Here is a 55,013-nt window from a genome sequence, read left to right on the forward strand (position 1 = left end):
TCCAAATTGCTTCTTTCAGGTTGGGATACCTGCAAACCCAAACCCTTTCCTATCGAGGAGTACAACTTCTCCGTCCATTCCTAGCTCGCATAGCTGAGCGTGCCAAGATGAAAAATCTTCAGCCAATTGGCTCGCGCGTATAAACCCATGCGTCACGATGCGAAGTCCATTCGGTTCTTACGCGTGAGCGGATGGTCTGAGGATGTAGTCTTTCATCTGGCCAAACTCAGCTTACGCATTGCATGCAATCCTCCATGCCTGACAGCGTTGCTTTGCTCTGCACGGCTTCGCATGCAGTGTGTCACTAGCTTTAAGCTTTAAAAATGAAATGGTGAAGCTGCTTGGTTGCCATGGGCAACTGCTGTAGGTTCTGTCCGCTCCAGATGTTATGAATTCCACACAATGAGCACTGCAAGGAAAGGGGGATCATGTGGTCACAGCAAGAGGGTTTTTTCGTCTTGAGGCCAGACTTGGGCTTTATTCAAAAATTAATGCAATATATATTCATGAATGCAGAAACCCATTAACTTGCATTGTTTACATTTGCCTGAAGGCTATAACATATCGGTATCACCCCACTTATGCACCCAGCTTCATAATACAGTGACTCATAATAATAATGTGAATTACAGCAAAACAACAACAATCCCTACACAGCTCAGCAAACTGCTTATACAGAATGCCAGGAACTCACCATCACAAATATTTGAGGACATAGAACTCCTCCTAGAACTACATCTCCCAGCCTGCTCCCTCTCTGATCAACCACCGGCCTGCACAACTAGCCAATGGCTTCTTCGCTTCAACACGCGCACAGCATTCTGGGAGATGTAGTGCCGTCCCCGCTGAAAGTCTACAGTAGTAACTCCTTGGCAGCCGCTACTCCCACAATGCACCGCGGGCGGAGACTTGTGCCGTGCCGCTGAATCGTACAGCCAAGTAACAACAAGTCCTGAAGGGGCCCCTGACGTGCCAGGTAGGCTCCGGGTTGTGCAGAATGTTCTCGCTGTGTATGAGTATGGAGGATTTATAATGGGTGGGAATGGTCGTCGTTGAGATGTACGGCAGAGATGGTTTTGCATTGAGTTTGTGAACATATGTCTTTGTACATTGTGCTGCTTTCCTCTGAGATCAGGAGCAGATGCATGGAGTGAGCTACAAGGTTTCTTCTTTCATGATGCAGACAGAAATGCGATCCACTTTTCCCTCCCTTTGTTATAAAGAAGTCCCAAGCTTGCATGCTTTCCTGAGCCTGCTAAGATGTTATTGTGGCAGAATGGGAGTTGCATCTTGTTGGCATGTGCTGACAGCACGCAGATCAGGAGTCATGTGAAGAATCTGCATATACTCACACAGGGTTTACTGATCCCTAACATATATCTTCTTGTATGTGAAGTTCGCTTCCTTCATCCCTCTGCATTGTTATCCTCACACGATGGTGTTTACATTATACTGACAAAACACTCTTATTGTTGGAAAACAAACCTCCATGTGGATATAAAGACATCAAAGAAACAAGAACTGCAGGACTTTAAACAAAATTAACCCTTGCAGTGGAGGTAACCCTGCACTGCAAGGGTTAAGTGCTCACCATGGTCAAGGCGATCTGCTGAAGTTCAAGCCGAGCATCAGAGTAGGAAAGAAAGGGCATTGAAAGAACTCCGGGCAAAAATTTTCTTAACTCTTGCAGTGGGGCTACCTTAGCACAGCAAGGGTTAGGCTAGGTTCACACCAGCACTACACCGCACGACACCCGGGACGCGCGTCCCGGGATCCGATTTTCCCGTACAATGCAGGCAGCAATTGCCGAGCGGCCCCATTGATTTCAGTGGGGTGACATCCATGCGGCAATCGCAGAAAAAAGGTACAAGTCGCAGCAGGAAAGTGTGCGATCCGCCCGGCACGACTGGGATGCCATTAGAAAATTATGGCACCCATAGCGCGATCGGTTCACACCTTGGCGACTGCTGAACGCGCGGAATCGTGCAGGATTGCCACACAGTGAGGTGTCGCTTAGGTGTGAACCTAGCCTTAAAAGAGAACTATGGAGTAAGCATTTTTCCCCATAGTTCTCTTAATGTTCATGGTAGGTCATATACTAGCGTCTTCCCGGGACCCAAAGCTCAGTATATTGCGAGCTACAGCTTGCGGTATACTGAGAGCGCCGCAGCCAGGACGGATCCCGACATTACTGTCGAGATCCACCCAGCTACGTGAGTGACAGCTGGCTCTGCCTATCTAGAGGCAGAGCCAGCTGTACCCGCCCCCTCCCCCGTCCGTTCCTCCAGTCAGCGCTGGAGGATCGGAGAGGGGAGGGGGGGAATCCCTGCAGGTACATGATCGAGAAGTGAGCAAGTGACGGTATGTGTTCGCTCACTTCCCGATCTATTGAGCCGACATGCGACAGTTTAATTGTCACACGTCGGCTCGAACTATGAAGATGAGTGATTTTCACTCACCTCATACCGGTAGTTCTCCTTTAAGTGCTCATTTTGGTCTAGGTGCAAAAATGTAAAAGGTTATACTCACCCAAACCTCATAGCCGGCTGGCTATCAGATCGTTCCCTCCTGCCCTGTCTCCTTAGCTGCAGTGATGGTATGTCTCTCGGTGTCCTTACATCTTATACACAGACAAAAATGAGCACTTAGCCCTTGCTGTGCGGGGGTAGCCCCACTGCACGGGTTAAGAATGTATTTTTTCCCTAGAGTTTTTCTTTAAAGAGGACCTTTACCCATATGTGTAAAATAACAACAAACACGCCTTTAGAAATGTTTAGTAATGACATTCTACAAACACATATAGATAATTGTCGGCTTTGCATACCTTATTTCCCTTTTCCTCCCCAGTCTTCTGACAGTGGTTATGTTTACTAAGGGCAGGCTACTAGCTCTCATTTTGGATTTTTGGCACATGTGACTACACATGTGACTAGGACATGTGACCATGCAGATCATCTCAGGGGAGGAAAATGCCTTTCCCTGAGATCTCATGAGATTACAGATGAGATTCCCCAGCAATGTTCTGCTGATGACAAGGCAATCCCAATGTGCATTGCGTTGGCAAACTGAAGTCATTTGTACTTTCAAAGCAGGAAGTGAATGCTCTGCAAGTGTAAGTATTTCAGTTATCACAGCATTTTACACATGACATGTCTATGTTATTATTAATCATCATACATACAGGGTAGGGCTGCAGCTAACGATTATTTTCATAATCGATAGTGTGACGTGTGGCTCAGGCCGCTTGTGGAGCCCGGAACAGCCCCGAACAGGCAAATCAATCGATAGCCGACGAATCGACGATCGAAAACGTTGCCAACGTTTTCAATCGTCGATTTTAATCGACTAAATCGATTAACTGTTGCAGCTCTAATACAGGGGTGCATTGGTAGAATTTGATTTTTGAGTGGAAAGGTCCGCTTTAAGTAACTTTGAACGTGGCATAGTTGTTGGGGCCAGACGGGCTTGTCTGAATATTTCAGAAACTGAGATTTTCACGCCCAACCATCTCTAGGTTCACAGAGAATGGTCTCAAAAAATATATCCGGTGAGCATCAGTTCTCTGGGTAGAGTTCAGAGGAGACTGGGCAGACTGGTTCAAGCTGATAGAAAGGCAACAGAAACTTAAATAACCGCCGTTACATCTGAGGTATGCAGAAGAACTTCTCTGACACCTTGAACCTTGAAGCAGACGGGCTACAGCAGCAGAAGACCACACTGGAAACTGACGCTGCGATTCCAAAGAATTACTGAAATTGGACAGTAGAAGATTGGAAAAATAAAATAAATAGTGTAATATGTCATGTGTTGTTGTTTATCTGATACTTAAAACCATAGAGATCAAAGAGGATGTACTTTCTTTTTCACACAACTGTATTTGTGTTGTCACCATCTTGATACTAGAAACAATGTTTAATACATACACAATTTTGTCCAGTTTGACCAAAAGTATTGGGATGCCTGCCTTTGCACGCGCATGAACTCTAATGGCATCCCAGTCTTAGTCCGCAGGGTTCAATATTGAGTTGGCCCGCTCTTTGCCGCTATAACAGCTTCAACTGTTCTGGGAAGGCGTCCACAAGGTTTAGGAGTGTGTCTATGGGAATGTTTGACCATTCTTCCAGAAGAGCATTTGTGAGGTCAGGTACTGATGTTGGATGAGAAGGCCGGGCTCGCAGTCTCCTCTCTAATTCATCCCAAAGGTGTTCTGTCGGGTTGAGGTCAGGACTCTGTGCAGGCCAGTCAAGTTCCTCCACCCCAAATCCGCACAGTCATGTCTTTATGGACCTTGCTTTGTGCACTGGTGCGCATTCATGTTGGAACAGGAAGGAGCCATCCCCAAACTGTTCCCACAAAGTAAAGAGCATGAAATTGTCCAAAATGTCTTGGAATGCTGATGGTGGTTGAATGCTGAGCAGGCCCAAAACAGAATTAAGGGGCCAAGCCCAACCCCTGAAAAACAACCCCACACCATAATCCCCCCCCCCACCACGCTTGAATTCACTGAGCTCCTGAGAGCGACCCATTCTTTCGCAAATGTGTGTAGATGCTGTCTGCATGCCTAGGTGCTTGATTTTATACACCTGTGGCCATGGAGGTGATTGGAACACCTGAATCCAATGATTTGAAGGGGTGTCCCAATACTTTTGGCAATATAGTGTATGTGTGTGAATATATATGGGTCTCGCAGTGTACATATATCATTTCCATATGCTCATACCTAAACCTTGTATGTTTTTTTGGTAGGATTACTATAAACATGGTTGTTTTAGATTTCTTTGCATGAACTGCTATTCATATGAGGATGCTTTGAGCTGCGGTTGATTCCATAAAGTTAGTGTGATTGCAGTTGCCATTTCTTTATATTCATAGGGATGCCCAGTAAAGAACCAGTAAAATGTGATGTGAAGGACACAGCAGAAGGAAGAATCATGAAAACGAGGCAAGAAAGGTATTTAAATATCATGAAACTGAAGAGTGCACTGCAGATATGTCAGGTGGCGATGTGTCTTGGGCTTTAGGACTTGTGCATTTTAGCATGCAGGCTTGTGTGTGTTCTTTGCTGTTGGTGTGGGTGGTGCCTTGCGGTGTTACAAAGCAAGGCACTGTTTACTTTTTTCAAAACTTTATTGCAATATCAATCTGACATTTTATTTATTTCTATGCACTGCGGAGATGGACAGTGACTTCAGGTGAGCTCCAGCGTGTTGCAGAAAATAGCATCATGTCTACATTTTTCTGCAATGTACTGCAATTCATGTCAACAATTGTTTTCTATGTGCACTTGCGGCGATTGGTGTAGATCAGATTCAGAATAACGTAGGTCACTGCACATGGCGTGAATGAGCCCTTAATGCTGAATTCACACTGTTTGTGTGTGCTGAAGCGCACCTGGCAATTCACATGCATAGGTCTGAATGGGCCCATATAGTTTTCCTTTCTCCTTGACACTAAATGGCATCGCATTGATGTGAACCAGCCACACAGGAAAGAATGGGGTTTCTGCTTCAAATTCATGAGTGTTACTGCATGAAAACAGACAAGCATGCCTAGAGCCTACAGTAATGCTAATGTAAGTTGGTTATGTTGTTGGTGTTTAGGGTTCCCCCATCATCAATCATTGACAAAGACCTTATTTGAATGTGAGATCTAATTTTTGGATGTTTTGAGGCGTACTGTAAGGCAATATTTCTGACATGTGCTAACTGAATGTTCTAAGTTAATAAGAAAACACGTGGACAGCTTACACATCAGCCCTACTTTATGCTCCTTAGCAACCTTTGATACCAGGCGAGAAACGGCAAGGACTACCAAGGATCTGAACAAAGATCTTCAACTGCCAGCAGGAGCACAGAGTGAAGACAGTGCTGGAAAAGGTTTGTAAAATTGGTGATCTCTCTCTCTCTTCCCCCCCCAAAGGGCTGCACAAAATGTATATGATAAAAAAAACTGTCAGAGACTTCAAACATATTAGTGAAGCCAGTTAGAGACTGTGGACATGCAACAGGTGTATTTGGAGACTGAAGACGCTGCAGGAGACAGTCAGAGGCCAGGAAAATGCTACATTAGACTGCTAGAGATCACTGACGTTACAGCTCCTTTTCAAATGAATGCTCCCACTACCGACTGCAGGAGTCCGTGAAGGGCCACACAGCAGTGTAAAAGGGTTGTACATGGCCCTCAGGTTGGGCACCAGAGATCTAGGTATACACTGTAAATCATTGTTTTTTTAAACTCCTACTGTAAAGCACCACTATGCACTGTGTAACCAAAAATGCTGCATGTGCGTTTTTTAGCGTGTTGGGAGCCCTTCCAAATAATAAGGCTGCCTTAACACACTGGCATGCTGTGAATGGGTCCCAAAACCACACATGTTAAATATTACAGTTTAGCAATCTTTAGGTGAGGTGGCTGCATTAGTTTCCTTTTTTTTTCCTATCCTAAAGTGACAATGTTTACTTACTGTTCTGTATCTGTAGAGGAGCAGCATTTGCATACCTCCCCCTCTCCATCTTCATTGCATAGGTGGGTGTTTTGTAGTTCACATAAGATAGCTGGGAAGGCTGATAACATTGTATCAGATTTTCGTTCGGTGCCCAGGAAGTTACCATGACTCGAAATTTCTGCCAGGATCAACAGTTGCTTTTCTGGACTTGCAGAACATGTATTTAGCCTGAACTTTAAAGCAGCCACCTCATTGCATTTTTGTTATTGGGCTTAGATGTAATTTAAGTTTGAATAATGAGTCTTTTTAACTATATGCATTTGGACTGTAGAATATTGGGTGGATTGTGCACTGTCTTCTGAACCATATAGACTGCAACTATGTGTGATCTTTTACTATTTGTAACTAGATAATTCAGCAATAACAGTGATAGAAAACTGTATCCTATCCTGCATTTGTATCCCTTTACCACTGCAGCAACTTTCACATCGGCCATGAAGAATTATGCTAGAAAAAACGGAATCATTACAGTGAATCATTTAATTGCTACTTGAAATGAACACAGCTTGTACATTTTATTGGCAGCGCTGAGCTTAATCATGGATTATCAGTGTAGAGCCCTTTCTTCCTTTTTTATAACACAATGTGGCTGATTTCCTAAAGGAGAAGAGCATGTACACTTTGCAAAGTGAATTTTCACCTAGCTTTGTGAATGAGGTGAAGTTGTGCTGACTTCAATCATCCAATCAAGCAAAAATCCTGGTTTTTGGTTTTTCTTGCACATGAGTGGATATTCTTTGCACAGTGAATTTTCAGCCCATTCACTATGTTAAGTGAAAAAGCATTTTGTAAAGTGACCATGCACTACTCCTTTAATAAATCAGCCAATATGTCTTAAAAGTTCCCATAGATGTTAAAATGATTGAATCTGCCTATCTGTGTCATTTATGTGTGCCAATAAGGATATTTCATGCTTTTTGTCTAGTCTTCAAATGTATTAGGCTTAGGGATGCACCGATACCGATGGCGAGTATTTGGGCGAGTACTCGTACTTGCCCAAATGCTCCGATGTCTAGCCCGATACTTCCTGTATCAGGAAGCCGGGCAGCACGTCATTACAAGCTGCCCGGCTTCCTGATTGGCAAACCAGGAAGTGGGGCAGACAGGAAGTGAACAGGAGCCAGCTAACAAAACACATTAGTAGAATAATCTATTACCACCGGAGTGTACTTTATCCAGCATTGCTCAGTGATCAATGCCTAATAACGTTACTATGATTCTCATGCGTGCTTATTTTCAGGCAACGTCATTATCTCCAGCGGTTGATCAGACGCGCTAGGGACAATAAACGCACGTTCCTTTCATATACTGCGTTCCAAACAAATGTATCCACGCAAGCCAATAAATCCATGCATTGCACAGGGGGCCCCAGCCGGCGTCCATACATCTGCCAAGAAGACACTGCTCCGCCGCGCATAAGATATCTACTCCAATGGTTTAACCCCCCAGCGCCTATTTAAACCGAGACACTGAGAGACTAATGACAAAATATTACAATACACTAAAAACACATCCTAATAAAATTTCCACAACACGGTGCATCCCTAATTAGGCTACATTCACAATGTGATTTGGGATTTCTAAAGCAGGATCCTATGGATTGTCTAGGAATATGCATCCAGAGACAGGGATCTATTCCACACTGCATGTAATCGTATCACATATAAATACATGCAGACAGCTGCTTACAGATGCGGCTGCTGTCACCCAGTCTTTAACTTGAACAGGTAACAGCGGCCACATCTAAATAGGATATTTGGGAGTCCTTAGATTCTTGCCACAGGAATCCCAAAACGCATAGTGTGATAAAGGCTTAAAACAGTTACATTTTTTTAATTACAGTGCATCCAATGATACGAAGCAACTTTGGAAATGTAACCTCTTGCTCTTTCCTTTTTTTGTGCTTTGAGAGCTGTAATTACATGTCCAGACCAGTCTACATGCTGTTTGTTTACATTCAGTCTGCCTGTGCCTGCAGTATAAGTGCAAGCAAGGACTGCAAACAAGGAAGACATCTGCTCCTTATGCCTGTTTGATTTAATTTATTCAATGCCAGATGTCATAACGTATCTCTAACCTGGTCAGTACTTTTGTATTCACCAGAATACAAGCTTAAGCAGGCATTTTCTATATAGGTTAACTATAGTTATAGAGAGAGCATGTTTCCAGTTCAGGACAGAGGGCAAGGTAACAATCCTACAAACAGTGCATTTTTCTTTTCACAATTGTATTTCTGGATTCACAGAGGATGGAGGGTGAGATTGAGCACAGCTAAACATATAAGGGCTGCCTGCTTTTAGCAGTGTGTTATCTCCTATAATTACTAGAGGGTAGTGGAGCACTAAAAATATAATTTAAAGCACCTGGGACTGATGAAATTGAATCAAATAGGCATGTGTCTTCCTTGTTTCTATTCATTATCTGCAGCTGGAGATGCAGACAGGCTGAAGGTAAACAAAGCACATTTAAGCAGTTGTAATCACAGCATTTAAAATGCATTTCTTAAAGGGGGACCAGACCAAATTGTGTTTGTTTTTTGTAAATCTGCAAATCAGTGTTAAATCCTTAAGGCTGGGTTCACACCTAGGTGTATCGAATATGCACGTTTGTCGCACGTTTCGTGTCTCGCGTTTTTACCGCGATTCGCTGTTTCTGAGGGCTACCTGGCTGTATCCCAATGGATACGCGCGACAAAAACGCCCCAAAGAAGCTCCTGTACTTCTTTGGGCGTAGGGCGTTTTGTAGCGCGTTCATACGGCCTGTAATACGCCCAGGTGGGAACCATACCCATAGGAAATATTGGGATTTCAGTGTTTGAGCGTTTTGCAGAGCGTAGGAACAAAATGCACAGGTGTGAACCAGGCCTAACACTGTGGTAGAAAGCTGCATAATGTTGGTTGCTCTTGCCACTGATCACACCAAATGTAATCTGAATGCTGACAGACATTGTAAGCTCTCACAGGCCATCCTAACCATCTTGTCTTCAATTGTTTTGTAACTGTACTGTTTCCCTTTACATTGTAAAGTGCTATACAAACTATTGGCACCATATAACTCCTGTAAAATAGTGACAAGATCTGTTTTCTTCAACTTGTGAGCCTTCGCTTGTCCCTGCACGTTTTCCCTGCGGCAGGTTGCCTTTGACACAAATGTAGTGAATTGCATAGAGATTACTTTCAAAAACTCTGGGAATTAGAAAAAAATACCCTTGCAGTGGTTCTACCCCCGCACTGCAAGGGTCAAGTGGTCATTTTGTCTATTGGGCTCAAATTAAGTAGATACACTGATCTGATCCACAGTCACACAGCCGTCAGCGCTCACCTCTCGCCCCCTTCACTCCAGCTGTGGAATGTCCCGCAGCGTCTTCATGTCTAATGCAAGTTAATGGACCTGCATTAGACGTGATTATGTCAGCAGTCCTTAGACCACCAGAGCCCAGGGGAGAAGAGGCTGCCAGGACTGATCTAAAAGCCGAGTGGGACTGAGGTTTAGATAATTATATGTGCTTTATTTGGGCCACCTAAACAAAAGCAGCACTTAACCCTTGCAGTGCGGAGGTAGACCCATTGCAAGGGTACGCTTTTTAAATTCTTCTTTCAGCGACAACCATGTGTTAAAGACATCTTTACATTTTAAGTGATCGGTAGTCATATAATATATGGGTAAATCTTGACTTTCCTGTAAAAGTCGTGACCCACCTCCAGAACCTCCTTATTAAGTTAGGCCATTCATCACATTCTAGGACCAATAGAAATGCTCCAGGAGGGTCAGGGTCAAAGTAAACTATATATTTGCATATACCTTTGTCTGCCTTTTATTTGGGGATCTGCTGATCCTTTTCACTTACAGTGTCACAGAAGATAACCTTTGCTTATGTTTTTTTGCTTCAATCACATGTTCAGTTTAAACTGCTCAACCTTGTGATGAGTTTGCTTTTCCATAGCTGTATGTGACAAGCTAATGACAGAGGATTATAACGCTAAGTCAGCTTTGTGGGTTAATCTTTGAAAATAATAAAAAATTAAAAAACAATCTTAGCCAAACATGACATTTTTGAAAGTGTTTATGCTTTGTCCCTTGTAAATATATAATCTCTTCTCTTAATGTAGTCAAGGCAGAAGCAAGGTCTGTGGGTGGTCATTAAGGAATCAGAGGGCCTGCAGTGAGGGTGAGCAGTACCCCACTACTTCAGGGTAGCTGAGTTTTCTTTAAAGAAGAACTCTGGAGAGCCGTTGGACTCTGCCGGCCAATGACGGTGAAAAATTAAAAGATAATATATATACAAATTGTGTGTGTGTGTGTGTGTGTATATGTATGTATGTATGTATGTGTATGTATATGTATATATATATGTGTGTGTGTGTGTGTGTAAATGATGGGTGTAAAGATATCTGGGCCTAAACTAATAAGGCTCCATTCACATATAGCGTTTGCGTTTCCCGTGAGTTTTTTTTTGTGCGGGAAAACTGCACGGGACGCAAACGCTATATGTGAAACAACTGCACGGATTCCACTTGTTTGCGGCTATTATATAGCTGAGAACGTGCGGAATCCGTTGTATTATCACACTTGCTCTATTTTGCGGCCACGCGGCCCCTGCAATAGTCTTAACAATGCACATTAAAGTACATTGTTTTTTCTGTTTAGAGCGGGTCCGCGCAAATTCGTACAGCCAAATACGCTCGGACAGCATGAATGGAGCCTAAGCTAATTGAAGATCAGGAACCCTTTACGTTCCAAGTGCTACACTAGCAGTGGCACATCAGCTTTGCTTTGATGATTCCCTCTACTCCAGTGTTTATGGAATATGTCTGGACTGTTAACAAAGATATTTTTCAACAGGTTGGAAAATCTTGTGGAATATACAGTAGATATTCACTGATTGCAGAAGCAGTGAGGAAAATAATGCCAAGTAGGCCTAGTATTTCTTATCGCTAACCTTCCAAAGGCACCTGGGATCGCAACCTAAGTGGTCAGAAATGTCCCATCAATAAGAACTCTTGAAGAGCTTGAGATCGGGAGTTTTTCTTGTATTTATTGTCCACCCCAACTAACAGTTACAAGGCTGCATATGATTCCTTTTTGTTTTTTTCCGTTAAGTAAGATAAAGTCTGTCATTTCTTCAGACAAATCAGTTACAAAGTGATTCAGTCTGGACCACAGCCTTATAGAAGGAAACATCACAAACACATGCTGCAGAGTGTTTCCTTTCTAGTTATAGTGCATGTCCGGGCATAATAATAATAAAAAAAATATATATATACCGTCTCCACAATGCAATGCATGTACATCTCTCCATTTTGTTTTGTTAACAAACCTTGCAAGCACAGAAAATACTTGTTACCTCTGCCAGAAATGCTTTTTGCTACCAACTTCCTGTAGTGAGTTGACAATGCTGCTAGTCCAGCTGAGGTTTATGATGGTGCTTGGGTTATTAGTACAGCAGAGACTAATGTTGTCAGCTCACTACAGGAAGTTAAGAGCTGACTGAATTTCTGGCAGGATCAACAAGTGATTTTCTGTATTTGCAGTGTATTAGAGGGATAAAACACAGGTAAACGAGAATGTATTGGAGAACATATAAATATCTGATTGATGTACCGATAGAAGCATAGAGTCAATAGCTTTCAAAGCTCTTTCTGTCCAAGCACTCTTTTCCTGTTATATGATTATGGTGAAGTGAAAGTGTCTGAGAAAAGTGAATACATTTAAAAGTTGCTAGGAAAAGTGTAGGAGTGTTTCAGATTTTCTCACAAGCCAGAACTTGGGGTCCATACTTGAAGCCCCTCAGTATTTAGCACTCTCAGGGTTAGCACGGTAATCACTTGGCAGGTCATGCTGGGAATAGTAGTCTTTACCAGTTGGACGGCTCAGCTGTGATCCAGACAAAGTTTGGCGGAGGGGGGATAAAGTTTGGCGGAGGGGGGATTATGGTGTGGGGTTGTTTTTCAGGGGTTGGGCTTGGCCCCCTTAGTTCCAGTGAAGGGAACTCTTAAGGCATGAGCATGCCAAGACATTTTGGACAATTCCATGCTCCCAACTTTGTGGGAACAGTTTGGGGATGGCCCCTTCCTGTTCCAACATGACCACGCACCAGTGCACAAAGCAAGGTCCATAAAGACATGGATGAGCGAGTTTGGGGTGAAGGAATGTGACTGGCCTGCACAGAGTCCTGACCTCAACCCGATAGAACACCTTTGGGATGAATTATAGTGGAGACTGCGAGCCCGGCCTTCTCGTCCAACATCAGTACCTGACCTCACAAATGCACTTCTGGAAGAATGGTCAAACATTCCCATAGACACACTCCTAAACCTTGTGGACGCTAGGAAAAGTGTAGGAGTGTTTCAGACTTTCTCACAAGCCAGAACTTGAGGTCCATACTTGAAGCCCCTCAGTATTTAGCACTCTCAGGGTTAGCACGGTAATCACTTGGCAGGTCATGCTGGGAATAGTAGTCTTTACCAGTTGGACGGCTCAGCTGTGATCCAGACGCTGTGCCCCTTTAATTTTGGCATGATTGTGCTGCTGGCTGAAAATCAGATCCTTTTTATAACAGCAGTTTGTCTTCATGGGAACACACTCATATTCGCTGAGGTTCTTGGGAATTATACAAAGAAAGTCTGACCTCCTAATTATGTGTCGATGACTACTACTGTGTATACGTTAGGTAAAGGTTAGGACATACTGCTCTAGCACAAAATATGCTAAACGTTCCAGTTTTTCTGTCATTCCAACTTTCTCATGCTTTCAGATTTATGTTTGCATACTCTTTCTGGTTTTCTTTGCCATGTTTATTTTCTTTCTACACCGTGTCCTTGTAAATCCTTCTCTGTAGCCCTGTCCCTACCATTTATCATCAGATGCTTTCTCCTCCCTTCTACAGACTGCATCTGGTTTACACAATCAGATTATCTTGCTCACCCGGCTCTGATGCCATATTCCCCTGGAACAGCATGTGGAGTCACCGGCTGATGCGTCTCTTTCCGGAGGCCAAGAAATTCATAGGAAAGGCCACTAATGGACAGCATTATGGGTCAGCCAGGTTCTGCAGATCACCTGGGGTAGGAAATCGCTGGCTCAGCACAGCTCCAGCAGCACAGGAGTGCTCCTGGGTCCTGCAAAAAGATCACTTTGGTAAGTTAACTGAAGCTTATTTACAAAGTGTCAGGAAAGGTAACTATCTTATTTCTGAGTAAACACAGGACTTTCTGCATCCTGTTTAGTTGATGTGCCCATTATTAGCCTTTAATCAGTAAATATTTACATATATGACATTCACATAAGTATTTACATGTTAAGGGAAACAAAGGAAAGACAAGAGATGAACACTGAATAATCAATAGCCATGAGACTGTTGAAAGCTCTTTGGCACCCTTCCACTGACTCGCACATACACGCATATTTGATATAATGTGTATTTGACATGTTTGTAATATTTTGGGTCCATGCTATCTTAGGGTAGGAGGAACAATATTTTATATGTCAGAAATGTCTAACCTGCCTGATTGTGCTTCACTGGAGTTCCCATTTTGGACCAGGGCTTAACAAGAACTAGGCCTTTGTTATCTTGGATGCATTAATTATTGCTTTTTGTACATGCATTATCGTGACACTGCACACAGGTCTCAGTCTAGGAAGACTTGCCTTCCAGGAAGATAGCACTTCACTTCCTGACCAACAAGGTTTTCTGTGAGACCCTTGACAGGTTGTTAAACAGATCAAGCTACTAGCATAATGCTGTGTGTACAAAGAACAAACAGTTGTAAGGACCATATTTTCCACAATTCCACCATACAGGTAAGATGAAAACGGATCTGTGTTATGATTTTGCCAAGCCCTGTCTCCAGGACAAATACATCAGGGGACCATAAATAGATGACTGTCCAAAACTGTAGAAAAGATGTTCTCTAATCATATGGGGGGTGGATTTTATTTTTAAATGTGTTATAAAACTTGCAAATACACTATATTGCCAAAAGTATTGGGACACCCCACCAAATCATTGGATTCAGGTGTTCCATGAAATTTCCTTGCTACTAAATATTTCACGGTCAACTGCCAGTGGTATTATAACAAAGTGGAAGTAACTGGGAACAACAGCAATTCAGCCACAAAGTGATAGGCCACGTAAAATGACAGAGCGGGATCAGCACATGCTGAAGCGCAAGTGCGCAACTAAGTGCATATCAGTTGAGCTCCCTCTACACTATGAATTGCTGTGTCAGCTTTCATCTCCAAGCACTGTAAATTCCTCCAAAAAAGTTTACCGAAAATTGCCCATTTGTTCAACACTGGTGTGCCACAACCGGCCTTTCAATATTTCATACCCTGTCAGATTGCCCTAGATGAAATGATGACTGCTCATGTTGTGTAACAGTCTGACTCTTTGTTTGGGAAGATAAATGTGCGCATATGACATTAAAACTACTTTCGAAATATTATGATGTTTTGCGAAAGACCCTCCACACATCCTGTGTAACTTCCTTCTGGAAAGTCAATGTGTTTGCTGCAAAAGAAGTAAGATGTTTCTTTGTTAGAGTGTCTGAAACCAGAAAGATCTTTGTTACACATTGCAAGTAATTCAGTTTTGGTCTTTTTCTGCCACACTGCAGTGGAAAAATCTGATTGATTCCTTGCCTTGCAAATTATTTAGCCTTGTCTGTTTACTGTCACTGATTGATTATTATAGTCTCTGTGTCTGTTTAAACAGAGCTGCTTTACTCTGGAACATGTATGCGTTTTGACTATGTGTGGCTGAGGGATCATTGCCGGTCAGCATCTTGCTACAACGCCAAAACCAACCAGCGTAGTTTGGACACAGCCAGCGTGGAACTGAACATCAGACCTGCACAGGTCCGAGTAGATGAGGCCACACTATATCTAACATGTAAGTCTATGAATATGCTTCCCTATCATGAGAGCCTCACTGATTGTATGTTGGGAAAGATAAGGATGCGGTTGTTTATTGCAAACCTTCAGGTGATTATGTTTATTCAGTAGCCCTGGCTTGAAAAAGGAAAGCTGATATCTAGTTTTAAGGGCATCCCCTCCAACTCTTTATTCAGATTTCTGGAACTTTGAGATGACTTATTGCATTTATTATTATTATCATTATAATACAGGATTTATATAGCGCCAACAGTTTGCTCAGCGCTTTACAATATAAGAAAGACATTACAATACAATTCAAGACAAGTTGGTAAGGAGGGCCCTGCCCCTGAGGGCTTATGGAAAGCAAACGGGAGCAGAAGATGACTGTATCATCAATATTAAATAAGTAATGTGGTTGCTATGTGCACATATTCCAGTTTTCATAATTCAGCCCATAGTAGATTTGAGGTTAGTCTTTTTATAGTCTTTTATCGCCTTCAGCTGGCCATAGACTGGCAGATCTGTGGTTAATTTCAGAAGCAAGAGATCTGCCTGTTTTTAATACAATGGACCTAAACTGAGGGACATTCTCTGCTAACTAAAGCAATTTGTTTAGGACAAAATGTCCTTAAGAACATCTTTATGTATGATTAATGCTACAGAGCTTTCCCTGAGTGTTAGTCATTGTTTGTTCCATATGTTACCAGTTATCACCAGCAATGCTCTGCTCAGTCAGAGAAATTAATGTAATTTATTACCCCTGTTACTTTAAAATTGTAACAGTTTTACTAATTTTTTTGTGTACAAAATGCTCAGGTTATAAGAACTTATCAGAAATAAATACAGGCAGTCCCCGAGTTACAAACATCCAACTTACATACGACTCCTACTTACAAACTGAGGCTATTATTGTACAGCAGGGGGAGTCGTAATGCTACCGCGCTCGTGCTGAAGCGCAGCGCCCGCCTTTTTGGGTCTGGTTCGTCGTACTGTATGTACATTACAGGAAGTTGGCTCCTGTTAGACGTGCAGACGTGGGGTGCCCACCTCTTCTTCTGGGTCACTGTGAGGTTTTTACTGCTCTCTGTATCCTCTTTAGAAAGATTTAATCTCACTTCCTGTCCTTGAGACAACAGGAAGTGAAAGGAAATCTACCCCTAGGAAGGGAAATTCACTCTTGTAAGAATGATCATGGGAAAAAGGTGTCTCCACTGAAGCTTTATCACCAATCCTGTTTCCAAGACAAATTTTCAAAATCCAATTGTAACAGGGACAGAAAGTGAGGTGAAATCTTCTGAACAGGGGCACAGACAGCAAAACAAACGTTACAGGGGGTTAACCCTTCCCTATGCTTAAAAAATTTACTTGTTCCAATTTACATACAAATTCAACTTTAGAACAAGCCTACAGTCCCTATCTTGTTTGTAACTCGGGGACTGCCTGTATATCTTTGTAATGAAGATAGTAGATTAGGGAAGGTTTCTTTCTAGCACACAGCTGCCTTTCTGTGTAGTAGGTTATAGAAGAAAACTAGTAGCCAGGAATTTTCTGTTTTCTTTGGCCTAAAAAAACAAATAACACACAGGTTCATGAATGTTATCAGTAGGTTTATTTTTTACCAAAAGTGCTTTTTCTTGCCTTTTTTTCCCATCAATTTGAGAAGAACATTCTTCAGTTTTTCCAGTTTTGTTTTGTTGTTACAGCAAAAGACCAACAAGTACAAAACAAAGTTACTTTTAGCACTTGAAAAAGCTGAAATGATCTACTTATTACAGGCATACCTTGAAAAGATTTTCAGCATACCTAGAAAGTACAGGATGTCACTGTAATTACATGAGAAGAGTGCTGCTATTGTGAATAAAAGATTTGTTTATGATTATAAAAGAACCAAGGGGCCCAGTTCACATCATTTTACTTGTCATGGGAGTGTGAAAGCAGAAAAGCAGACATCTCAACTCTCGTTCCAGAGTCTCCCGCTATAAGATAGCGGCGTACGGGAGAGAAACATTTTATCCCGAAAAGGTTTACTCTGTTCTATCTATCTAGAGTAAACCTTTCCCTGCTGTCTGGTGTTCTTTTTTTCTTATTTTTTACATTGGGGTCGCCGGCCACCGTCAGAGAAAAAAAAACCAGCATAGGAATGAATAGCTAGGCTTCTATTGGCTATTTTAGTTTGCAAAAGGAGAAGACCTCTCCCCCATAGATGGGTGGAAAGAAGAGGGCACCTCCCTGAAATTACCTTTTTCAGTCTGGAATGGCTGTAAAACAGACCGATGGGCTATCTATTCTGAGGACTATAGTCTCCATAGTCTGTTCTTAACTAAAGTACAGTATGTGGTCCAAATGCAAGGTCATCGAGCCGTCGCCTTATCTAGCGAAAGGCATGTTGTTTTTCTTGTTAAATAGAAAAGTCCAGCTTTGTCACTAAAAATGACCCTGCCTTTCTTCTCATAACTATTCCTGTAAAGACCCCGAAAGTGCAGAAAAATTGATCTGCCAGAAATGTACTCCGCTCCTAGTTTCCTATTGTGTGCTGACAACACGCAGCATTTTTGTTAACTAAGTGGTGTCAGCCCTGCCTAGTTGTCATTAGCTAGATTAGCTGAATCCCTCCAAATCTCCTCATCTCCACAACATGGGGACTAATTGTTCACTAGTCCAAGATAGGAATTGAAAGGGCTAATTACATGGCTCGAGATAACAGAGCAGGTGTGCACAGAACACAGGACAGCTTTGAATTTCTGGCATAATCAATAGGTATTTTTTTAAGTTATCGAACAGAAATATCAAAATAATTTGTGTATTTAAGAGACCAAAAGGTAGAAAATAAGAGAATTTTCTTGTTAGGCTTTTCATGCACTTTAATATATTGTTGGTGTTGTGTTTCTCCATTTAATAGGGCCAGATGGGCACATGACCAAATATGGGTTAGACTGGTTGTCACAAAATAGCTATGAAGGACAGAAGCAGCAGCCTGTTCAGCCTCGAATTTTATGGAATGCAACCATTTACAAGGAAGCAAATGTGCCATCCGTCAGCTTTTCTGATTTTCTTGGGACAAATGAAGGCCTTCGAGAGTTTCTGAAGAACTTCTTACTGTACGGCATTGCCTTTGTTGATGATGTTCCACCAACTCGGGAGGATACAGAAAGGGTGGCGCAGAGAATTAGTCATATCCGGTAACTAGAGCAAAGCTTACATGTCTGTGTGTCTGTGTGATATTTGTCTGATCTTGAGCTTAGCACAGAAACCTTTCTAATAAAACTTGGCTGTTGTACTTAATAACACATATTTATTTGTGCAAAAGTATGTGAGGCCTAAGAAGGGCAGATATCTGACTGAGCGGGATGCGGATTAAGGTATCTGCCTACCTTATCATTTGTGGGATACTTGGTTATCTACATCCCAATTTGTACACATATGCAGTGTGTGTACATGTTGCTCTCCTTTATTTTCAAAGATAAGTGATTGGTGATTAACCACAAAGATTTTTAAACATGCTCCCTCTACCGGAACCCAACTTGCCCTTATTCTTGCAAGCAGTATTTAAATCTATCGCATCACTTTTGCTCTAATCAAGCCATATCTTACATCTTCTAAATTCAATATAATTTTCCTTGAAAGAATAGGCAAGTCTGAAATCTATAATAATTAGAAATGAGCCATACACATTGGAAGATTAAAGCTGTAAGTATACCACTTGAAGTCTTTAAAGTATTGAGCAGATTTTTCTTTTAAGTAAGCTGTGTCTTGAAACAAGCACGAGGCCTTCATTGACATCTGGCTTTGCTTTCTCAGTCACATGCTTACTATGGTTTGTTTTGGCCTTTGAGCCAGGGATTTTACAGTTCAGCCTGGTATAATTTATATTACATATGGCCTTATATTTCCAATTATTGCAACTGTTTTACAGGTTAATCCTTGAGTCATATTATGCATTTGAGAGTGTTGGGAATGCAGGTTAAAGCTAGAACTACGTGGGTCTTTTTTTTCTCAGCTGCACAACAAAAGTCAATTGAGAGTGATTGCTAAGAGTGGCAATCGATTTCTAAACTAATGGAACACACGCCTTTCTATGGGTAAGCTACACAGGTATCTGTTGTATCAAGCAATCGCGCACAATAGCAGCATTGTACGATCATGCGTAATAATTTGCTAACACATGATCTTATGCAGCTGTAGAATACAGATCCATTTGTTCCATCTGTGTAGCAAATGTGCAGTCACTCGCAATGCTTATTTGCTAGCTATTTAAGTAGTTCAATTGAGCCACTAGAAATCAGCAGTGTAGACGTAGAAAAAAAAACTGTAATGCTGCCCTCTCCCCTGCTGTATTTTTGTGGGTGGCATTTTCTGTGTGAGGAATTATATGCTAAAGGTTATCCTAAATAAGTAGTTATACTGAGTAGTCATAGGCCCCATTATTCACGATGTGCAACACTTTTGGCTGTTTACAGTAAAGGCCAAATCTGACAGATTTAGGTGTATATAGAAGGGCCAAGTGCTTGCGTCATGCAGGCAACAATGAAACAATTTTAAGAGCATTTCAGACATACACAAACCAATGTGGCTGTCACAGACGGCATCTTCCATCCTAGCTAAAAATACATGGCAACCGCACAATTTATAACTAGCCTTTATAGCAATGTGCACATGGAAGGGCTTACAACAATACAGAACACAGAAGTTTCCCAGCACACATGCCAGCTAACCTGCAACAAAACAAATTACCCTGTCTGACCGTATGTGTTAAAAACAGAAGTTTTAGTTGTGGAAGCAAACAAAGTATGTGCAAGCCACACTGCCTTGTCAAGGCTCCTCTGTGTATTGTGGTCCTAACTCTAATTTTTATGAGTCTCCATATTGGAGCATATTTAAGCAGTAGATAGAATGCAGGTATGTCTGGAGGGAGCCCACTCTTTCTTAAAGGCACAGGGACACAGTGGAGGCCCAGCAATCCAAAATGCACGCTGGGGCCCCCAATGCTTCCCCACACCAAACACAGCTAAGCTAAGCCGAATACAAAACACAGACGTTTCCCAACACACTTACCGGCCAGCCGGCAACAAAACAAATTGCCCTGTCTAATAGTATGCGTTAAAAACAGACAGAGGTTTTAGTTGCACAACTTTTTCAAAATACGTGGAAGCCACACTGCCTCGTTTTTAACACATACTGCTTAAATGTGCTTCAATATGGAGAATCAAAAAAATTAGAGTTAGGACCACATTACACAGAGGAGCCTTGGCAAGCCAGTGTGACTTCCACATATTTTGCAAAAGTTGTGCAACTAAAACCTCTGTTTTTAACGCATACTGTTAGACAGGGCAGTTTGTTTTGTTGCAGGCTAGCCGGTAAGGGTGCTGGAAAACTTCTGTGTTTTGCATCTTCCTGTCTATTTGATAACCAGGTGGACAATGATTGACTTCTTTTGTCTAGGGCAAAACATATATGGGCAAAGAAGGTCTCAAAAGACCTTTCTGAACCCCTGGAAAAGTAAGTATATTGCTTTTTCGTTTAGGGTGTTCCTTCTGTATAAGGCTGGGTTCACACCTAGGCGTATCAAATATGCGCGTTTGTCGCGTGGCTTTTACCGCGATTCGCGGTAAATACCCACGCAACAAACGCACGTTTCAGAGGGCTGCCTCGCTGAATCCCAATGGATACGCGCGGCAAATATGCCCCAAAGAAGGTCCAGTACTTCTTTGGGCGTAGGGCATTTTGCAGCGCGTTCCTACGCGCTGTAAAACGCCCAAGTGGGAACCATGCCCATAGGCAATCATTGGTTTTCACATGTTGAGCGTTTTACAGAGCGTAGGAACGCGCTGTAAAACGCCCAGGTGTGAACCAGGCCTCAGGGAACCTTTGATTGGCTGTGGCTGAAACTGCGAAATACAAGGTTTATTCTGACTCCGATTGTTGTGATAGCAAAATATATCCCTTGCTGAGAAGGCGCAAGTTCAAATCAGGTAAAGTCTGATGACTATCAGCATAGTAGACCTTGATGACGAACAGTCTTTCAAGTGCAGTAAGTCACTCTATGAAGTTCCTTAGTGATGAACAAGATAGTCTCCTTAGTTGGTTAAAGGCACTTTGGATAACGCACACTGCCCTTCGCATTGTGGTCATCGGAAGCCCGCCCCTCAGAGGGTGCGGCTTGCGATAATCGCAAGTACGATCTGCCTGTCCAAGATAGGCAGATCGTACGTTTTTTTAATTACCTTACAACCATCGCAAGACAAAAGTCTTGCGATGGTTGTAAGGTGTGTGCCCAGCCTAACAATCATCAACTCAGCTCACTCTGGGGGGAATTTATCAAAACTGGAGCAAACTAAATCTGGAGCAGCTGTGCATGGGAACCAATTAGCTTCTCTCTTCAGTTTGTTCAGTTAAGATTTGTAAATGAGAGAGAAGCTGATTGGTTGCCATGCACAGCTGCTCCAGATTTTGTCTGCTCCAGTTTTGATAAATTCTTTGTCTTTTCTCCTGTTCTAGGGGAAAAGAAGAGCCTTATTGGCTCCTAGTGCTGCTGTTGCCTCTCCCAATCTGAGTTATGCAGTACAGATGATCACAAAGGCTAATATCAGGACAAATTCAGGTACTTATGCTAGTTTTATGTAAAAATGTATTTCATTCTTTTCAAATAAATTTCTGCCTGATCAGCTTTAATTTGACCTGTGAGCACCCTAAAGCATGACTTCGGAGCACATAGAGTTCAAGCCTTTTTAATTGTTCAAATATCTCTACGTTTCTACCTAGGGAGACAATTTATGGTAAAATGTGGGACCTCACATCTGACTTCTCGCGGGGAGACACAGCCTACACAAAACTGGCCCTTGATCGGCACACAGATACCACCTACTTCCAGGAACCCTGTGGGTGAGTTTTGTTTGATTCTGGTTAGAGCATGCACTCATGCAAAACAAGCTAAATGCCTACTATTGCTCCCTGTCATCATGCACATCCAACTGCCTTCTGAAATCTTTTGATTGTGGTTGCTAAACTCTTTCTTGAGTCATTAAGCAGATGTACAGATAACATTCACATAAATGACGATTTTCACATTTGTATATAAAAATAAAATAGTCCAATATGGAAAAGCAAAGAAGTAAAAACCTAAAGGCTATGGCAAAAATTGTTGTAAAATATGCACTGACTGAACACACACTGGGGTTTCTTTGAACAAATACGTGTACCCACGTTCATGAGCAGTAGCGCAGTGCACACGATTTATCAATTCCTTGAACAAATGCCCTTTAAAATATCTTTTACTTTAGTACTTGTGCTTTAACTGATTTGCCCTGTCTGTTAATTGCAGCATGCAGCTATTCCACTGTCTGCGGCATGAAGGAACAGGAGGACGCACCTTGCTGGTGGATGGCTTTTACGCTGCTGAACAAGTTCGACAATTTTACGTAGAAGACTTTAACCTCCTCAGTACTGTGCCTCTGAAACATGAATACATTGAAAATTCTGGAACAAGTCACAACCACATGGTGGGGATTGGACCAGTACTGAATGTTTATCCTTGGAATAAAGAGCTTTATATGATTAGGTGAGTGTCTTCAGTAGAATAAGTGTGTATTTCAGATGGCCAGCTTTGTTTACATGCTGAGCTCTAAATTATAATCAGTAAAGTCCTTCTTCTGTGTGCCAAGTGCAAACCATTAACTTAGATCATCAGTCTTTGTTGGTTTTGCAATCAATAATGTTTTTCCTTTCAATTTCAAACTAAAACCCAGGAAAAAAAGAGCTCCTTTCACAGGTGAACTATATAATATGGAATATAACCTAGGGTCAAACCTAGCTTTTGATTGGACAGTGAACTGGCACTAAAACATCACTATGCTGTCCTTCCTCTCCTGTTAAACTTTATCCTGACTGCTCTTTGCAAAGCATTAGAGCTCTGACTGGCTCAGGCTCTGCTCCTCCTATTTCCAAAATGCAGGCAAACTGGCTGCTCCAATCAATGTAATTATTTGAGGCACTGACTTGCAATGAATAGTCAGCATTTTAAAAAATAGGTCAGCAGTGTTGGCCTGCATATTTCTAGAATGACCACTTTCCATTGAAAACAAAATGTATCGTCCATTGAAGGACACAGGAATTTAGTAATTCTTAGAGCTGCCACCTTCAGGTGATTTGGACACTGGCAAACAGAAAAACTGTTGAAGGCCAGCCGAGTGCAAAGGCCCTTCCTTTGCACACGCTCTACCAGGTGTTTCATTATGTGGACTGGAAATGTACTCATAGGCCATTTGCTCCCCTTAATTACTTACAATCCTTGTACCCATTTGGTGAGGACTTTGTTCACAAGTGGTCCATTCCTACTAAAGATTTGTCCATGTCATGCCCTAGCAAGACAATTATCATATCGGTGGATGCCCACCAGGTATTCAGGGACTCCCCTGTGGATAAAGGCCCTTTCTAGAGGCTTTATAACTGGTTTTGGCCAAAATTCTACTTTGCCAAACCATTTATGATCAGTCCAGATCCCTTAAAATAGACTTCACTACTGCTCATGTTGACCCCCCGCTAATTGAGTGAATGGAACATATGTCATTGGAATTAAACTTTAGCTATGGTTGCCAATTAGAAGCCTCCAGGCCTATTTCCTGCATCCACCTCTTGTAAATGCTTATGCGCAAGGCCTTTTGGCTAAGGTATTGGACTGCAGAGCTTTCATGCAAGAAGCACCAGATTCACAGGGACTTCACTTTGGTTCAACTTTTGACGTTATCATCAAAAGTGCTACTAACTATCATCAAAGAGCACTAACCTTAGTGGGAGAAGCCTAAGAAGCAGCACTTTAGCCTGCAGGCAGTACCCAATTACTGTTGTTTTATATTGGGCCTGTTAGCGGTTGTTTGCTGTGTTGCCCACTCCTCAGTTGGACTGCTTTTGGACAGTTCAAATGGTTAAGTCTTCCTGTGTCCCTTAACCCCTTCATGACTGAGGCCCTTTTTTCAATTTTTGCACCCATGTTATATTCCACATTTTAGGCCTGAAAATGACGTAAAACCAGACAAGAAAGAAAATAAGGTTTTTGTACTTACCATAAGATCCTTGTCAATAGAGAGATACAGGTCCCACCTACTTTGCCACAAAACTGAGACATGCTGGTAGCAGGAGAACTTATACCCTGGGCTGGCCCACAGTTTTTTTGTTTGCCAGTGTCCAATCCTCCTATAGGCGACTTCCTATGTTCCTCAATAAATTAGAAGAAAATTATTTTACAGTAAGTTTAAAAATCCTATTTTGTTATGTATAACATATTGCATATTTAATTATATTATCTACTCTTCTGTCCAGCCAGCAGATGGACGTTTAGTCTCCTTTACACATGTTTAGCTATACCAAAGGAAACCCCTCATTAACAGAACTCAAAGTCATCAGAGTAGTTACTCGTGTCTTTTTTTTAAATCAGATAGTTTTTATTAAACATTTTTTGTGCAAACAAAAAATCAGTGCAAAGGAAAGCAGGTCAAAACCAACATTAGGTAAAATAAATTAAAAAGAGAGGTGTACATACAACAGCTTCCGGTGAGCCGTAAAGCCAACAGCCGCCTTGAAAAGATGCATACCACATGTATAATCAATACAACTAGCCCGTATCTACAACACAACACATCCCACCCCCACATAACAGTATACGCCAAGTACCCAGAACTGGCCGCAGAACGCAGTGAACCATTTGACTCGTTCACCCAAGCGTAGCCCGTCCCCGGTATAACAGCCATTCAGCCCACATCGCATTAAATAGTTACTCATGTCTAGTCAGACTGCTTATTTGGAGGCTTTAATCAGGGAGCTGTCCATTTAGCTAACTACTTTGTTAAACAAAGATATAATATGTGTGTATGCGTGCGCTCGAGCGTGTGTGTATATCTATAAATGTATTTTATATACTGTATATTGCGCTTATTTTTATGGGTTTTTTTCATTAAAAGATTTAAAAACAGTTTAGAAATAAAAACATTGAAAACAATTAAAATTACATTGAGTACAAACGATTCCGTTATTATACTTTCCCTTTTCCAGAACATGGGAAACAATTTCCCCACACTGCCAGCAGAGGGCCCCCTCTGACTTTTAATTTACTGGCTATAGACCCTCTTTTGCAAAAAAAAGTCGCCATTGCAGTAGCAACAGAAATCAACTGCAGCTTGGTAACTCGAAATGTGCCATGTGCAAGCAGTAAAGTTAGCAATAGGGCCAGGCAATTAGCATCTTCTCAAGGTGAGGTCAGCCGAGGCAGCCTCAGTATTTCACCCATGCCTCTACATACAAGACAGTGAGTTATAAATTGATTCTTCACATGTCCTTTTGCATTTTATTTAAAAGTTACCTTATGTTAAAATGAGACCATTGCTTTAATTCCCTGCATGATTCTCAGTCTGCATTTTTTATGCTGTGGGGGTTGGTTAAATCAAAAAAAATATTTTGAGGCTACTGTGATCTGCACTATGCATAATTGTCAGTTACAAACAGAGTGCAGTGGCCATTTTCTGTTCCCAAAGGGTCTCTGTGTTTGTCCAGATCATATGTGGCAAGAAGTAAAATGTGAAAACTTTAGAGGGAACAGGGGGACACACCAAAATCATGAAAAGGGGAAAATAATTCAAGTTACAAAAATCCATCAATCAACCAATATTATCTTCTATTACGGCAGGACTAAAAATGTTAAAGTGTAGTTTTTTTTTATTTTAGGTGAAGGTTAAGTATTGCATATGAATATCCCACAGCAGGTGGAGCATTAGGCTCCTTTTGACATATTTTGTAGTTTCTCTCAACCTCTTTTGTAAAAATTCTGTTGATTTATAGTGCTCACTAGTTCAGGCTGATGTTTACATACACATGTCAGGATTTAAAGTAGAACTGAGTCAGTCTGTAATGTTCATCCTCAATCTATCTTCAGTGACGCTGAGGCTTTCATTTTACCCTGTGAGGGGTTGTAATCATTCTGTTGCTGTCTACAGCAATAAGATATTCCCAAGGCCACGAACTGTATAGATGACAAATTAGGAGCTGCTTAAAAGAATTAAAGAGTAGGGCCAAGGCACATGCTAATAAGGAAAAGGGCTTAAAGCTAAACTCCAAGCAGATATACAAACTAATACCACTCTATATGTATGAATATATAATCAAATGTGTTTTGTTAAATACAAACAATGTAAGTACCTGGATTTGACCTGGTATCAGTATCAGCCTAGTAAAAGCCAGTTTCTCTTATCCTAAATCCATGGTTAAGTTGTGCATCAGGTCCCAAGTCTTCCGTGTTCTTTCCTGCAGAGCAGGAGCAGGCCTTCTTTAGGTGTCTACTTTACTGCCTGATTGACATGGGCACTGAAAGGTTCTCCTGAATACAGGTTTTCCTTAATACAGGTTCTCCTGAATACCAATTAGGTTCTTTGTATTGGGACAGGTTCACTTTGAAATTGAGATATGATATTAAAGTCAGCTTTAAATGCATTCAGTTAGTTTCCATAATTTTAGTTCCTCTTTTTCTATGCAGTAAGTTCACACCTTTTCTATTTAGAATATAGCATATTGAGAATGCCAGATAGCGAAGTAAAGTTACTTGTAAAATGAATACTCATGCTTGCATTAAGTATTTCCGCTGTACATCCTCATATCTGACTTATATATTACTGTTTGTCAAATAATAAACTGAACATGTACTGATTCTACACGAGTGTGGATCTGTGTCTGTTCCCAAGGCCTTGATAAGGACAGATCCCTTAGCCGTCTACATGAGAATTCCCTAACAGACACTTCCTATTGGCTGGCCAGCATGATGACCCATTAAGAGGGAACTGGTTAGCACGAGCACAGACAAAGCTGGGTCACCAGTCTCCAAATGTCGCGGGGACAAGAAACATGGATGTCAGACTTCGGTGTCTAAAAAAAGAGCTCCTGTGGGTAGTGTCAAAAATCAGTTGCAGTTGAGGGGGGAGGGGGGGGAATAGTATGGTGGTTTATATATGTCCGAAGCTGGGCTTTAGCTTCAGAAAATATGTGTGGGCAATTCCTGTTACACTAACAAAACAAAATTGCTTTCAGGTACAACAACTATGATCGTGCTGTCATCAACACAGTGCCCTATGACTTGGTGCATCGTTGGTATTCTGCACACCGAATCCTAACCAATGAGCTGAGGAGGCCTGAGAATGAGCTGTGGGTGAAACTAAAACCAGGCAAGGTATGTGAAGAGAGCGAAAAAACATTTCTGTGTACAGTAAAAAAAGAATTTCCTGACGGATCCAATCCCTATTACTAAGCTATGTATCACTGAGGGGCATTATGTATTCCTTGATGCATTCATGGAACATTTACCAGGTAACATTCACTGTACTTACAGATTCACTGCTTAGAAATCAGAAAAATATTTGCTGACATTTGCCAACATATGTTCTCCAGTGCAGAAATGTGGTTTCTGTTACATTGGTCCTGTTTAGAAAAGGATCCTGTTTAGAAAAGTCCTTTATTGCTGCAGAAGCCTGTGCTTCTCTGACTAAGTACTATCTGTACACTAAGCTCTTGCTGACTTCTGTAGCTTCAGACACTCTGGAGCTATTAAACCACAAAGTCCACAACAGGAGCTCCGAGGTTATCCAAGTCTTTCTATCAGCAGCTCAGCTCACACTACTGCCTCCTCCCAGCAGTGATTCAGCAACCGAGTTCATCTTGCTCCCCTCCCAGTACTGATTTGGCAGCCTTGCAATCTCTAAACTAAACACAGCAAGTGTTCTAAGAGAAGGAACAGGGGGGCTTAATTGCTGAGAGAACCATTATAACCTTGCTGAGAGAACCTATATAGACTATTTTACTGCTTCTGCTGTGAATTTTTAGGATGAATTTCTCCACTGTGCCTGCAACTACCGAGATCACTAAGCGCTTGGCAGTTCAGGAGCAGGCATTGTATTGCAAGATGGGGGTCATGGGCCTGCCTAATGTCAAATACTAGAATGTTGAGAGTTGTCAGGAAACCCTAAGCAGCTCTAACAGCTGCTAGCTCCTGCTGGAGAGTTGGCAGGAAACCCTAAGCAGCTCTAACACCTGCTAGCTGCTGCTGTTGGATTTGGTATTCGTTTTTTTGCTTCAGGGCCTGTGTTAATTGGCTTCTGTGCGCATCAGAACTTCTCTCTCCATACATCTCCATCTCCAAGTCAATACAAATGCAAAAGCAGCACAGAGCTTAGAAAGAAGTCAGAGGCTGGTCAGAAGATGGTCAGATGAACTTGTCAATGAGCTCAGAATTGTCTCAAACTGCCATCGAATGCACCTGGAAGCAAGTTGCATTTGCTTACACATGCCCTTAGCCTTCTAGTGCTCTCAAGCATAAACAGGAACTTATCAAATCTGAGTTTGCTGTGATAGCGGAAGATATTTATACACAAAAATTATAAATGCATTGCCTCACAGGATACCACAAAAGCAGCCATTGCACAGGGTGCGGTGTACAAAGCAAAAAAGGTTAGTAGTAGCTTGTAGTAATTTGCATTATGTAGGTCAGTAAAGGTAATTTCTCTGTCTAAATGTTATCTTTAAAGTTGAAGATAAACAACTAGGCATATAGTTAAAGTATACACTGAGTGGCCAGATTATTATGACCACCTGACGTTTGAGTGTTATATGTTTTACCTCCTGCCGCAGATTAATAATCCAGGCATTCAGACACACTCAAATGCTTGACCTACACTGCTTTAGCAGCACATCATGGCCATGGGCATGCACCCAGCCTGCTGAATGGATAGTGAAGAGGCATCAGTACACTGATGAGGTTATTACTCTGTTCTCTCTACTGTACACTGGAGCAGAGCTCCCATTGGCTTCTAATACTGCTCCTAAGCTGCTGTGGTGACAACTGTCTCCCAGTTATGCTCCTCTGTTCTCACCCTGTTACATGCAGCCTTGGTGGAGACTATAAGCATCCATGCCTATTGCTTTGCCTGGAAATGGTAAATTACAGATTTACATTAAAATGTATGTAAACCCAAATCTATTTTTCAGAATGTTTGCCATCATCCACTGTATGCAGTTTTCATAAGCAAATTGTTGTTTGCAAAGATTGGAAAGTTTCCTTCCAGGAGATGCTGCCAGTAACCGCACTGTTGCAGACTGACAAAACTAAGCCACTTCATTGCAATTAGCAGTAACATTGTCAGCCTGCTGTGTGTGCTTCTTCAGTTGGCCATTGAGTAACCTATTTTGTCTGTTAGATGGGCAGGGGTATATCATTGTCATCCTGCAAAAAGAAGTAGTAGTGGATGGATCTCCAGGTAAGAAACTTTGCAACAGATTCACAAAAAAACAGTTTACTTAAGAAAACTGTATACAGTGAGACATGATGCCATACAAAGATTTAGAGTTTACATACACTTTAACCTCCCTGGCGGTCTGATTATATCAGTATTTTTTTTCTATTTTTCACTTTAAAATTGTCCCCCGGTTCCACCCCCCTGCAACGCCGGCGCTCGCAGGGAAGGAACCCGGAAGACGGATGCCGGGGGCTTGTAGGGACAAGGTAAGGGAACGCTACAGTGTACGCTACAGTGTAATCCCGGGTGTGGATCGGGGTTACCACTATTGGTACTGAAAATTACCCCCGAGCCACACTCGAGATTACCGCCAGGAAGGTTAAGCCAACTTCCAAACAAAACTATATCACAATTGTCTTTATATCTTTATATCTTTTGGATATTTTTATTTGCCAAAATTGGTCATTTGTCACGAGAGATAGGTTGAGCTAAAGGCAGCTTGAAATGCCCGCAGCTTCTGTTTTCTGTGTTTTCATTGCAAACACATGCTTTTTAACACTTCATAGAACTCACGTCTGCGTAGAAAATCATTATTTAATGGCTCCTGACATTGAAGGTATTGATTCAGACAGGAATGAGGAGTAGCATCTAAGTTTTATTGTGATCAAAACGGTGCTTTAACCTTTTATACATAACACCCATTAATTTGTGCTAAATAATTCACATGATTAGGATCCACCAAAAGTGATATTTTAGTTTTAGGTGTGTGGTGCTAAGTTACATTTCTTAGCACCACACACCTGTAGTTTTGGAGGACTATCATGGTGGAACTTGTATTTTTATATGTATTCCTGTTGTAACTAATTATTCCACTAAATGTTCTTGTTTCAGGTGCTGTTTGTTGATAACTGGAGGGTCTTACACGGACGGGAGTCCTTCACAGGCTACAGACAGCTTTGTGGCTGCTATCTTACTAGGGATGATGTGCTTAACATTGCTCGCTTGCTAGGCCTGAAAGGCTGAGAGCCCTAAAGAGAATGTGGGAACTTCTCAACCAATGCACAAACAAAGCCATATAACCAAATCACCAAACTTTACCTTTTTCTTGCCTCCGACTATTGGTCCATCAAGCTTGTGGAAATTGAATGCTTTTTGGCAGAACAATCAACTGGTTTCGGCAGAATGCTCACCATGCTTTAAAACATCACCAAAATAAGCATAATTTTATTGATTTATAAGCTTAATATTTTTAATTTGTGTATTATGTTATTGTTTTACAGTGTAGTATTAACAGTAAATTGCTACGTATTATCATGTTATTTTAAAAATATGTGTTACTGAATGATAAAAATCATGGGCAAGTAAAAGTTTAGGCGTTGCATATAGCATAGTAAAATAAACAAGTATATGGGAGTCCAGGAGCAAGTAGATGACACTTTGGTGCATTGTGGGAGAGAATGGAGATACTTCCTACTGTGGGAAAATTTGGATATATAGTCCAAAGGAGAAAAAAGAAGCCTTGGATGGAGTTTGTCTTTAAGCATTAAATGTAGCTCCGCAATGCAATGTTCACGTTATCTTGGCAATGTCAACATTTGAACAGTGTTACATATGTATGACAGTACACTTTTGAAGAGGGATTTCCAGTGTAAATGCACTATTGATCTCTCTGAAGTGTATTTTTCTCTACCTCTCCTTCCCTCTATTTTCTTACCAGAAGGCAGTTTAACTCAGAAATCCTGATTCCTGCATCATCCCATCATCAATGAGATTAAGTAACAGGAGCGGTACACATCACAGTTTAGGAAACACAGCACCAGAGGGTGCTGACCACAGAAGTGCTAGATCTTCTGCTGTCTAGTGGAACCTCTATTATAATAATATGGTATCTGGAGATCTTTGTTAAACTGAAGACAGTAGTGGCTCAGATGAGAGGCTACCTTGTGGCCTATCGTCGCTGTGCCATTGTTGAAGGTGACCTACTTGCACCTTTTATAACAGTGTTCATCTTCTTTTGAGGTATCAGTGGTCAAATGACTGTTGCCATGGGGCACCTGAAAGCAAAACAGTCTCTGTGAAATGAATTGCCTTTCTTATTTTAGAGGCTTATTTATTTTAAAATGTAAAAAAGTTTAGGTGTTGCTAAAGTGACTTTACAAAGTATCCTGAAAAATGGAACAAGGAATATGATACATACAAGGAAAATAAATGACACAATTAGTCATTCAAAAAACAACTCCACTTTTGCTCCTATTTTTTTCCAGCCATTATAAGTAAGCCACCTTAAAGTCATTAATAATATTTCATAGACAACTAAACTCTAGTAAAGAAAATGCTGTGTATATCAAAAATATTTACAGGGTTATTCACAAAAGGATGACGTTTGGAGAAGGCGGGAGAAGTGAACAATCTAGGACAACATAGCTGATCTGGAAGGTGAGCTAAATTGGAGAATTTTTCCAAATCAGCTATGTTGTCCTAGATTTTTCACTTCTCCTGCATATAACCCTATTAGAGGACAGGGTACTCCTTATTACTGTAATTACTTTTATTATCTAACTTCCAAAGTCCTTTTAAAATAAACTAATAATTAATATAATAAGTTGAAGCCTTTTAAGGGTTTAATTAAAGGAGAACTATGGGGTTAGTGCTTTGCCCCATAGTCCTCCTAAGGGTAACGGGAGGACACTAATTAGCGTCCATCCGTCACCCAAAGCTCAGTATACCGCGAGCTACAGCTCGCGGTATACTGGGACGCCGCAGCCAGCACGGTTCCCGACAATGCTGTCTGGATCCACCCAGCTGCGTGAGTAACAGCTGGCTCTGCCTATCTAGAGGCAGAGCCAGCTGTACCCGACCCCTCCCCCGTCCGTTCCGCCATTCAGCGCTGGAGGATCGGACAGGGGAGGGGGGGAATCACTGCAGGGAGCCGTGAGTGACAGTCACGGCTCTCTGTGCGGATAGATCGAGAAGTGAGCGAGCGACGGTATGTGTTCGCTCACATGTGTTTGCTCACTTCCTGATCTACTGAGCAGACCTGTGACAGTTTCATTGTCACAGGTCGGCTCAGATTATGAGGCTAAGTGAAAATCACTCGCCTCCTATATCTCCTTTAAGGGGGAACAGGACCCTAGTTTTGCATGACCACAGCACTTACCGCAAATTGCCATGTTGCGCACAGACAGTATGGTTGGCTTACTGAACAAACTTTATTTTCCTAATGTAGTCTACCTGGTCAGTTGATCCCCACCTAGTGGTTCACGAGCCACATATTCTCTGTTTTATGTAATAGTGGTCAACTAAACAGGTGCTCAAGATCTGTTTGAACAACTGTTGCACTGTAGCTATAATACGGTTTTCTTTAAAAGCTGAACTCCTGCCTGTCAACTAAATACACCATTGAAATGTGTATATGTTAACTGCTTTACCTGCCAAAGGATTTTATACTGTGTTCTGTCAGTCTTGTGATCCAGGCACCCCTTTCAGACAGCACTACCAGATACTGGATCTGCAGCCTAAACTGCAGTGAAGAAATCTGTCTGGCAAGATAAAAAAACACACGTACAGTACATCTCCGCAACATATACACATGTATTTTTTGTCCCTTTAGGAAATTCTGCAGGTACAGAACTACTTGCTGTTGCTGAGAGAAATCCAGTAAGTTCCTAAGTTCCTATCCTGGAATGCTGATACTGAAGTGTGGTCAGCCCTGTTCAGTTAGCCTGAACCACAGAAAACCTTCCCTTTATGTGATGAGGAGGGGGGATCTGTAGTCTAGCAGGGGGGAACTGGGCAGTCTTGACACCACTATTTGAGATTTTGGTCGAAAAGAGGAGTTTTTAAAGAGACAAAACATAGGAAATGTGCATGCATTGCAGAGATGGTCTGCATTTGTCGTCCCCCCAAATACTCCTTCTGTGCGCATAGTAGCAGTGTTAAAGCCTGTTTCCACCTTTGTAGAGGTATTTCTTTAAAACATGCCAGGAATGTACACCGAATGTACATGAAGCAGGCATATACAGTTGCTCTATATGAACACAGAAACTTACATTTTTTGTTAGCTTTCCTCTTCATATCCTCATGGACTGCCTCTGTGCTGTGCAGGCAATGTGTGTATATCATTCTATGAGCTCCCCCCGAGACAGAGTATTGTACTGTAATCTGATCCCGGTGTCAGACTGAATTTCCTGTGGAGAAAATTTTGAATCTTAAGTCTTCAGACCTAATAAAAACTTAATGAGAACATGAAGTAAGCCTGCAATATGAGTCAGGAAAATGTACACACATACACATCATCACTGCACCTCTTCATTACCACAATAAATGTTAATCACTTATAAAGGTGGAAATGGACTTTAAGTATTAGACCTTATTGGCTCAGAGTGCTGATCCACCCCTTCCCAGTCCTGCTGTGCAGGGAATTACAGGGCGCTAATACTGTTGCAGAGTCAAGCACTTATGCGGATTTTTTTCTAAAAATAAATTCTTTTTTTATGAATACATAACTAGGTTAAATTGTGCTTTAATATCTGCCTGGGGGTGCAATTTAAATTAATGCATACAGAAGTTATCTACCAGTAATTTATACTATTTCTAAAAAAAAAAGGTTTTAAATATTTTTTAAAGTATTATCTTATATACTCTGGTTCACAGCCATGTTGTATGAATGAATGTGCCTCATAAGAGAACATAGTTTTTAATACTAGCCATGTACCTGTTCTTTCTGTCTTTCTCCTTCAGTTGCCTGTTCTTTTCAATTAAATTGTACAGTTATAGTAAAATCACATTAGCCGCATTAATCTTGGATAAAATATATTTGATCTTGTCTAGCTTGTCTTTTCTCACCAGCATACAAGGTTTTATCACCAGTTAATCCCATGCTTTTTTACCTGTATACAGCCATATATTTTAGAAATGGGTTTTAAATAAAAATCCACTGAAGTAAAACTAAAGGCTCCTCTATGACCAAATCCAGTTATTATATGATGCACAATCCTCATAAATTAAACCAAAAATTAATTTACCTTCCATGACAGAAGCAAGTCCTCCTTTATTTGTGTCTGACACGTTTCCACTCCCAGACACTGCAGCTCACAGTTGGAGGGCTTCAGCAGCAGAAGCACTGCTGTCAATATAGAAAGCAGTGGGCAGGACTTAGGCATGGCCAGGCGTGTGAATCAGCAGTGACAATGCTGATCAACCCGCCCCCTACAACATTTTATTACACTGTAGTGAAAGCAGGAACAGTCTACATAAGAGTGACAACTCTGCTCTGATTCAGGAGCAGGGCAGCATCGTTGCCACATCACAGGAATCAGCATTAGAAAGACTTTACTGGCAGTATTACCGGGTATATTTGGGACTTTGCAGGGGAGTTAGGAGAAAACTATAAGTGCAGATGCATGTATAATAAAGTGCTGTAGCACTAATTTTTTAATGGTAGGCCACAGTTCTACGTTAAAGGAGAACTATGGGATGAGTGATTTCCACTCACCTCATAGTTCTAAGCCGACCTGTGACAATGAGACTGTCACAGGTCGGCTCAGTAGATCGGGAGGTGAGGGAACACATACCGGGTTCGCTCACCTCTCGATCCTGTCACGGCTCTCTGCCGTGACAGGGGGAGGGGCTGGATTCCCCTCTCCCCGCTCCGATCTGCCAGCGCTGACTGGCGGAACGGACGGGGGAGGGGGCGGGTACAGCTGGCTCTGCCTCTAGATAGGCAGAGCCAGCTGTCACTCACGCAGCTGGGCGGATCCCGTCATCTACGTCGGGATCCGCTCCAGGTGCGGCGTCTCAGTATACCGCGAGCTGTAGCTCGCGGTATACTGAGCTTAGGGTAACGGGAGGACGCTAGTTTGTGTCCTCCCGTTACCCTAAGGAGAACTATGGGGAAAAACACTGACCCCATAGTTCTCCTTTAAAGGACTGCTTTTCATTGTTACGGTAGCTATTGCTTGACCACTCTTTTGTCTTTATGTTTGTAGACATCAGGACCATTTAAATAAAGGTGTTTGTCCCTTGACCAACAAGATGAGGGCCCATTAAAAGACTTTTAGTCTTCTAGGACAACAGACAATCCTTCTTTTACAGCAAATGTCTCACATGACTGAAAGCTACTTACAATTCCCCTTTCCCACTGCATATTTTTCAGTTCTCATCTACGACCGTAGTCTCCATGAAATGCCCATTATTTCTGTGTACGGGGTTCATGTGTAGACTCCTCCTGAGTGGCTGTTTTGTGATGGGCAGGGGTCTACCTATCCATGTGCAAATACTGACTCAATAGTCAGAATTTCAATAGGATTTTGGTGCACTGATTAGGAATACTAAAGAAAAACTGAAAATCCCTGCAATGCAGATGGGCTAGGATTGGATTACTTCTCTGGTGCAGTGAGGTGGCAAGTGTAATTTACAGTATAATTTTTAATTTATATGACAAATATACTCTTTCATGTTTGGTAACTACAAATGATGGAGCCCTATAGCAAATTCATTGCTGGTCCTCTTGCAAGACATGTATGGGAACGCAAAACCAATTTGCTTGTTGACACGTAACCTGTCAAGCCAATAAAAATTTACCAGTAACTGTATTGTGAGCTTCTACCTGATCTGAAATATTTTGTATGGGTTGCTTAGGTGGGCCCTCACACTGCAGAGCAATTTTGTTGATCTGACAGATAGAACAAAATGTAACTGTATGTGGACAGCTTGCCACCAAAACCTAATACTGTATCTGCTTTTATATTATTCTGATATAGTTCTTGGATTGTACATATATTCCTATCTAAAAAAACAACTTGCCAAATAGTATTGCTGCCTGGATCAATCATTGTTATATCACAGAGAGTACTGCCTGAACTGATGGTCTCAAACGCGCTCACATCGCCTGCTATGGCTGTAGTTACTAACTACAAAGGTTTACAATATACAGCGTTATTTAATATAGAGTTTTTATAAGTTTACCTGTTACATTATTTTAGTTTGGAATGGAGTAGGTAATGGTTAAAAACCAACAGTAATGAAAAATGCAGCGCTTGAAATGCTAATAATATCCTCTGCTTTAAAATGTAAACATGAGTCCTCATCATATGCAATCTATGAAGACAACCAGGGCGCTCAACAGATCCACTGACCCCACAGATCAACAGGTCAGGTTTCACTTAATGATGTTTATCCTTGCCTGTTTCTCCCATTGACAATGGTGAATACACTCCCAACAGTAGCTGCCAGTTGTCTACAAAGCCCTGTATCCACTACAGATAAGGGCAATTGATTTATGATGGCCTGCTCCTTCCACACTTTGGGTTAGTAACTTCCTCCCAGCAGTTTGTCACATTCAAGCTGGGTGCATGAAATTACTCCACTACGTTGGGTGCATGAAATTACTCCACTACGTAGCTCCATCGGCCGAATTAAGCCAGCATCCGGCTGACACACAATGTGCATTCAAAACTCCAGTCATCTAAGAAACATGTAAGAGAAGGCAAAGAGGGCACTCAATAGTGCAAGGGATCTCTCAAAAAATTATTTAAAAGATTTAAAAAAAAATAAAACATTTGTTCTTTGGGATAAAAGATGACGTTATTTGGACACATACATGCTGGGTGGATATTAGAGCAAACAGTTGGGGCTGAGTATGTGCATTGTTTTTTTTATTGAAATATTCATGGTTTCGGACTAGAATGTTTTATTTTTCAACCTGCTTCCTAGTAGTCCCCTCTTTTTTAACTACCCCCACAATTGATTCTAGGCAACACAGGCTGCCTAATGGTACTTTTTACTTAAATTGTGTCTCTTTGGGGTGTGCGAGTGGAAACTGGAAGTTATTCAAATACTGAGTTTCTGAAAGTCAGCATTTTCATAGGCAAAGCTACCACCACAACCCTCCAGTGTGAAAGTGCCTGGGAACTGGTCACTCAGGCACCAAATACAATCAGAGGGGGGGAAGGAGCAATATGTCTCACTCCTTGTTGTGAAAGATAAGCTGGTGTCCTCAAAGAGAATGTTTGGCTAGAGAATCATTTAAAAACGCTGAAATTCATTTTTATTATGAGGTGGTGTTGAGTAAATAGATACCAGATGTGTAGTGGCGACTCTAGGAACAATATATAGGGGGGGGGGCGGGGCACATAAGATACCACAGTTAAATAATTTTCACCATTTAATCATACCACTGAAAAAAACCTAAATATGTATACAGAATATAAATAAGATTACAGAATACGAGAGTAATGCGGTATGCAATAATACCTTTTTATTGTAATAACCTAATACTTAAAAGAAAAGCTTTGAAGAGTTTTCCTTTCTTCCTCAGGTATTGCTTTGGATCTGAGAAAGAGAGGAAAAGTCTCAAAAGCTTTTCTTTATAGTTTAAAATAGGGATGCACCAATACTAGTATCAATAACAATACCGAGTATTTGGGCAAGTACGGGTACTCGCCCAAAAATGCTCTGATACCTCTCCCAATACTGGAACTTCTAGTCAGAGGGAGATTTCCTCTGACCGGCAGTGCCGCGAGGAAACATGGAGCCGGGAAGCTGACTCCATGCTATTTCGATGCTGATTGGCCGGGAAGCCGGCATTCCAGCCAATTAGTGTTGAGCCGGGTAAACAAATCTGATAATATGGCGACACGACCCCCACCCTGCAGGCACCTCATTCCCCTCACATAGATCCTTAGCAGCATTCATTACCGCACCAGTCCCTCGGCCAGCTGGGCAGACACCGCTTTCCAAGCTCTGCCCACGTCTCCTGTGTGCACAGCGCCCATGTGATCGGCCTGCTACGGCGCATGCACAGGATTTGTGAGAGCGCTGGGCATGCGCAGTAGAAGGCTGAGGGCCAATTACATGGGCACTGTACACGCAGGAGAGGTGGGCAGATCCGGGAGAGCTGTGTCTGCCCAGCTGGCAGAGGGACAGGTACATTAATGAATGCTGCTAAGGGTCTATATGAGGGTGGGGGTCGTGTCACCATATTGTCAGATGTTTGGCCGGCCTTGATGCCTTCCCGGCCAATCAGCATCCAGCCAGCCGAACAGAATGGAGTCGGCTTTCCGAGCAATCAAGAAGCATGCGCAGTAGAAGGCTGAGGGCCAATTACATGGGCGCTGTACACACAGAGACGTGGGCAGATCCGGGAGAGCTGTGTCTGCCCAGCTGGCAGAGGGACTGGTACATTAATGAATGCTGCTAAGGATCTATATGAGGGTGGGGTCGTGTCACCATATTGTCAGAATTTTGGCCGGCCTTGATGCCTTCCCAACCAATCAGCATCCAGGCAGCCAAACAGAATGGAGTCGGCTTCCCGGGCAATCAAGAAGCCGGACGGTGGGTAATAACACGCCGCCTGGCTTCCTGATTGCCCGGGAACCGGCTCTATGCTACCGGAAGTACCAGTATCAATACATCCCTAGTTTAAATCAATTTCAGCAAACACCCGGGCTGTGTAAATAATCCCCTATGTTATACAGCAATGCAGAATACCATCAGCCATAGAGGACTACAAATCCAAGCAATACATTATACAGCAATGTGGAATAATAGTATATGAATTTGCTACTTACTCTGAGCTGCTGCTCTGCTCCGGGGTTCTGGTCTGATGTCTTGGGCAGAGGGTGTCCGGAGGGGTGGGGGGTCTTAGTAAGGGGAGATGTGCAGGTGGCAGAAGCACTGTAAGCAGGCACCGCATGGCTCCCCAGAAGACTGTCGTAAGTTTCCCAGCATGCGCCGAACCTAAAATGTCCGAGTCAATTTGAAAAATGTAAGTGCCAGTATGACAGGTCAGTGCGAAGGTCAATAATGTAACACAGAGGTCAGTAGTGTAACGCAGTGCAGAGGTCAGTAATGTGACGCAGTGCGGAGGTCAGTAATGTGACGCAGTGCGGAGGTCAGTAATGTGACGCAGTGCGGAGGTCAGTAATGTGAGGAATGGGGGAGTCCATGATGTAAGATAGAACAAGGACTTACAGTGGTGATGTGCTCTGTCCTTATGCCCTCTTCTTCCTCTCTGGATGGTGGGGGGAACATTGATGTCTCCTCCATGTGAAGCCCTCAGCAGCCTTGTTGTGCCTTCTCTGCAGGTCCCTTCCCGCTCTGCTGAAGATACCCAGGCAGTCAATGACGGTGCTGCACTCTCCCTCCCAGCCAATAGCAGCGAAGGTGGGCAGAGGAACATACAGGCTGCCGAGGAGCCTGTACAGCGATTCTTCTCCTCGTCCTGTGCAGCGGCAGAGCTGACAGGAGATCATGGCTGCAACAGCGGCGGCCGCTTTTCAGGGGAATCAGCGGGGGGGCACACTTCTACTAACTACTTATATTCAAACTAGTAGTTCTGTTCTGACAAGTGACATTTCCTGACAGAGGATTATGTTGTCACTGCTGACATTTAGTGACAGGTGTCAGGTTATGGCTGGTGAAAGTTAGTGACAGCACTTCCTAATAGTGTTATATTGGCTATGGTCTTGTAAAGGCTATGACATTATTTGGTATTGCAAAACTATCCACATATGAACTGTCTTTGTCGATTAAGCCATTTTGAGTTTTCTTTCTTCGGTTTTTGCAATTATTCCTTTTTGGGGAAGGAATTTTTTTTTCCTGTGTATTGTATGTAACACAGAGGTCAGTAGTGTAACGCAGTGCGGAGGTCAGTAATGTGACGCAGTGCGGAGGTCAGTAATGTGATGCAGTGCGGAGGTCAGTAATGTGACGCAGTGCGGAGGTCAGTAATGTGACGCAGTGCGGAGGTCATTAATGTGACGCATTGCGGAGATCAGTAAAGTGAGGCAGTGCGGAGGTCAGTAATGTGACGCAGTGCGGAGGTCAGTAATGTGATGCAGTGCGGAGGTCAGTAATGAGACGCAGTGCGGAGGTCAGTAATGTGATGCAGTGCGGAGGTCAGTAATGTGACGCAGTGCGGAGGTCAGTAATTGACGCAGTGTGGAGGTCAGTGGTGTAAGATAGAACAAGGACTTACAGTGGTGATGTGCTCTGTCCTTATGCCCTCTTCTTCCTCTCTGGATGGTGGGGGGAACATTGATGTCTCCTCCATGTGAAGCCCTCAGCAGCCTTGTTGTGCCTTCTCTGCAGGTCCCTTCCCGCTCTGCTGAAGATACCCAGGCAGTCAATGACGGTGCTGCACTCTCCCTCCCAGCCAATAGCAGCGAAGGTGGGCAGAGGAACATACAGGCTGCCGAGGAGCCTGTACAGCGATTCTTCTCCTCGTCCTGTGCAGCGGCAGAGCTGACAGGAGATCATGGCTGCAACAGCGGCGGCCGCTTTTCAGGGGAATCAGCGGGGGGGCACACTTCTACTAACTACTTATATTCAAACTAGTAGTTCTGTTCTGACAAGTGACATTTCCTGACAGAGGATTATGTTGTCACTGCTGACATTTAGTGACAGGTGTCAGGTTATGGCTGGTGAAAGTTAGTGACAGCACTTCCTAATAGTGTTATATTGGCTATGGTCTTGTAAAGGCTATGACATTATTTGGTATTGCAAAACTATCCACATATGAACTGTCTTTGTCGATTAAGCCATTTTGAGTTTTCTTTCTTCGGTTTTTGCAATTATTCCTTTTTGGGGAAGGAATTTTTTTTTCCTGTGTATTGTTTATGATGGATCATAACTGTGTGGGGCAGAGTGTGTTCCTTTTTTTTAATGAAGCGGTCCTATTTAATATATACTTTAACTTCTCTGACAGTTGGCAGTTATACATTTCATTATGGAGTAGATATGTCACAAGTATATGAATATAATATATTGTTTTACCAACAGAAACATAAGCCAGGGCAGATTTTTTTAAGATAGTGATGTGGTAACTACAGTTCCTTCCTACTTTTAAAACATATCTAATTTATATACCGATAGCTGAAGTGCTAAGAAAATTCACTGACATCTTTGAAAGGCAGATCATAGATTGGATTGATTTCTCATTCAGCCCTGTAAAGGGGAAACAAATGAGATTGTGACAATCGATAAAAAGGCAGAGATAACTTCTGTTTGCAATTGTTATTTGTGCCCTCACTGGGAAGATGTCTAGCATTGTACCCAATGTAATGAAGGGATATGCCAGAAATATTCCAAGAGGAAATCAATAGTCTATCACAACACAGTCTTGTAGGGTAATCCTGACCTTTCAAACCCTAACTCCAGCCAAAACTTCCTTTTTTTTTGATGGTGTGAAAAAATGTTAGACAATCTGTCAGCCCTTTATTGCTCGCATTTCTTCTCACTTCCCTTATATTTAATGGGTGTCAGAGACAATATTAAGGTAGGTGTAATTTTCCCCATGATGGTAGCAATAAGAACATTTTTTTTTAGTAGAGCCAGGTTGAGAAGGTAAAGTATCCTCAATATGCATCCCTACACCGTGCAGATGAAATTGGAGCAAGTTTTATGGTGACAGTATTGAGGCCTGTACTCTCCGCCAGGCCACAATGACCATATTTCTTCATTAGGCATACTGATCCCCTAGCCTTTGAACACAGCTAGAGATCATTTGGTATATGCCAACGATTTGTAATCATTGGCATATACCAATAGCTACAAGCTATTCTATATGAAATGTGAAAGAATAGAGATGCACTCCATGAACCCACCGAATCACACGAATATATACTGTATATTTCTGCTTTTAATTGGTGCGCACTTACTTGATTTTTCTATAATTTACTATGTAAATGTTATTAATGTCTAGATTAATTAGGGTACAGACAGAGAGGTCACGTGGTTTACTATATAGGTGGACCCCAGTGTTGGTGATAAGTAGTTGCATGGGCTGCTATGGCTGTACTGAGGCAGTTAGGTGATTACATTTTAGTTACATCAATATGACTAGTAATATGAAATGATTTCATCATTACAAAAACACATTTTTCTGATCTACGACATCATTATTGGTAAAAAGTCCCTGGGTAGTTTTGGCTGAAAGTCATCAGTGGTGCTGAAAGCTTTTCTTTAAGGGTATCCTAGGTCTCATGAAATAATTCTGCTTATTTCTTCAGCAAACACATTTACGTGTGAGAAGAGGAGACATCAGATCTGTTTGAGGTCAAAGAACAGGGAAGCTGCATTCAGATGTAAAATACAGTGGTAAACACCAGGACCACATAAGATGACATGCCTAGTAAATTACAGCTAACCTGAAGCTAGATATATATATAATATTCTAGTTAAACCAATTAAAGAAACATGTTTAAACAATATCTAAAGCCAAAACCTTTGATTTTCACTTTTGGATAGTGTGGAAGCGATAGAACCCCTCTAAGGACCACTTGAAAAAAATGCCTTGACAAGGCAGTGTGACTTCCATGTGTATTTGCAAATGTATGCAACTAAAACTTCTGTTTTTAACATGAATAGTCAAAACAGATGTTTAGTTAGTTTCTGCTGGCTAGCTTAAAAGTGTGCCGTTAAGTTATTTTATATTATGTGGTTTTTATTGCTGTTTGTGTCGCTAGGTAGGTTCCTGGTGGCCATCGTCACTAGGGCAGAAAGTGATGTGAAATCCAATTGTTGCCAGAACACGGGGTAAGGGAAAATTCTCCAATGAGGACATTTAAAGGTTAATTCAACTTTCCCTGGCGAATTTAAAAACAAAATGTTTTTCAAGTGATTTTAGGCTTTTGCATTTTTGCTTTAGCTAATGGAAAGCAAATTCCTAAGAGGAGGAAACGGTTGTTAGGCATGAAATCATGCAAAAAAACGCATGTTTTTCAGACTCTTCTACTAAAGCCTGTAGGACCAAAAACGCACGATTCTACCCAATAAAAGTTCATGTACTTTTTTTCCAGCTACATGCAACACAATACTGAGGTGTTAACAGATAACACTAAAAATATTGAAATTGTTCATGTTGAGTGTTGGCACGCTCCAGGAATAACTCGAGACAAAACACTTAGGCGGTTATTTACTAAGCTTCCGAAGGCAGCCGAGTGAATAACTGAGCGGAAGTGAAGGGAGCCGAACGCCGTTCCGCTATTCACTTCTGCCCTGTACAGCTGATTTCAGCCGCTGGCTTTGGCACCCTTCATTTCAGCCGAACATGTTCAGCATGTGAAGAACATGTTCGACTGAGCCGAATGCAGGCAGTTCACTCACTGCCCTTCGCCCCTATTCTCAAAGGGGCCGAAAGGCAGTGAGTGAATAGCCGAATGCCGCCCCCTGCCCGCAGATCCCCACAACCACGAGGCCAGGGTTGTGGCGGAAGAGGCCCTTGTCCTCATCAGCATAAGGACAAGGTGCTTTTCCAGGGGGACCCCTGAAAAGGCACTCTCCTAATGCCGAAGGCATGTGGCCTGGTATGGTGCGGGGGGAAGCGCACGATCATCCTGCCCTGCCAGGCCTGTGATCGAATTAAGGGTCTGGTATAACTTTTGGGGGGGAACCCCAAACACTTGTTTTTATTTGTAACTTGGGGGTCCCTCCTAACTTTCCTACCAGACCTAAAGGGTCTGGTCTGGATCGGGAGGGGGACCACATGCCGTTTTTTTTTTTTACATTTTGCAGGGAGAATGGTCTGCTTCTGCAGACCATTCTCCCCGCTTCAGCTGTGTCTTTGGCTCAGTCTTTGTCTTCGGCTATAGTGAATAGCCCATACAGCTGCCCTTCGGTTCGACTGAACCGAAGGGCTCCGGCGGCCGAAGTGAGCTGAAGGATTAGCCGAAGCTACAGCTATATCCTTTGGCTCCTTCATGAATAACCCTCTTAAATGTGAATAGTATGCAGATGCTTATGACTTGTATATTTCATATATCTAGTGCACCATTACCAAGCTTTATGTTTTAATCTCCTCAATACCAGCATGCCTTTTTCATTTCTAAAAAAGTGCACCTAGAGGTGTCTTCTTTCTAAAAAGGGACATTTTTGGGGTCCTGGCATTTTTAATTTTTAAAGGAAGTAAGCATTTTTAAAAAAATATATTGTCAATATGCATATATAGTCAAAAATATATAGAAAAAAAATCAGTGGATATTACATTGGTTATTACATGCCACCAAAAGATCTGTGGCCGAGTAATTGCCAGCCAAACTATCACCGAACTGAAAAATGCCCTGAACAGGATGGGGGTTTACCATGCCGGTCCTAAGGTGGCAATGAATGTTTCAGTTCAGTTCAGTGGCGTAACAATCACCATAGCGACCCAGGCGGTCGCTATGGGGCCCGGGGCACAGTGGGGCCCGGCCAGATGCCGTGCGGGCCGCCTGGGTCGCTATGGGATCTTCTGCTGCTGGCTTTCACTGGCGTCTGAAGACGAACACGCCGCTGTTCAGATCATCTGTGCAGCGGCGCGTTCGTCTCCACAGTCAATGAGAGCCAGCAGCAGCGGGGGAGCATGGTGGACCCGGTGTTCTATCAACGTCGCGAGCCTCTGACGTCACCGGCAGTGGAGGAGGAGGCCGGCCCGTGCTCGGCAGCAGGGGAGGAGGCGGCCTCGGTGACGAAGAAGGAGGCGGGCCCGGCGACGGAGGAGGTAAGGAGTGCGACCAGCCCACCTGAGGGTGATCTTGCAGAGCCCACCATAGATAGTCTATGGTGGGCTCTGCAGGGTCACCCTCAGGTGGGATCTCGAGTGGGCTCTGCAAGGGGTATAACTAGAAATCACGGGGCCCCATACAAAATTTTGCTATGGGGCCCTGTGATTTCTAATTACGCCCCTGGTTCAGTTACATTCTTTTTTTTTCTCTTCTGTTTCCTCTTTACAGAACCAGATTTGTATTTTAATTTTTGTACATTGCCATCATACACTTTGTTATACAGAATTTCTTTGGCTGATTGGTTAATCATACTAGAGGACTATCCCATCCACAAAAACCCTGGTATTTTAGCAGACAGGCTAGTGGGTCTGCGATACAACGCACACTGCCAGAGCTGTCAACATTATTGGTAGTGTACAATGTGTACACTCCATTCTAGTCTCCGCACAGCAATGTGATGTGTTGCGCTTCCACGCATTGGCACTATACGGGCACACGCACACCAACAGCCTCGGCTGTGCGGCTGCGGGTGTGAACAAGCCCTAAGCCAAAAACTCATACTCAGCCCAAAAGTGTAATGACCCACATCCATCTACACGGGAGAGAGTTTACACGAGGTGGCAGAATGGGTTTCATCTTCTGTAAAAGGTGTCTTGTAATCTTCAAAAACCATACAAATAAGTGACATTTATTTAATAGACAACAAAGCAAACAGTATTTTCACCACTCAGATCAGTTTCCTGGAACTAAATGACTCATTTTTGTTTCTGGCGTCTGAAAACCTAAAATCATGTTCACTATGACTGAACATTTAAAACCAACACACTTGGTTTAGAGCATGCACTGCACTCTAAAAACCAATGCCGTACTGCGGTCCAAATAAGAAGCTAGTCACGCTGATACAGTAAAGCAAAGTTCTTCTGATATGTATATAACATTTTATATAGTTTTATTATTTGGAGAAATGCATCTACTGGGCACAGCACAGGCGGAACTATGTAAAGTGCAATTAAGTCAGAGCTAAACGTAAAACTTAATTCCAGGCTAAGCCAATATTGTCCTCATACAAGAGTCATGTGTGTTCTTACTTGAATCTTGCTGAGCTTTGTGTATTTCTTCCAGATCGGTGCATTAATCCAGTGTGAAACTTTGAGCTTTCCGCAATAAAGACCGGTCACGGATGCTCTCTATTCTTGTGCATGGTGACTGGTCTTGTCTCCGCCCCCTCCTGTAGTTTTTTTGCAGGTAGCGTGTAGTGTGTGGAGCCTACTGGGTCCCTCCCACAGCTCTACTCTATGCACAAACTATGTACAACACAGTGATTATGTCACTGCTGCTGTTAGAAGGCAATAACTAAGTTTGCAAAGGCATTTAGTGCACACAAAGTGGATTTATATCCTTTGTGGCTTTTGAGAAATATATACAAATGGAAATGTTTGTGCTTTAAAGCTGAGCTCCGGCCTTCCCTTCAGTCTTCCACAGTTGCACAGATCATCTCCTATACTGAAATTGCTTACTCTGATTTCACTGCCCTCTGGTGGCTTCTGACAATGTGCAGCGGAAGCTGCAGCAAGTCACATAGAAAAAGTCCTTTATTATCTAGCCCTTTCCTCCCCTGATTGTATGTCCCTGGCCTGCTACTTTCATTTAATTATTATTATAGGTATTTATACAGCACCCAAAATGTATGCAGTACTTTACATAGTGCACATTCACATCAGTCCCTGCCCTCAAGGAGCTTACAATCTAAGGTCCCCATCTCACATACAAGACCCATCTAGACAGGAGCCAATTAATCCACCAGCATGTCTTTGGAGCGTGGAAGGAAACCACATTGCTGCCTGTTCATCGGATTTCAGTTCTTTCAATCGTAGAGGCTTAGCATCCATATATGCTGCAAATGCAGCCTGTCTAGGAACACCCATGCCTCCAAACTATCATCCACCAGTCAAGGCATTATGATCAGTGGCGGAACTACCGCCGGTGCAGGCGGTGCGGACGCACCAGGGCCTCGGGCCTCTAGGGGGCCCAGCACAGTCCCAGCGCCGGATCGGTGGCCAGCGGGCCCCCCATCTCTGAATATTTGCATAACACCTGCCAATAGCCAAGCCTCTGCTTGCATCAGGATAGATTGCTCTTGAAAGGAATTCTGAGGCAGGTTGCTGTGATGTTTTCAGGAAGCCTTGTACAGCATCCTGCTGGCCCCTCCAACCAGCCATGATCTGCCTAAAGCACAGAAGCCCAGTGAATATGTCATTGACTCTAAAACAATGCATGTAACGTAAAAAGAAAGGTTTCATTTAAAAATGTCATCAGCATATAGATGAGGGCAGAAAAGAGGAACCAGGGAAGGCAAAATATAATCAAATTACACTTTAGCATTAAACCCAAAAAAGAACTACAGTGATAATAAGCGATAAAAGAAAACTGTCTAGTCTGGTCCATTATGCTGGATGGCTGGAGTGGCAAGAGGTGAACAAAGAAAGGATACGTGCAGTGGACACAGAGGGTGGGGAGGGTGTTGAGAGATCAGAGTTCACCTTTTTATTTGAAAAGGTGAACTGACTATAAGGCCTCATTCACACTAGAATCTGGTACAGCTCCGTGCTGCGTGCATGGCCGTATCGGGCAGCTCACGGGAAGGAGAGGTGCTGCGTGTGATTAGTACGAAGCCCCTGTCTTTCTCTATGGGACTACGCGGCCGTACGCCGCCCTACGCTCACCTCAAGTTCAGGTCCGTATGGGTGCGGGTGTCCCGGCTTGGACGCAGACAGGATTCATCCTGTCAGCGTACGAGTAGGGCAGGGCGGGTGAGCGTAGGGCAGGGGTACGGCCGAATAGTCCCATAGGGAAGAACAGGGGCTGCGTACTAATCACACGCAGCCCCTGTCCTTCCCGTGAGTTGCCCGATATGGCTGTGCACGTAGCATGGAGCTGTATGAGCCGGCCGATTCTAGTGTGAATGAGGCCTTCAAGGAGAAGAACACGTATTATGCTAAAAAAAAAAAAGATGCCCCAGTGATATAGTAGAATATTACAGGATATTGTAAAAAAAAAAATTCTTTTCAGCCAAAGCCAGCCAAATTATCCACTGACAGGTGTTGTTCAGAACTACTTTTATCACTATAAGTAATATTAAAGTCAAAATGTTTTGAAGCTGTTTCAGATACTGATTAATTCCCTTGGAATGGATGCTGCTCCTTGATGTATAAAAGTGAGGAATCAACTGGTCCCCTGAGCACTGGCTCTGATATCCTGTTTTAGGGTGGCTCCTTTACTTTGCAAGTTCTATGGAGCTACCCTTGTGTGTTACTAAGCTGTGTGTCTCCATATACACACAGCATCAGTAAATCACCTGCAGTCCCTACAGCGTTATAAACATGGGAAATTATCTGTTGGTGCTCGGATGGTGCCGTGCCAGAGTCTAATCAATGATAGAAGTCACCAGCACTCACTTGTAAAGTGCAGGAAGCATAAGCACTTTTATTGATGCGTCACGTGCGTCATAGAGCCAACGTTATGGGGCCGCACAAGGTCCCTTCCTCAGGGCGACATTGTGACCAAATAGTGATCTCTTCCTAACTGCATGTAATTGTATCAAATACAAATACATGTGGTCTGCCAGCATTCTGCAGCTTACAAATGTAGCGGCTGTCATCCGATCATTAACATGAATGGGGGACAGCTACCGCTTCTAAATGGCAGATTAGGGATGCCTGCCGCAGGAAATCGCAAGTTCTGCCACAGGAATCCATAATCGCACCTAAAATATAGGTGTGAATGAGGGCTAAGTTTTTGGACAAAAATTTGCTGGACAATGTGCAGTATATTTGTTTGAGCTGGATCCATTATTAAAAAAGATTGAGGGGGTTATTTACTAAGCAGTCGAAGGCTGCCGAGTGAATAACCGACCCAAAGTGAAGTTAGCCGAATCTTGTTCGCTATTCAGTTCAGCCCTGTACAGCTGAAAACAGCTGGCTTCATCTCCTTTCACTTCACTTCGGTTCAGCCGAATAGCCTCAGTGCGTTCGGCTGAACCAAAGTAAAGAACACGTTCGCCTCAGCCGACCCAACATCTGGATCCGCTGAGGCAAGCATTTGGCAGTTCATTCACTGCTGTTCGCCCCTATTGTAATGTGAGGCCACTGCTAGCTCCGCCTATCTGTTGACATTCGGCCGCCACCTGTCAAATTGTGCATTTTGACAGGTGCAGGTTCGGGTAGGCACCTTTTTGGGGGGGAACCCCGTGCATTTTTTTGTTTTAACTGGGGGTTCCTCCTAACATTCACACCAGACGGGGTATGGCTATGGTATGGTTTGGAAGGGGGACCCCACCCTGTTTTTCTTTTGTTTTTTAATTTGTTTACATTTTGTAGGGAGGGTGGTCTGCTTCGGGAGACCGTTTTACCCGCTTCGGCTGTGTGTTCGGCTCATCGCTTGGCTGCTGTACGGGCTATTATGAATAGCCCATACAGTAGACCTTCGGTTCAGCTGAACAGATGGCCTCCCATAGCCGAAGCTAAGGATTAGCAGAAGGTTCGGCTTAATCCTTCGGCTCCTTAGTGAATAACCCACTGAGTGTTTAATACCCTATGTGGACCTAATGGCTCAATCACACCATATCAGCTGAGTTTTTTTGGTCTTCACAGGCTTCAACAAAAAGACACAGAATATAATAGTTTTTTATGTTCACTGCTCACACCACTCCATTGAGGTGGGTTGAGATTTTTCTTTCCATTAATGTTATTTACAGAACCACAGATGTATGTCACTAACAACCTCATGTTTAGTTTCTGAATAGATTTTTCTTTGTGGTAATGACGTGGGCAACTTTTTTTTACTGAAATAGCGAGCAGCTTTTAGAAAACATTTTTCTGTGAAATGAAAGGTAAGAATTCCCTACCAAAGAAATTTTGGTATTTATTTGTAACTACAAAAACTGTCTCTGTAAGCAATACATAGGCATATGAATCATTGTATCTGACTGTGGGACAGAGCACGCAGAAGTGAATTGCCAAAGACGTCATCACAGAAAAGAATGAAACAAAGGTTAATATAGAACTGAAACCAAAACCTTTTTTAGTTTTGAATCTATTAAGGGAGAGTTATAAACACTATAATTTTTTTTTGCCATCTGTGTCCCCTTGGACAGATTTCCCTACATTTCTTGTCTGATAGCAAGTATAGGAAATGAGAATAAATCCCTCGAAAGAGAGGTAAATCCCTGGTGGTCATCAGGGTCACAAGAACTAGTGTCCCTATTGGAAGATTTCCCATCTATTCCTGTTCTGGTGACAGCCCAAAATTTGGGATTTTCTTTAGCTTTCAGTGATAATGGTCACCAGGACAAAAACAGAGGGTGAATCTCCCTAAATGGGATCTCTCCAGACCTGTGCTATCTGCACCAAAAACGCATACACAGTAAAGCTGGCCATACACTGCTTAAATTTTCCAAAGAACTTTCATACGAAAGATCTTTCTTTCGACTTTCTATTGGCCGTTGTGGTCAAATTTCGACGGTAGTGACGAAAATACTCAAAGGAGCAGGATGGAAAATATGTCACAAACACACGAAATTCTAACAATGAATGTTTTTTTTTTTGTTCAAGAAACTCTATTTATTCAAAAATGTTATGTTAATATTAAGTGGAATTTCAATCGACATACGTCAAGTGTCTGATGGCATTATCGGGTGGTAAAGAAAGATCTTTCTTACGAACGTTCCTTCAGATATCTACTAATGTATGACCAGCTCAATTCCAATGCTTTTGAATGAGTCTAGTTCCCACCATTGAGTTTAGTTCCAGAGCTTTTAGAAAAGTAGAGAAGCATGATTTTCACACACTGGAATATGCTTAAACCCTAGCAAAAACAATTATAAAAAAACATACCGAACACATTAAAAACACATCAAACACGTGCATAATAGCATATGCAGAAATGCATCCAGATCTGGTCCGGAGATGGCGTGGACAAGCCCCAGGATTGTGTTTTTTCCTCATCAGATGATGAGGAAAATTAATTGAACTTGCCTATACACCCAACTGTCCTCTGATGTCTCTGGTCAGCTTCAGTTAATGATGGTGACCTTAACCTTTTTTCTTTTTAAACCAACATTGACCTCGTCTTGGAATCCATTCATCCTTCCATCCTCAATGTGATAAACTTGACACTTGACAGTCACAGATCTTTACTGCTCGTTAATGGTGCACTTGACAAAAGGTCACATCCTGTTACACTGATCATATGGTGTTCTTCAGACTTCCTGTGTTCACAACTGTTTATGTTTATTTACTATAAATTAATGAAGGAGTCAGGATACAGTCAGGAGTTTAGTGACAGAGGTTACACCATGCAACTGCTGCTTCTGGCCCATGAGCTCAGGGGGCTCGTCCAGACTAACCCAACCATCATTTAGCAACTGTGTCACCATATTACATTCTGTATTCTGTATTCTGAATCAATATTTCTCTATCAGTCACATCTCCTTGGCTGTTCTAATTCTGGAATTTCAATTATTATTTTGCTTATTTAAGGAGACTAGGTCAATTTGCCTATTTGTGGTAAAGTAACAGGCTCTCTTGTAAGAAGAACCCTCCATCTGCTGATACTCAAATTTTGTGCACTCTTTCACCACTTGATTGCGGCATCTAAGCCTTCCAGATATACCAGAACATTGCCAAATGACCAGGAGGGAAAAAAGGTAACTCCAACTAAGTCCCAACACAGAGGAGTGTAGGGAAGGTGAGTGTAGCAGGGGAGGAGTGCAGGGAAGGTGAGTCATTGGATTGGGGAGGGGGGAGGTGTTTCTTACAAGAGAACCTGTCACTTTGCCCTGAGTAGAATATCTTCTAACAAGTAACTTCACCCTGTTCTATTAAAAATTAGAAAGTTAAATGGAAATATCAAAGATTGTTTTATGATATTTCCCATTCATATTTCATACTGGAGCCTTGTGGCTTTTATGTTTGTCTTTACCATAAACCCCACTGCTCTTCTATCAAAGTCCTTTGTAATGGTTGAAAAAAGGTGCTCCCAGGGATGAAGATCTCAGCACCACCATCCATGGTATGTATAAGGAACATTTAAAGCACATGTACTAGGTGCTGCTCCAGGTCGGTCCACTTGGATCCACTGACAGGGTGTACGCACCAGCTCGCAACCAGCTACAAAATGCACTGTAACCACAAGGTAATGCAGCACTCCTGCATCTATTGAAGATCAGTGTGTAGTCTTTAGTTCGTCAGTCAGCAAACAGCATATGTCTCAGGCAAAATCTCTAACACTTTTCACGTAGACTTGCACTTAATCATCGAGCATAGGGAACATTTAGAAATGTTAATTGTACCTAAGCAGTACCCTAAACCTTGTGTTTAATTTTATTAAATTATTCCAATGAAATTGAAGTAAAACTTCTTGGTATGTGAGGGTGCCTACAGCCTCATAGCCTTATATCTGAAGTGTAATATTTAGGGCAGTGCTGGCGCCACTTTATAGTCTCAGGAGATTTGATGTGAGATTTGGTGATGTCACTATTGTGTTACTAACTGTTCTCCTTGCTGGAGACTCTGACATGAGAAAGCAAAACCCTGCCTCTACCACGATGGCCTCCTGCACACTGAGACACTGTGAAGAACAAGGGTTGGAAAGTCAGTAATAGGTAAAATATAGCTACAGGAAGACCACAGGCAATACTGGTGACTAGTTCTTTGCCCTCTGTCTGTTTTTTTAGGCACAGCTTCCAGTGTTCAGTTCCTCTTTAACTACCTCCGGGCCGGCCGTAGTAAAAAAAACGGCCGGCCGGGAGCTCTCTAGATCTGAGGGGGCGTCGGACACGCCCCCTCGAGCGGGAAATGGCCGATATTTAAAAACATGCAGCGATGCCTGTTAACATACAAGCGATACAAGGATCGCTTGTATGGGGTAACGATCGGTGCCCCCCCCCTCCGCGGTCCCCCCGCCGTTGTCCCGCTGATCCCGGGCTCCGCTGTGCCTGGTGCGAGCCCGGGATCAGCATGGCGCCTGTGTCACAGGGGATCAGAGGGAGATCGTTACACGAGCTCCCTCCGGTCCCCTCTCCCCTGCCAGAATGCAGAAGTGTTGTATATTACATCACTTCCGCATTCTTGTATCACTCTCCAGCTTCAGAAGCTGGAAAGAAGCTGATGGAGCAGATCTCTGCTTCATCAGCTTCTTTTGGGGGTTCTAGGTGACATTAGGGGTCTTGGAGACCCCTGATGTCTCCATAAAGAGGACCTGTCACATATTTTGCTATCACATAGGGGGGTTTTATTAGCCCCCATATGTGATAGCAATAAAGTTTAGTGGGAAAAAAAATTAAAGTCCCCCCCCAAAAAAAATTAAAAGTTACACATAAGAAAGAATAAATAAACAAAAAAATGTTTTTAAGTCCCCACACATACATACACGCATGCAAACATGCGTCGGGGCGCATACGTGCAAAAAAGACGATTGTGCCCATTACGCCGCACATGTTACATATCACCGCGAACGTCGCAGTGAGAGCAATAGGTCTAGGGTCATCAATCACTGTAACACTAAACTGATTAACGGTAAAAGCTTTTAAAGTGTCGCCTATGGGCAATTTTGGGTATGGTAGTTTTCTGTGATTTCGCGGGTGTGCGCAATTTTAAAGCTTGACATGTTTGGTGTCTATTTACCCGACGTGACCCCGTCTTTTATATTTTACCAAAAAACTGGGTAATAATAAATGTTTCCTAACATAATGTAAAAAAAACTTTTTTTTTCCAACATTTTCCATAATTTTTCCTAATTATAGTAAAAAATATAAACCACAGTGGTGTTTAAATACCTATCTGTCCCCAAAAAATGGTATAAAATTAATTTCAGTACAGCGTTGCATGACGGAATACATGTCAGTCAAAGTACCGCAGCGCTGAATACTGAAAAATGGCCTGGCCAGGAATGGGGTCTAAACACCTGGTCTTCAAGCAGTTAAAGAAACCAATGAGTAATTTAGCCCATCAGCATCCACCTAATATATTATAAAAACGTAAGAGAGTTAAGGTGCCCATACACTGCACGATTATCATACGATAATCGTATGCGATCGGGTTTTCGTACGATAATCGAGCAGTGTGAACGGAGACGTGCGACCGTTTCTACTGTACGGTCGCACGTCTTCTGTCGAACCAGCATGTTCGAAAACCAGCCGGGAATCGTACGATTCTCGGCTGGTTAGAACGGTGCTCGGAAGATAAATGCTGAACGGGCCGGTGTGCGCACGCGCACACTGCCCGTTCAGCATTGCGGTCATCGGAAGCCCGCCCCTCAGGAGGGCGGGCTTGCGATGATCGAGAGTGCGATCTGCCTGTCCAAGATAGGCAGATCGTACGTTTTTTTAATCCCTTTACAACCATCGCAAGACTAAAGTCTTGCGATGGTTGTAGAGTGTATGGCCACCTTTAGAATAACCATTTGACAAAATAAATATAGAGCCTCCTGAAAATACTAGTTGCTACCTTTAAAGCCTCTGGCTTGAAATCTTTCTGAGCCACTAGCCCATAACAAATATGCAGATCAGGAAAGTCAGTGTAAAGTTAGAAGCTCTTATCTGGACATTTATCCTGAGTTAGGGGCTCAAAGAACTGAAGCATGACTGCGTGACAGCTATCCTTTGAGGAATAAGAAGGCAAGAAGGCGGCAATGGCAGCCTAAATGCTTCCCCCTGAAAATGCTCTTTTAAACCCCTCTCTGCTTATACTTACATTCACTGAGTTCACACGCACCTGTGTTCACTTGTGTGAGTGAAGAGAAGAAGCATGGCCAAAGCCCAGGTTCACTTTAGAGTATGAGAATTTTTTCAATTGGTTTCCAGCCAAAAATTTATATAAAAAATAATTTAAGAAA

At 42.6% G+C, this 55,013-nt stretch overlaps 1 protein-coding gene across 2 annotated transcripts; it reads left to right on the plus strand.

The window, feature by feature from the left end:
* Positions 1-889: 889 nt before the first annotated feature.
* Positions 890-30,666, plus strand: TMLHE (trimethyllysine hydroxylase, epsilon). 2 transcript variants are annotated; one of them, XM_018568569.1, is made up of 8 exons: positions 890-976; positions 13,392-13,642; positions 15,219-15,395; positions 18,279-18,558; positions 22,139-22,258; positions 22,698-22,934; positions 27,443-27,581; positions 30,532-30,666. In XM_018568569.1, exons 2-8 carry the CDS (start codon positions 13,462-13,464, stop codon positions 30,661-30,663), a joined length of 1,266 nt encoding a protein of 421 aa, XP_018424071.1. In that variant the 5' UTR covers positions 890-976; positions 13,392-13,461; the 3' UTR covers positions 30,664-30,666. The 2 variants fall into 2 exon arrangements, with proteins under 2 accessions (XP_018424071.1, XP_018424072.1); XM_018568570.1 differs by lacking the exon at positions 890-976 and adding an exon at positions 5,775-5,876.
* Positions 30,667-55,013: the final 24,347 nt, after the last annotated feature.

This window comes from Nanorana parkeri, unplaced genomic scaffold (genome assembly GCF_000935625.1).
Source record: "Nanorana parkeri isolate BGI_ZX_2015 unplaced genomic scaffold, ASM93562v1 scaffold1211, whole genome shotgun sequence".
NCBI classification, from domain to species: Eukaryota; Metazoa; Chordata; class Amphibia; order Anura; family Dicroglossidae; genus Nanorana; species Nanorana parkeri.

What these genes read in the sequence shown, in the direction of transcription:
- TMLHE (XM_018568569.1), top strand. Translation starts at nt 13,462, where the DNA reads ATGTGGAGTCACCGGCTGATGCGTCTCTTTCCGGAGGCCAAGAAATTC. An exon ending in CCTGCAAAAAGATCACTTTG is followed by an intron (nt 13,643 to 15,218) that starts GTAAGTTAACTG and finishes CTGTTTAAACAG; the next exon opens with AGCTGCTTTACTCTGGAACA. An exon ending in TACTTCCAGGAACCCTGTGG is followed by an intron (nt 22,259 to 22,697) that starts GTGAGTTTTGTT and finishes TGTTAATTGCAG; the next exon opens with CATGCAGCTATTCCACTGTC.